The following is a 72,089-nucleotide window of genomic DNA, read 5'->3' as shown; positions in this document are numbered from 1 at the left end:
ACTGAACAGATTAGTAAATAGATTTCCATCTTTGTGCCATGCAATAAACAGTATTGGAAAGAACATGTGAGAGGATTACTGGATAAAAAACCTAATCAATCCAATCAGAAGGAAAGGAGTCTTGGCTGTGACACAGCACAGGGTGTCAGCAAACACCTGGAAGAGAGGAGCTGCTGAAACTGCTGAAGTCTCTTCTGGGAACCAGTGAGTCATCTATCCAGGACCAGAACTTCTTGTCAGTCCCTGCCCCTCCCTTTTCTGACCATTGGCAAATTCTGTTGACCTCTCTCCAATAGACTGAGTCCAAGCTGGCCCATCTAGGTCCTGTGTGAGTTCCACCAGCCACAAGGCTTGGACCTGGACTGTGTCTTCCTGGTTCTGGAATGTAGCATGTGCCCATGTGACCATGGAACTGCACCCTCCCCTGACCCTCCTCCTGTGTGCCCAGCTTACAAAACTGGCCTCTGCCTTGAGTCTTGGTAGTATTGCTTGCATGGCCCAATGTGTTTATAGAATGGTGCCCAGCACAAGTAGTTTTTCTGGTGGGAGGTGATGAAGGGAGATGCATTATCAGGTGACTCCTCTTCGCCCATGTCAAGCCCAAACACAGGGTTGATCATCACATTCCAACCAGGAAGCCGGGGCTCTGGGCTTCGAAATCCACCCTAAGCGTACAGGATCCTGGACTGCTGGCAGCATGGCTAGGCCTGGATGTGTCTGCTTGTAGGGTTCTCACCCAGGCTGGGATAGGGCAGGATGAGCTCAGAGTCTATGTGGGTAGGACCTCCAGACAGGTAGTCATCTGAATCTAAAGATAACGAAGGTGGCAGGCAGGGGAGGGGACAGATAGCACACTCTGCCTACTGATCATACAAGCGTGACCCTGGGGATCACAATCAGGACTTCAGCCAATGTCAGCAACTCCTCCCATCTCAGTGTCTGCCAACACTTACCTCATGTCATAGCCTCAAGGCACGGAGGAGTCATCCCAGACTTCTTGCTTAGAACAGACTGTGTTGGTTGAATTTTTCTCCAATCATCCTTCTGTTTGCTAATTCTGGAGTTGTCCATTTTCTAGTACAAAAATACAAATCCTCTTACTATGTGATCAAGTGTAACTCAATATGACAATCACTAGCTTGATGCAAGGGCTGCATGTCTATAACTCATGAGGTCTCATAAGCAGTTGATTTGAAAGCAAGCTGTGTCTTCTGGGTTGAATGCTCCACTTGTATGCATGCATGTAACTCCTGCGTGACCTTCCCACTGGTGTGTCCAGCAGAAGATACAAACATAGGGAGGATGCTGTGTCAGCACAGTGACGAGAAGATGCTGTCCACATGCTAGAGACATCAGAGAGCCACTGGACATTGGGCCACCTGATCCCCTTCCCCTGGGCTTTCAGCCTCTCCATCACAGATTCCGGTCTCCTGCCCCTGCACTCATACCTGCTCTGGGCTCTGCAGTTTGGTGGCTCCTCCCATCTCTCTCTGTGTTTCAGAATTCAGCTTTTCTTTGTTCTCATTGTACATTCTTTTGGTTTTGATGTTCTATGGAATATCAGGGAAGAAACTCCATCATTTTCTTGTGTTCACTGCAAGATAAGAGCTGCTTGGACGCTTCCCAAAACAGAGCTGCCAGTGGACCTCCTAGTTATCTCTGTATATGGCTTTTCTGGGCTGCTATAGAGGCAGAGAGAGCTCCAGCTCAGGAGTTTAATAAACCTGACTTTAAAACCTGGCTACACCACTTTATTGCCTTGAGTACCTGGCACAGTATCCTGCGTGCTGTGGGTACTGAGAAATTTTGTGCCTAAACAGATGACCAACTGTTTTACTATTAATTCTGGTGAGTCATGGGGCTAGGAAGGGTAGATCCTCAGTTTTCTTTACCGTATGTAACAGACATCTCTTGTTTTTGTCTATTCAACTTTCCTTTTCCCTTCTTGTACAACCACATCTTCTGTTTCAATGATGAACACATAAATGAAATAAATTTAGTGGCTTGAAACACCATTTTATCCTTTATGATTCTGTGGATTTACTGGGCTAAGCTTGGTGGTTCTTCCACTTCTCCTGGTATCAACTGGGCTGCAGTTATCTGAGGTTTGACTAGGCTGGAATGTCCAAGGTGATCCCTCATATAATAGTAGCTGGGACTGGCTGTCAGCTGGAAATCAGCTGTGGCTATGGACCTGAGCACCTCAGTTCTTCTCCATATGGCCACTCTATGTGGCTTAGGCCTCTCACAGCCTGGTGGTTGGGTTGGAGGAGGGAACATTCCAAGTGAATGAAAGCACGTTGCAGATTTCTCAAGTCCAGCTTTGGTGATAAAATAGCACCACATCTACTACATTCTACCAGCCAAAACAAGTCACAAAATAGTCCAGAATCATATTCCACCTCTCAATGCAGGGCATGCCAAAAAAGTTTAGGCTTTTTAGTCTACCATAACGAACTTTGGAAAACTGCCAGTCAGAGCGCTAGACCCCTGTTCACAGAGATGGGCAATTGGTCCACACCTAGACAATCAAAGTTCCCTGTCATGACTCTCCTGCCTACCAGCCCCATCTTGGCAGTTGGCCCACGGATAGGCACCATGACCAAAGCTAAGTCACCAAGACTCCCTCCTTGAGATCTAATATATGAGCAAAAGGAGAGACATGCTTCCCCCTTTATTTGGGGGCTAGGTGGCTGGGATGACATGAGCCTGAAGATATCTGTAGCCAGAGAGCTCCTCTAAGCCACCTATCACAAAAGCTCATCTGCTTTATGAAACAGTGCTGCAAATGTTCAGAAAAGAGTGGGCAGACAGGAAGGGAGGGAGAGAGGTTGAGAGAATGGTATGATGAGGAAGACAGCAACAAGATGATGACAATGTCATTGGTTGAGGCCTGGAGTCCGCAGACTTCCAGTTACAGCCAACAAATTATCTATTTTGCTAAAGCTAGTTTTAATTAGTTCTTATCACCAGTGATTGAAAAGGTTCCGGGCTAGGAGGAAGTCATTCGTTAAAGGTTGGTTTCCCATCTAGAAGAAAGTGATGATAGTAGGACCTATTATAGGCCAGGTACTGTGCCAGGTGCATTATGTACTTTTCTTTTCTTTTTTTTTTAGACAGAGTCTCACTCTGTTGCCCAGGCTGGATAAAGTGCAGTGGTGAGATCCTGGCTCACTGCAATCTTTGCGTCCCGGGTTCAAACAATTCCTGTGCCTCAGCCTTCTGAGTAGCTGGGATTACAGGCATGAGCCACTGTGCTCCACCATATACTTTGCTTTTTCTTCATTTATTGCTCACAGGAATCCTGGAGGGTCAGTATTATTGTGCCCACTTGACAGATAAGGAAACTGAAGCTCAGAGACTCAGATGTAGACTTAGCTGGGATCTCACTGTGCTCCCCCAGGATTCAGGCCCTACTCACATTGAACACAACCAGGAAATGGTGGAGCCCTGCTTCTAGCTCTTTTGAACAACCAAACCTAGGAGCCATCCACTGCTCTGCACTGCCCCAGGGAGGGTATGTAGGTCAGGCAGGGAAGGCATGGTTAGAGTGAGGCTTGGGGTGACTTTCTGGGACAAGTGTGCCAACAATACAAGGCCATTGGGAGAGAAAAGAAAAGGAAATCCCGTATCTCCTCTGAATTTTCCTTCTTTGGGGGCATCTTCCTAGAATCACAAACTCATGGTCAAAATTAAGCAGAATCAGGTCATAGGTAGTTCTAAAAATTTGGGAAAAGAGTGTTTCTTTGTGTTTTAAATTAAGCTTCTAGTTTTAACATACCCCAATTTTGAGGAAGAGAAGAAGGAATTAAAAGAGAGTGCAGGTCCTCCTGCCCCAGCTCTGGAGGAAACTCACAAGTTTCTGTCCCAGCTCCCAGCTCCCCTGCTCTGTGTTCTCAGCTGTCTTGTGAGAGCCACTTCCTGTTATTTGCAAGTCACCGACAATTATCAACCACATGGATGTCTAACAAGGGGGTAAGCACAGCAGAGCAGATTAGGGCAGTCTTGGGATTGGACAGTTTGCTAAATATAAAAATAACTCCAGCCCTTGCCAAACATTTATTTTAATACCCATTACCCATATGGGTCTATTCAAGGCCAAGATGTCAGAACTGGTAAATGTCTTCAGAAAGAGAGCAGTGCATTTCACTAATATTTACTGAGCACCTATGATGTACCAGAATTGACCAACAGTAAACCTTTGATGCTGCTTCTTGTGTCAGGAACTTAACCAAAATCTCATCCCTAGGCGGTCTGTTCTCTGGCCCTAGGCAAGAATTATGCAGAATTCAGTTAGCTTCCTGATGAAAATGGACTTGAGGCTCTAGTGGGATAAATAAACACACACCGGATGCATCCAATGCACTTTTTTCTGTCTCTCCTGGCTCTGCCTGGGACTGGGCTTGGGCTGCACAGACTGAAGCAGCTCTTAAATGATACACGCCCATCCCTAGATACTGAAGATGTGATGGATTCCCCAAAACCTCTTACTAGGGGAGGTTCCTCCACCCTGGCACTGGAAATGATTGCTTTTGCCATAGCTGTCCCCCTTCCCCATGCTCCCATTTTAAGACCTGAGTTTGGAAATCATCTCTCAAACTCAAGATTCTCTCAGTGCCTTTCAGAATAACCTCCAGGGCTCCTTCCACTGGAACCTGGAACAGCTTTTACTTGCTGAGATGTTAAATCTACTCACATCAGCAGTAACTGACCAAGCTTCCTTTTCCCATGGGGGGGTGACAGTGGGAGACTGAGGCAGCCCGGGTAGGAGCAGTAACCTTAGGCTGGCAACTGGGGAAAGGAGGGTTTGGACTGGCTCTGTCCCCACGTCTGGCTGACTGTAGATGTCTACGTCTACTGCACAGCCCCTGCTGCTTGCCAGAACCAGACAGCCCTGCCAGCTCACCTGAGGAAATAGTTGAAGCTTCCTCCCCTCTAGGAAGTAGGCTTTGGAGCACCCAAGTACCTGTGAATGAACCCATCAGCTGATAAACCACTGGCCCATCTGCCTGTCAGCCCTTCTGATGAACCCCCCTCCCCAAAAGAATAGGTCCCTGCACCTCCCTTCTGCCTTCCCTTACCCAAAGAAGACTGAGATGCTGGTCTTCCTCCAGATCCTAGTGGCCCCCTTTACTGGAGCCGGACTCTGTTTTAGGGCCCTTCCTTTATCCACCAGGGCACACTTAGTAGAGTGAAGTTAGTCTCTAGAAAGGTCTGATCAGGCTGTTGCAACAAAATGCCACAGACTGAGTGGCTTAAACAATAGGAATGTATGTCCTCACTGTTCTGGAGGCCAGAAGTCTGAGGTCAAGGGCAGGACTGGTTACTGGTGAAGTCTCTCTTTCTAACTTGCAGACCTTCTATCTGTGACCTTATGTGGCCTTTTCTCTGTCATCGCATGTGGGGAGAGAGAGAAAGCATGCTCTGGTGTCTCTTCTACTTCTAATAAAGACCTCTGTCTTATCAGATGGGGGTCTTATTGGATGGGAGTCCTATTGGACTGGGGGTCCTATTAGAAGGCCCCACCTTCATGACCATACGTAACCTTAATTACCCCCATAAAGGCCCTAGCTCCAAACACAGTCATGTTGGGGTTGGAGCTTCAACACAGGAACTCTGGGGAGAACACAATTCAGGCTCTAATAATCTCTTATGCCAGGATGATCCCAAACACTGTTTGAAACTCTGGGGGGCCACCACTCACCCCTCCTCATCCCATCCCCTTTGGACCAAAATCCTTAATAATGGAAGCTGAATTTGGGCTTGCTTCGTGTCCCTGAAAACTTGATTAGAAAAATCACAGACATTTCTACCACTCTAGAACACCCAGTCATTACTCAAAAGATTTCCATGAGCCCTGAGCAGCTGTCGTGGGACCCCATTTAGCTCCTCAGTCTGACCCCATGACCCTCCACCAATTCCCACCTGCTTGGATCCAGGTTCGGGTCCTGGGTGCCTGTTAGGAAGGTGCAGCAACCCGCGGAAGTCTCCTTTTCCATTTGCCTCGATGCCCCCTGCACTTCCCTTGGAAAACTTCCACTTTATAATGCTGGGGAGGGGACAAGCCGGGAAACGAGGCGAAAACATCAACGTATTTTATCCTAAAATGTATTTGTTTGATATATTTTGAAGTGGCTGTTCAAAGAGCCAGCCAGCAGAAGTAGCCCTGCAAAGCTGTCTTTTGTCGGGGGGATTTGCATCTGTACAGAATGTGCATTGATGCAGCCAGGTCTTCCCTTGTCTGGATCGAGGAAAGATTAACTGAGAATCTAACATCTTTAAAGGTCTGAAAGAAACATTTACCGTCTGTTCTCTCTGAGGGTTGCTACCTTTGAGGTTCCATCTACAGAGCAAGACCACCTTTGCTAGCCAGGCCTCCTCTTCTCTTCCCTTCAATAACCTGATCACCACCATAACCTGGTTTGGGCCAGGCTCTGACTCCTATTCTTTCTGTAATCTCAAAATGGTATATAAGGTTCTGCACCCCATTGGAGATGCACGCGTTAAAAATTTTATGTGCCTTTTCTCCAATTAATCTGCCTTTTGTGAGCTGATTTTTCAGTGAAACTTCAGAGGGTGAAAGGGAAGTTTTCCCTTGGCCCCTGCAGGAGTCATACAGATAAGGGTGGAAGGACTTGGGGCTGGGGAAGGGAAGACACTAAATGAACTCTCAGTCTGGGTTTGTTGAGCAGCAGCCCTGTGGGTAGATACAGCAGGGAGGAAACCAGATCAGGCAGAGGTTGAGAGCAGCTGCCTCATCTCAAGCAAGGCCGCCTTTCTTTGCCTCCCCTGGAGCAGGGCTTGCTGTGGTCTGGCTGCTAAGAGCTTTCTCAAGCCAGCAGCTGTGCTAGGGCGCGTGGTCCCCAGTGCAACGGCCAAGCTCCTTCACTCCGAGGGGGCCTCATTTCCCTTTCTCTTGCAAACCCCTGTTAAAGGCTGAAATGTGGCCCTGCCTCATCCTCCCTTGGCTTAAGCTTTTGCCTCTGAAGGGCACCAGAGGGAGACATCCCTGCAGGTCCTGTGGGAGAAGCTTTTTCTCCTGCATAGAGACCACGTGATACGCCTAGAGTGTAGCAGCCCGAGAAGCCATAGCATCTGGCCCTGCCCTCTTGTCTGCAGGAAGCATAAAGACCTCGCTGGCCTCCTGCAGGCCCCAGACGGGTCCAGAATTCCCTGGGGATCTATGAGGACTTCCTGACTTGTCTCCCACTCTGTTTCCCACCATGTCCGTATGTATGTTGCTCAAGCCTTAGCTCCCTCTCGCCAGTTCATTCATTATTCATCCACTCAACAGATACAGCACACAGATTCTGACAATGTGCTGGAGCTGCAGGAAGGAACAAATAAGACCCTTGCCCCGGCTTAGCTCATTGACTAACTGAAACAGTCAATGATGAGTAAAGCAACGATAAAAACATAAAGGGCATATACTCTATACTCTAACTCATATATGGAAGTAAGGGGTGCTATGGCAACACCGATCTGGGGCCTGCATTTGTTTCCTAAGGTTGCTGTAGCAAATTAACACAAATTTGGTTTAAAACAACAGAAGTGTATTGTCTCATAGTCCTGCAGACAGGAAATCGAAAATCAAGATGTTGGCTGGGCCCTGCTCCCTGGAGAGGCTCCAGAGGAGGGCATTTCTTGTGTCTTCCTCGCTTCTGGTGGGTGCTGATGACCCTTGGCATTCCTTGGCTGGCAGCTGCATCTCTGTCTTCATAGGCACATGGCATTCTCCCTGTGTGTCTGTGTCCAAATTTCCCTCTTCTTAAGGACACCAGTCATGAGATTAGGGCCCACACCAATCCAGGATGACTTCGTTTTAACTTGATTACATTTGCAAAGACCCAATTTCCGGATGAGGTCACATTCACAGGTAGTTGGGATTTGGGGATTTGAACATATCTTTTGGGGGTTCACAATTCAACCTACAATAGGGTCCTTAACCTGGACTTGGATCATCAGGGCAGGCTACCTGGAGGAAGTGAAATTAACCTTTGAGAGGGAATAGGAGTTAGCCAGGTAAAGAATGAAGAGGGAAAAATGTGATAAGTCCAGGGGCAAGAGAGGGCTTGGAGCATTTCAGATGATAAAGGTAACCTGCAATCTGGCATTGACTGGCAGTAAGAGTGATACAGGGTGGAAATAGGGTTTAATAGTACCCCATGCTGCATGTTAAGGGACTTGGATTCTATCCTCAGGGGAATGGGAAGCCACTGAAAACCTTTGTGGAAGAGACTGACACGGTCCTATTTGTATTATAGAAACATCACTCTTGTGGCTATAAGGAGAATTGATGGGAGAGGGCACCTGCGGACAGGGAGACAGGTGAGGAGGCCTGTGTTACGGTCCAAGGTAAAGAAGATGTTTTCGAGTGTGGTCAGGACATAGGAAGTGGAGAGAAGAGAATGGGCTGTGGAGATACTTATGCAGTGGAATCAACAAGACCATGTGATTGAAGGGGTGTGGGGAGACACTGCTAGTCCATCGCTTCAGGGGTTTCAGGCAGGCCTCTGGCCCAGGGGATTCCCACAGGAGACAGATCACACCTCCCAGGGGAGCTTATGCCAAGGAGGGGGCCCCCTACATAAAGCATGTACAAAGATGTTTTGGGCTTTGATGTAAAATGCTCATGGCATTTACACAGTGTGGAGCCAAATGCCCAGAGGGCGAGGGGCCTGTTGTTCTTCAAAGAAAGCTGTAGTCAGGTTTCCACCAACATGGAGCAGCCACAAATTATGACATTATTTGGAGGAAGCAAGCTTAAAAGACAAAAATCCCAGTCCAGGACCTACCTTTAAGACTGGGGTGAAACGAGGGAATGCTGCATGGGCAGGTAGGGATTGGAGGGGATTATGGCATGTGTTAGGCAGAAGGAGCTCTGGGTCTCCATCCCACATGATCTGCTTCTGGTCTTTTGAGCTCGCAACACCTGCCCATCTCCCTTCTCCTCCACCTCCCTCACCTAATGCTCTGGATTGATGGTTGTTCTGTCCCTTTCCCCATGTCCCACCCCAGGCTGGCCTGATGTGCCTGTCCCTGGACTGCAGCCTCAAGGTCTGCCTAGCTCCTGAGATGCTCCTACAGGCCTCCCAACCTGGTCACAGGCACTCCCTTCCCGTCCCACGAACCCTCTCCCCCAACCCCAGCTGCTGATCCAGCACCTCTCCCAGCAGAAAGCAGCTGACCAAGAAACATGGAAATGAAGTTACATTTTAGACTCTGAGAATTAGAGAGGTTTTGGAATCCTGGGAGAAAAAAACCCCAGGATAATTGGAGTTGTTATTTATGAAGCCAGGCACTGTGCAAAGAGAATTGCATGCATCATCTCATTTGATCTCCACAATCCCCCGAGTATTACTCTCTCTGTTTTACAGATGAGGCGATGGAAGCACAGAGAGTTAAGTGACGTGTCCACAGTCACACAACTTGTCCAAGGTTATATCACTAGTATGTGGCAAAGTCAAGATGCAAAGCCAGGTCTGTGTGATTTTTAAAGCCTGTGCTGATGATCCCTCCACTTCCTGTCTCCCAGCACCTGACTGTGCACGTGGACTGCTCCATCAGGGATCTTTGTTGCACTACATCCCCTCGTGACCTCATCAGTCAGAGTGGGATGCTCCCATCCCCAAATCAACCCCAGAGCCAGGCTCAGTGAGATTTAGAAAAAAATCTCTGATATAGAAATTATGTTAACCATACTCCTTGTCTTGTAGCTCATTATCATAAAAAGTCTGTGCGAAGCCTTCCATTGTTTTTTGGGCTCCTTTCCCACTTTATCCACAGTCCTCACTCCAATTCCCTTTCCTCCCCTGGGTACTCACCACAGGGTATTTGATATACAGTCCTGCATACTCATAGATCCTTGTTAAAATCTAATGTTGTTTCGTGGTGTGTATGTGTTTTTAATTTACACTAATGGTGCTGTGCTGTAAATCTTGTTCTGTTTCTTACTTTTTTTTTCCTACTCTGCGCTAGGTTTTTAAGATTTATCCCTGTTGCTCTTTACACTGCTAGTCCATAGCTTCAACCACTTCCCCCATCTCTTTCCTTTCCGTTCTCCCAGGCTTCAGCCAAACAGGCACAGTGCTTGGGTGATCATTCTGAAATATGTCCCTTATGAATCTGTTCCCGAAATGGCTCTGGACTCTTTTCCCAGGAGAATATTTTTGGGTCATAGACTTTATACAAACTTAGTTTCACTAAATATTTCCACAACATTTTCAGAATGGCTGTGGACACTTATTTTGTTAGTAGCAAACGTTCCCATCTCTCCATTTTTCTTCCAACATGTAGAGCTCACATGTTGAGCTCACAACAGGTTGAGCTCACAACACCTGTAGTTTCAGCTACTACTCTAATTGTGAGGTTGATTGGTACCCAAACGAGGGGAGCTACAAGACCACAGGGCCGAGCCCATCACCTACCCCAGGGTAACAGCTCCTCCTTGGCTGCTGGCATTGAGAACTATTCACACACCTTCCGTGCCCTGCCCTGTGGCATGTGTGAATCTCCTTCTTTTTCTGTCAATCTTGACTTGTCTTGCCCTGTTTAATCAGAGCCACCCGTCAGCATCAGGTAGAACTCAGAATTAGTTGTGTGATTTGGTGTTCTTGTGCCTGAGGATGTGCCCATTGTATCAATATTCCTCCCAGACCTTGCTTAATTGACTCCAAAGATAGCTGTGCTTCTTTCTCATCTCCAGTGCCAGCCCTTCAGGGCCTCAGTTTTCCCAGTCCTCTCAAACTTAGCTACTTATTCCTCCTTGCTGCCTCATATACGCCATCCGACCTAGGTTGGAATCTCAGAATGCTCTCCTGCCTAGGATGGATGACCATTTGCATAACTAGCAGAGTAACCTACAGAGAACTTATTTTTGGCTTTTCACTGTTGTAGAAAGACATTTCCCTAAATTTCCTTGGGGGGATTAATCAGAAAGAAATCGTGCTCCCTCACCTTCCACCCTATGTTGGGAAGGGGAAAATTCTTCTTTGTGTGTCTAAGATTGAGTTTCTTTATGCCTGGCTACTCCACTGTGGAAGAGAGAGGCGGAAGTAGTCCTCTGTGTTCTGGAATTTGACAAATAAACTGGTCTGATGCTGGGAGACACTCTTGGGCTAACAGTGGAGTCCTAAGAATCAATTTACATATAGCATCCATGAGGCGATGTGTAAATGGAAGAGAAAGCAAAGAAGCTGATGTTTAGAGACAAGGATGAGGTGGAAGAGCAGAGCAAAGTAGAAATGGAAAGGTCATGAGGAACTTGAAAACAAACAGAAATGGGGAGAATCACTGCCTCACAATAGTATCAGCTTACCATTGTCACAAAAATACTGCATAACAAATACCCAGACAATCTCAGTGTCATATGACAAGTATTTATGTAGCCTGTGCACCTATTGGTTACCTGGGATTGGCTGATATGGATGGGCTTAGCCAGTTGGTTCTGCTGGTTTCATCGAGGCTCACTCTTGCATCTGTAGCTGGTTGGGGACTGGCTGATCTAGGTTGGACTCTGTTTGTGGCAACTCAGCTCTACACATCTCTCATTTTCCTCTTGGGACTAATGGGCCAGCCGAGTCCTGCTATTCTCATGGGAGTGGCAAAGTGCAAGATGACAAGCCTAATTGTGCACACGCTTTCCAAAGCTGTGGTGTTGTGTAGCTTCAAAACGATTCCAAACACTTATATGGTTTGCTACATGAATGATATATGTGCTGCTATGATAAGAGCTTGGAGTGAACTCCCTCTGCCTTTGGGATTATTACATCACATCTTATCAGACCCCATTTATGAGTTACTGACCTGAACCAGTGGACTTCAAAATACATGGAAACCTAAGAGTTTGACAGACCTTTTGAGAGCTTAGGCTGCAGCAGGCTACACTGTTGGCTGCTTTTCTGAAGACAGAGCCTACAGTGTACAAGGCTGCACTCTGTCAGCCTCTTCTCCAAGACCTACAGCTCAGGCTGTGTGCAACAGGGTCACACCTTGTTAGCCTTGCTTGCCAACACCACACCACCATCTAGGAGGAAGAAAGGACTGGCATGAAGTGGAGCCAGGGATTAGAATCCAGCTGATGAAGCTGGGAGGAGTCAGCTTCAGGCCCAAGTTCAACTGGCCCAGGGCCATGGGATGGAACCTTCATGCGTGTGTGTGTATATGTGTGTGTGTGCATGTGCACGTGTGTGTGTGTGTGTGTGTGTGTGTGTATTTTATCATTGTACTTCAATGAGGCTGAGGCAGGTAGGTACTACAGAAGGCTGGACATTCAGGTGAGAGCTTCCTCTGCTTCTTTCCCTTCCTCCCTCCTTCTTAGAGAGTGGGAACCATCCAGGCTGCCCCTACTGCCTGCCAATGCCACTGCAGAGTTATGGGTAGTCCCGGTGGCCCTATCCCTCACTTACAACAACTGTTCAGGAGCCAGATCTTTGGGAGTTTTATGGGTGATGAGAATGTATGAACCAGAACAAGTTTGACTCCTTGATCCCCCATTGAACTGGCTACAGGAAAGTGAAATCAATTCTGGTAACCTGAGCAGCAGGAGAAAGCAGGCAAGAGTAATGGGAAAGCATCAAGGCCATTTTCTCACCTGCACAACAGGGAAGAGGAGAAAAAACCAAGCCAATAACAACACAATGATTGTGTATTGATGCCTGCTATGTAGCAGATCCTGGGCTGAACAATGGGATGCACAAGTGCGTGTCCCGGAACTGGTGATAGTCTGGTTGAGGACAGGGGACACATATATAGATACGTAAATACAGCACGCTGAGATGGGATGAAAGACGGAGTGCTGTTTGAACCTAGAGAAGGCAAGACCAGGCAGCATGGGCAGGAAGTCCACACGGGGAGGCCTAGCATGGGCTAGGTTGTGCTGCAGCAACAAACCACCTCAACTTTTAAGGTTTAAAACCAAGGTTTCCTTCTCCACCGTGGGTTAGCAGGAGACTCTGTCCCACACTATCATTCTTACTCTGGGACCCAGGTTAAAAGAGCAGCAGGCGTTTGGCTGTTGCTAGTCACCATGCCAGGGGGAAAGAGAATTCTAGAGAGCCTCATATGGGTGAGCAAATGCTCAGGCCCAGAACTGGCAACTGCCACTCTCACCCATGACTTACATCAGGGCTTGGACATGGAATCTTATAGTATGCCCAGCACATGGGGAAAATGAAAAATCTGGTGAGCAGCACTCAGGGATGCCACAGAACTTTGGAGATGCTTCCCAGAGGAGAAGAATTTTGGGATGGGGTTTAATGAAGAAGTAGGCAATGAGGCAGAGAAGGGAAGGACCTTCCAGGGTCAAAGGCTCCATGGAGACATAAAAATGTAAGGTGTGTTCCAGGAAGCCTAAGGGCAGTGGGTGGTGGAGGCAGAGAGGTGAGGGGTGGCCTCAGTGTAAAGCTTCTTGTGAGCCTTGCTTGGTGATTTGCAGTTTATCCTCCAGCAATGTGCAGGCAGCAGACGTCTCTGAGCAGCACAGTGCCGGGGATGCTTAAAAGGAAATGCCCGGGAGGATTTGGGGAGAGCTATATCGGGCACTCAGCTTCCCGAGCAGAGGCCTGCAGTCAGCTGGCCGCAGCCTTCATTGTCTTTGTTTCCCTGGATAATGCTTTTTATAACTCTGCGATATCCAGCACTTGCTCTTATTTTAAAGATTTTAAAAACCTGCTGTTGTGACTGGGGCAGTTTGGGTGAATGAAATCATGTTTTTTGTTGGACTGTGGAGACAACATATATAAATGATATCATTGGCGCTGAGAGCTTGGCAGCTCCCGGATGTATCAGAGGTCATTCTTAGAGCCCTCATTAAGGCTGTACATCACAAGTCGCCACAAGACCGAAGGAGGGCAATACGATTTTGTGATGAGACTTCTGAGGACAAATGTCTCTGAAGAGGGTGTACAGCTGCGTTTTCAAGTTCCCATCTCCCATCTCTCGGATAATTCCCTCGTCAACATAAAGAGAGGAGGCTGGGCAGGGAGGGAGCGGTGGAAGGAGTTGCAGTGTGGGAAGGGCTTAGCCTAAAATACCTTTGTCAAAGTTGAGTCCTTGGAACCGTGTTTGAAACATTGCACTGCTACAGAGGAGTTTTCACAGACAGTGCCCCCACTGGGCAGAACCCTTAGCACTCTCTCTCCTGCCTGTACAGACGAAAGAAGACTTCGGTTCTGGTTCCCAAGAGGGACACATGTCGGAGAAAACATTGTTGACCTCCCTCTTGCCTACATCACTGTGCTCACTTCTTCTGGGACCTGTATTCTTTCTGTTGGTGAGCTCGACACTGTTGGCCAGGGTTCTAGGGAGCAGGATCACACAGCAGTGCTGGTCTCTCTTTCATGCCGCGATCTGTCACACAGACACAGTCTATCTCAAAGAGAGATGAGAAGAGCCAGGTCTCCTGTCTTCTTCCTCCATGCTGTTAGCTCACCAGGGCAGATCTTGACCTCCAAGAATGCCGTCTTCCCTTCTGGAGCTGGTCCTGTGATGTGAAGCTGGCTATCTTCAATTCACACGATAGGGAGTAGGACATTTCATTTTGGCCTTAGGTCCAAGCCATCTTCTTCAGTGTAGCTGATACTAGAGAGCCCACAATGAAGCCAATAATTGGCTCCCCATTGGGCAATTTGTGTCCCTTTTCAGAAGGAGGAAGGGTTAGTAATCAGCACTTTTAATGACCAGCATGCAGCATTAACAAGTTCTCAAGGCCTGCAAGCCATAGGGTTTCTGTCTTCCCTATATTGGCCTTGTAACCCCTGACCACGATTAGGGTAAGAGTCAAGAGAGTCCCAGGACAGGAAACAGAAAACATCAGATTTGTGTTTTGGAATGAACCCTCTTGGTTGGATGCAGTGGCCTGTAATTCAGCACTTTATGAGGCCAAGGTGGGCAGATTGCTGGAGCCCAAGAGTTTGAGACCAGCCTGGACAACATGGCAAGACCCCATCTCTACAAAAACTACAAAAATTAGCTGGGTGTAATGATGTATGCCTGTGGTCCCACCTACTTGGGAGGCTGAGGTGGGAGGATCCCTTGAGCCCAGGAGATCAAGGCTACAACAAGCTGAGATCATACCACTGCACTCCATCCTGGGCAATAGAATGAGACCCTGTCCCCGTCAAAAAAGCAAAAACATTAAAACAAAACAAATAAACAACAAACAAACAAAAAACCCAAATAGAAAGAACCCAAATAGATGAACCTGGATTTATAAACCAGCTCTGTCACTTACCAATCTGTATGACTTTGGATAAGTCCTTTACGCTCAGTTGTACAATGGGAACAAGGATAGTACCTACTCAGGATGGTTTGGAGGAGCAGGTTGAAGGATGGTTTGGAGGAGCAGGTTGAAGGATGGTTTGGAGGAGCAGGTTGAAGGATGGCTTGGAGGAGCAGGTTGAAGGATGGCTTGGAGGAGCAGAGTTGAAAGCAAGGGGCCCAGTTAGAAGACTATGCAAAATCCAAGTCAGAGATGATGCCTGGGAAAAGGTGTGCATCAGTCAGGGCTTGAAGAGAAAAACAGAACTGGTAGAAGATGTATGTAAGAGATTTATTGCAAAGAATCGGCCGACATGACTGTGAGGGGCTGGCTAGGGAAGCCCAAAACCTGCAGGGCAGACCACTGGAAAGGACAGGCTGGAACTCCCAGGTGTGATGTGGAGCTGCTGCCCACAGGGAGACATTTGTCTTCCTCAGGGAAGCCTCAGCTCTGCTCTCAAGGCCTTTCAACTGATCAAATCAGGCCTACACCAATATCTAGGGTGATTTACCTTACTTTGAGTCCACTGATTACGGACTACACATCTACAAAATCTCCACCTAGATTTGTGCTTGACGGAGTAACTGGGGACTGCAGCCTAGCCAAGTTGACACATAAAATGACCACTCCAAAGGGCTTTGTCCATTCTCCGTATAACAGAGACCCTGATAATTTAGAACAAGACTTATTAGAGGGGCTCTTTGGCTGTGCCTTGATGTTGGCCACAATAGCATAGCAAGCTCCAGCTGGCTGGTTGTCAGTCACGACCTAAAGTAGCGAGGAGCCAACTGAGGGAGCATGGGTGGCTTGTTACCCATTTGCCCAAAAGTCCATAGAAGGATTTCATGGCCCCAGGCAGAAGCTGCAAAGAACTGAGCTCCCTGTTGCCACAGGTGTAACATGAGGGTACTGATACCCACTTCAGAGGGTGTTTTTCAGGATTAAATGAGCTAGAAATAACTTGTAAACTGCAGCTATACATATGTATCAGAGTTTCTGATAGAGACTATAAAATAATTTATACGTATCAGCCTCCAGGTCTAAATGTCTTCACTTGTAAGACTAGTGTTCCTCACTTATCACCAGTCAGCTCTAGCTTTGTTAATAAACTAGATTCCAACGATGTAATAATAAAGCTCAACTTTAAAAAGCATGAATCAGTATTTTAGAGAGTTATGTGAAGTTATTTCAAGAAGTGTGGTAGGAATGACATTTACGTGACTTGTTTCATACATAATCTTGGAAAACGCCTACTTAACCTTCTCACGTGTAACCGAAATGTTGCGTCCTTGGTGAAGGCTGCCCTAATGTGCCCAGGCCTGGTTATGGGACTCATCACAGGGTGACCACTGATGATGGATGTCCAGAGACAGACTTAGCCACTCGCAGCCTACCTCAGCTGTCACCACCTAACATGCACCTCCAACTGCCATCCCCAAATCCTACAGTCCTGCCTGTTAGTGTATTTAGAACCCCATTCTGCTTGGTGAGTGGGATGAAGGGGGTCTGGAAACCTGGTCCTATCACACCTGGTGTCTGTTGTCCCTGAGGATCTGAGCCCCTGGATTGAGCTGAAGCTCCTTTCCTCCAATGGGTGAGCCATCATGCTTTAGGCACTGTGCTAAATGCTATACGTGAATCATTTCAGCTAACGTTTATATATTTACTGCCCCTTACATTTTAGCCACTTTCATAAGAACTTGATACATATTAATTTATGTAACCATCATAACTCTATGAGTAGGTACTATCCTTGCTCCCACTGTACAATTGAACTTAAAGGACTTGTCCAAAGTCATACAGATTGGTAAGTGACAGAGCTGGTTTATAAATCCAGGTTCATCTAACTCCATGGCCAATGTCCTTAGCCATGACCCCATATAGCCTCCACAAAACAGCCTAGATAGTCCTGTCTCTATTTCACTCTGCCACCTGCCCCTCCTACACACACACACACACACACACACACTCACACACACACACCACTTTCAGGCACCTATTACTGTAGTTTGAAGTTTGTGGTAACCTTAACTTTGTAGTTTGGGCTCCTGAGTCCTCTCAAGTAACCTGGTTAATTCCTCAGTTAATTCCTAATCTTCTGTTCACCTGTATTACTCTCTCACCCCCTCCATCAGTCCTCCAGCAGGCACAGAACAACAACAACCAAAAAACTGAAGAGCCAAGTCCTGTGCCACTGTCCTGTGACCATCGATCCAGGCTTCTATTCCCTCATGGATTCCACCGCACCATATATATCTGATGGTGCCTCTGTCTCTTCACTGGCCTGTGCACTCCTTTCAGGCAGAGACTGGATCTTACTTACCTTTCTCTCCTCAGATCCCAACTCAGAGTAGTGGGAAACCTCTGCTCAGGCACGAGGTGGAAATAGGGCCAGGGGGAAAAGTTAAGGGGATTAGTGGGGGGCAGATAAACCTCATGGCTGCTGGATAAGTGGAGATTAGAGAGTGGCAGTTTGCATTTCCACTGAGAGCTGGGGACTTAAGGAGTTGAGGAATTCATATCAGGGCTATGGTTCTTCCCAGAGTCAGATATGCAATGATGTTGACAGGGTCGGCCCCCTGATTCTGTCCAAGCATCATTGTCCGGATTTCTCTGACATTTGCATTTATTGAAATTCACTCTTATTTCCAGGGGAAGCATGACAAAAATACACACGGTAGCACTTTAACCAGTTTAGAGGAAGGTCATGAGGGAAAGAGAACAAAAGGGAAGAAGGAGAGGGGGCAAGAAGAAAGGAAGGAGAAGAGAGAAGAGGAGATGGGAAAAAAGCAAAAGCATGGGGGAAGGGAGAGAGAATATTTCAAAGCTGACTTCCAGAGGCTTTGTGGCGTGGATGTTAAGCAATTACAGATTAGAGGGTTCTAAAAGAATCTCTACCATCTGTCTTCAGAGTCTCAATTTTGCCTCTGTAAAATGGGCAGTAACGAACTTGCCCTTCACGCTAAACTCTGCCATGAAGAAGGATTTAGGCATGATCAAGAATGTGGTCCATTCCTTCTCAAGAACGTCACAAGTCTTGGTGAGTTGTTTTGCAAGATTTGAGACAGCTTAATACTGAGATGGAGAAATAGTTAATTTGCCAGACTTCCAGGAAGGCTGTGGAAGGCAGAGCAGCCTCACGGGGCTCTTGATTCGAGAGGCAATTGGAGCAGGGCCAACTGGACCATCCCTCCCAGTGTGGCTGCATGTTTGAGTCAAGGTCGCCTGGCAGGAGCAGCAGGTTTGAATGAAAGCAGGGCTTGAGGGAGTGCACTAGAACAGCAGTATGCAGTCCTTGGTCCCTTAAAAATTATGGAAGACCCTGGCCGGGTGCAGTGGCTCATGCCTGTAATCCCAGCACTTTGGGAGGCCAAGGCGGGCGGATCACAAGGTCAAGAAATCAAGATTATCCTGGTCAACGTGATGAAACCCTGTCTCTACTAAAAATACAAAAATTACCTGGGCATGGCGGCGAGCGCCTGTAGTCCCAGCTACTTGGGAGGCTGAGGCAGGAGAAGCGCTTGAACCTGGGAGGTGGGGGTTGCAGTGAGCCGAGATTGCACCACTGCACTCCAGCCTGGCAATAGAGCAAGACTCCATCTCAAAAAAAAAAAAAATTGTGGAAGACTCCAAAAACTTTTATGTTTTTTTAAACCCATTGGTTTTAAAAATATATATTGGTAATTCAAACTGAGGACATTTTAAGACACTAGAATGCACAAGCACACATTTCATTGGCCCTCCAATCAGTGACATCATCAGGCATCAGGTAGATGCTGGAGAACTTCTCTGTGCACTTGACAGAGCATGAGAGTGGAAAATGCAAACCACATTTGGCGTGGTTATGAAAACAGGTTAGATCTCTCAGACACCTGGATACTCCCTGGCCCACCCTGTGAGAACCTCTGAACTACAGACGTGGCAGAATGTTACGCCTGATGGGAATCCTGCTGTAACTCTTCAAGACCTCAGACAAGGCGGTGACCTCATGTGATCACAACTGCGATTGGATTTCTTGAGCTATGTGTACCAGTTAATGTGCAAACAAGTCAGAATGATTCACTCAGCCAGAGGCACAAAACTAGAGGGCTCCAGAGAGAAGTACAGTCAGGAATTTGGGGAAATCACAGAAAGGGCCCTGGATCCATGCGAGGTATGAAATTTGAGGATTTGGATCCACTTGGTCTAAATCTGCCAGATGCAGAAAGGCCCCATCTAGGTTCAAACTTGTGGCTGTAAGTTCAAAAATATAACTCTTCCCAAAGGCCTTGAGCCTATAGCAGCATCTGCACTCCCCTTATGAGGTCAGCGTCTGTGCTCAGCCCTACCAGCCCCCTCCCCTTTCCCAGTGCTAGAGAAAACATGAAGCCACTGCAATCAAAATGAAATGTCAAATTGTTAAAAACCCGAGGAACAGCTGTAATTTGCAAGGAGACAGAGTGCAATTAGCATACACTTGTCAGAATGGGAGATGGCTCTGTGAGCCCTTTATTGCCTTAGTTTTATTAAGACTGGACTGATTATTACAGTTTCATTTGCTGTTTGCCCCATTAATGGCCAAAGCAGAACAATAAACAGGAAGGCAGTAGAGAGCGTTTAGGAGCAGCATGCCATCGCCCTTGAGGGTCTCCATGGAGGTGAGAGAGGAATCAGGTACCTGCGTGTGATTTTGTTTGGAGAAAGGGGAAATGAGGGCCTCAGCAAGGATCCTGCAGCCTCTAGTCTACCAGCACCTTTTGTAACTTTTGCTTCCTGAGTCGCAGTGCTTTGGGACAGAGGCCAAGAAAATCAGGGCAGACAGTAAACAATCACAGTGTCAGCCTGGTAATCCAGTTGAGGCCCTGTGGGGAGACGGGAAGTTAGAGTTCCCCAGGCATGTCCCAGGGTGGTCTTTAAATTATTCTGCAGGGGCACTATTCTCTGCTAGGGGACATTTGTCTGCAATCGCTGCTGCCTGCTGGGCCTCTACCCCTGCTCTTACCTGACCTTGCACTGGGGGTTGTTCCCTGAACCCCAGTCCTGCTCTGATTGCTGCTGCAGGAGTTTCTGCAGCCCTTGAATCAGACTCAGCCTCCCTGGGTGGGAGGCAGTGGGGTTGCCCCCCAGTCTGTCATCTGTGCACACAGTCCTGCTGGAGTCTCTTCCGTGGGCTTCATTAAAGGTCATGGAGCCTGCTCATTGGGTGAGCACAACCTGAGGATACGACCGAAGAACAGTTTTATTTTTGCTCCCGTTCTCCTTTTAAAATTTATTTGGTGAGGACCATTTTTTCCCTTGCCTGAGGATGAAATGTCTGTGTCAGGCAGGCCCCATAATTTTCTCCTGGCTTTAAGGTAATACAAAGATCTCTGGTCACTTTAAACCACAAATACTGTCTCCATTCAGTAATTAAAATGGTCTATTCCTAGATAATAAAAATTCTGGACTTGTTTTAATGCCAGCTAAAGGAGTCCCTTACAGTGGAGAAGGGGCAGGGTCTTTGGCTTCCCAGCCCAGTGTTTCTCCTTCTCTGCCAGCTGACCTGGGAGTTTCTGAAGTTTCTGACCCTTTCAGGGTTTGGCTGGTGGAAGGTGGGGTAGGAGGAACAGGGAGTGTCTCCAGGAAGCAGACATGGGTCTATAGGCTGAGGCATCCTCTCTGGACACCTTCTTCCAGCCTCATGAAGACCCCTTAACCTCCAGTGTTGCAGCACTATCTGCCACACAGCAGAATCAACTCACTGGAATCTGTTCGCCCAGGTTCAGATTGTTTCTTAGAAAATCTGGGTGGCTGCAGGACCGTGCAGTCTCCTTGCTGAGAAAGTGGGGCTCAGATCGTCCTGCTCAGGTAGGGACTTCCCATCTCTGCCTACACTGTTCCCTCTGTTTTGCTTTCTCAGGCTGACAGGCACTGCCTCTCACTTGACATTCCACAGTAGTTTGTGTGTGGGTCAGACATCAGTTTAAGTGTTCCCACCACTCCAGGGGCCACATCGTGGGGCCTCTGTGGGTCCCATTAAGGGTCCTTCTATAGCTGCAGGTGAAGGAGGTAATATAGCCCACCATCCCCGGCTTTTTGTTTTTCAACTCCAGTCACTCTTTCACTCTGTCTTGCATATTTTAATCTTGGTCAGAGGCCCTGCTGAGAGGTCTAAGGATTGTGAAATTTGTTCTCAGCCTCTTCACTTTGGTATGCAGCATCAATTATGTTGAAATTGCCTTTTTAACATCCTGTAATGACACTCATTGGATGCCCAGTGGCTGCACTCTCTCCTTCTGGGAATGGTGCTTGCACAGGTTTGGGAAGCTGCTCTACCTCCCTCCTTAGCCATGTGGCTTGACAGAGAGATGACCCCATCCCAGCTCCAGCAGTGGGTCCTGATGGGTGTAGGCCAATCAGCATATTCTCTCCCTCTAACCATGGGGATTGACTCAGCCATGGGCACCTCCTATGGCTTGAATGTGTTCCCTCAGAAGCATGTGTTGGAAATTTACTCCCCAGTGCAACAGTGTTGGGAGGTAAGGCCTAATGAGAGGTATTAAGGTAATAAGGGCTCTACTCTCATGAGTGGATTAATGCTGATTACAAACTATAAAAGGGCTTGAGATTGAGAATTCAATCTCTTGTTCTCTCTTGCCCTCTCTTTGCCTTTCTGCCATAGGATGATACAGCAGCAAGGCCTTTGCCAGATGCTGGCCCCTCAATCTTGGACTTCCCAGCCCCTAGAATCATCAGCCAATACATTTCTATTCATTATAAATTACCTAGCCTCAGGGATTATGTTATAGCAGCACAAGGTGGATCTAGGCAAAAAATTGGTACTGGAGAAGTGGGTGTTGCCATGATAAATACCTGAAAATGTGAATGTGGCTTTGGAGCTGGGTAATGGCCAGAGGCTGGGAGAGTTTGGAGGAGCAGGCTAGAAAAAGCCTGTATTGCAGTGAATGGAGCATTAAGGGGGATTCTGGTAAGGACTCAGAAAAAAGAAGAACTGTAAGAAAAATCTGGAACTTCTTAGAGATTACTTAAGTGACTATGGTCAGAACGTTGGTAGAAATATGAACAGCAAAGGCCATTCCGATGAGGTCTCAGATGGAAAAGAGGAATACCTTATTGGAAACTGGAGTAAAGGCCATCCTTGTTATGAAGTGGCAAAGAACTTGGCTGAATTGTGTCTATGCCCTAGGGCTTTATGGAAGGCAGAATTTAAGAGCGATGAACTAGAGTATCTGGTTGAAAAAATTTCTAAGCAAAATATTTAAGAAGCTGCATGGCTTCTTTTAACTGCATGCAGTAAAATGAGAGAGATGATTTAAAGAGAGAATTTATAATTAAAAGGAAACAGAACTTAGGGATTTGAAGGATGCTCAGTTTGGTCATGTGATAGAGAATGAAAGAGCATTTTCAGGAGAGAAAACCAAGGCTGTGGCCAGGCCACGGACTGATAATGAGATTAGTATGCATAAAATGAAGCCAGAGGCTATTCTTCAAGACAATGGAAGAACAAACCCTAAGGTACTTTGTAGATTACTAGTGCTGTTCTTTCTGCCAGAGGCCCAGAATGCCAAAGTCAAATGACTTCTGGTCATAGCAGAGAAATAAGCTATACCATATATCCTAGGTGTGTAGTAACTAGACCATCTAGATCTGTGCAAGTACACTCTATGATGTTCACGCAATGACAAAATTGCCTAATAACATATTTCTCAGAAGTTAGTCCCAAATTAAGTGATGTATGACTGTATGCCAAAAAAGAGGCCTAGGACACCCTGGGGACCTTGAGGCTCACTGCCCAGAGCTGCCTCAAGTCTCTGCTCCTGGAATTTTGGCAAAATGCTCCTAGGTCACTCCACGTGTGGCTCAAGGTGGGTCAGGTGTGGCTCAGGCCACAGTTTCAGAAGGTGCAAACAGCAAATCTTGGGTAGCATCCGTGTGGTGTTAAGTCTGCAGGTGTGCAAATGCAAAAGCTGTGGAGCACAGCTTCCTCCACGTAGATTTCAAAGGCTATCTCAAGCAGCCTGGGTGCTCAGGCAGAGACTCATCCCAGGGGTGGAGTCACTGCAGGGAGTCCCATGAGGGCAATGCTTAGTGGAGCCATGAGGATGGGATTACCCCCAAAACTCCAGAACTGTAGAGCTACCAGCATGCAACACCAGCCTGGGAGAGTGGCAGATACCTGGCTTTAGCCAGTGAGAGCTGCTATATGGGCTGAGCTTGGTAAAGCTATAGGGGCAGGGCTGTTGGAGTCCTTGTGGACCCAACCCCCACCTCAGTGTGCCCAGAGGTGGAACATGGAATCAAGGAAGATTATTCTGGAGCCCTAAGATTTAATGTTATTTGTCCTGTTGGGTTTTGGACTTACTTGGGACTAGTCATCCTTGTCTTCTTGCCTATTTCCCCCTTTGGGAATGGGAATGTCTATTCTATGCTTGTCTCACCATTGTTTTGGAAGTAGACAACTCTCTTGGTTTCACAGGCTCACAGTTGGAAGGAAATTTGCCTTAGGATGAATCCTGCCTTGAGTCTTACCTGTATCTGATTTGGATAAGTCTCTGACTTTGGACTTTTGAGTTGATGCTGGAACGAGTTAAGACTTCTGGGGCTATGGGATGGAATGAATATATTTTATATGTAAGAAGGACATAAATCTTGGGGGCCAGATGTGAAATGATATGGTTTAATGGAGAGAATGTATCCTCCAAAAGGATATATTGGAAACTTAATCCTCAATGTAACAGTGTTGAGAGGTGGGACCTAATGGGAGGTGTTTAGGTCATGAGGGCTCCACCCTCATAAATAGATTAATGCTAGTTATGAATTATAAAAGGAGTTGAGGCTGCAAGTTCTATCTCTTGTTCTCTCTTGTCCTCTCTTTGCCCTTCTGCCATGGATGATGCAGCAGCAAGGCCCTTGCTAGATGCTGACCCCTCAATTTTGGACTTCCTAGGCTCCAGAACTATGAGCTAATAAATTTCTATGCATTATAAATTACCCAGTCTCAGGTATTATGTTATGGCAGCACAAAGTGGACTAGGACAGCACCCAAACAATCAGCACAGAGAGAGGTGAGGAAACATGCTGAGGATTTTGCATGGGAAGATGCAGTCTCTGTTCTGTGGGGATGACCAAAAAAAGACTTCTCTTCCCCTAGACAGTCAGGTAGGAGGCTGTGAGGTCTGCAATTTTGATGGCCATTTTACTGACACAAGGGGAGAGTGTGGAGCTACGAGGGTCCACCATGTGGACCCTGAGGATGAGCCAAGACCACAGAAGGCTCTGTGCCTTGGTCATGAGAAATCAGGTCCTGGTGACATCACTTGAGTCACCAGGTCAGGTTTCCTAAAGCTAGTTTTCAACTGGGGGTGATTTTGCTCCTTCTCCCCAAGGGGACATTTGGCAGTATCTGGAGGCATTTTTGATTGTCATAACTTGGGAGGCGGGGAAGGTGCTACTGACATCTAGTGGGTAGAGATCAGAGATGCTGCTAAATACCCTACAGTACACAGGAGAGGTCCCATAACAAAGAATCATCGAGCCCAAAATGTCAGTAGCAATGAGGTTAAAAAACTATGCTCTAACACCAAAACTGTATCTGGACTTTTCAATTATATGAGCCAATGTGTTTATTTTATTTGTTTTAATGTTCGGTTGGTTTTCCTATGATTTGCAGTTGAAAGAATCCTGACTGACAGTTCCTAAAACAGAACATCTTCCCATTCCCAAATTCCCTCCTCAGAGCCTCACTTAAGGCCTGCAGGCCCCTCCCAGGAATCACCCTTCTTGACATAGTCACTCTTTCTACCTCCTTGGTAGACACTTTTTAGAAATAGTGTCCTGCACTCCAGGAATCTCCATAAAAAAATCCCATCTTCTCAAGTCTTAAAAATACTTGGATGAAAGCATTTACAATTTCGCCCAAAAATTTCAAGATCACAATTTAAAAATTTTAGTGTGAACTATTTCAGACCTACGGAATAAGTGCCCACCATCCAGCTTAAGAAATATATCCCCTTTCCTAATAGCACTTTCCTCTCCCTCTTCAAGAGAAAACAATTTCCTAAATTTGGTGCTTATCTTCTCATGCTTATTTTTTGTATAGTATCTTCTCTTCATGTATTCCTAAATATATTTCTTTAAATATTTTATATACACTCATATAAATGGTATCATGTGGTATGTATTCTCATGACTTGTTTTCTTTGTAATGTATCTCAGAATCCCCTAGACTGCTTTAGGTAGCTTTGGGTTCTTCAGGTCTATGTAATGTTTCCTCATGTGAATTTAGATATCCAGCCTCATGGTGAAGCCCAGCTCAATTTTTCCACATGTAAAAAGATGCGTCTGTGGAGATTCATGACCCTGTGTCCTAGAGCACATGGACACAAGCTTCTATTGCATTCACCTAAAAGTGAGTGTTGAGTTGTAGTGTGTGTGCACTTTCACATCCTACTAGCTGTTGCCAAATTGGTCTCAAAGGTCACCTGAAATTTACTCATGCTATATATGTTGTACAGATATGTTAGAGGACACAAATATTGTTTTTGGCCCTCATCCATCTCAGTCACTCCTGAGATTTTTTGGATTTTTGTGTGCAAATACTATGTGAATAAGAACAATAGAAAGAATAATGGCCTTCCCAAAGATGTCCACTCCTAATCTCTGGAACCTAGGATTACATTAAATTCCATGGCAATGGGACTTTGTAGATGTGATTAAATTAAGGATCTTGAGATGGGAACATTATCCTGGATTACCCTGGGCCCAATGTAATCACAAGGTCCTTATAAGAGAAAGGCAGAGGGATCAGAGTCAGAGAAGTCAATGTGATGAAGGCAGCAGAGATCAGAGTGAAGTGAAGAGTGGCACATGAGCCAAGGAATGCAGGAGGCTCTCTAGAAGCTGGAAAAGGTAAGGAAGTAGATTGTCCCTTTATAGATTTTAGAATGAATGCAGCCTGTTGACCCACTTTGGGCTTCTGATCTCCAGAACTGTAAGATATTAAATGTATGTTGTTTCAAGTTTGCGGTAATTTGTTACAGCAGCAAGAGGAAACATACAAGAAGTAAGGCCAACTCCGAGCAAAAATTAAGAAGGCAAAGCTAGTCTCTGGTGTGCCCACATGCCCAGTACCATGCCTGACAAGTTGGCTGTCAGTTTGGGCTGTTTGGGCTGTTTGGGCTGCAGTCTGTTGGGGCTTAGTCTGTTTGGGCTGCAGTAACAATACCATAAACTGAGTGGCTTATAATCAACAGAAATGTATTTCTCATAATACTAGAGGCTGGGAAGTCCAAGATCAAGGTGCCAGCAGCAAGGTGCCTCTGTGTCTGGTGAGGATTCACGTTCTCATAGATAGTGCTGTGCCCTCCTTACATGGGAAGGAACAAGGAAGCTCACTGGGGTCTCATTTATAAGGACACTAGTCCCATCTATGAGACCTAATCACCTTCCAAAGGCCCCATCTCCTAATATCATCATCTTGGGGGTTAGGATTTCCATATATAAATATGGGAAGAAATATAAACATTCAGACCATGGCATGGGCATTTAACAAAGGTTTAGCCCCTTCTCTTTTCCTCCCTGTTCAATCAATCCCAAGTGCTGACCCCTCAGGCCGCCCTGAAGGTCCTAGTAAAGAGGAAATCTCCTAATACAGGTTTTAATGTTAGAACATCTAGAAGATCCCTTAGAAGCACCAACAAAAGAAAATCACATTCTTATGTCAGGCACTGCCCGAGGTGCCTTCACATGGTATCTCATTTGAGCCTCACAGCAACCCAAGGAGGTAATAATAATAATATCAACAATCATAAATACTTATTATTGAGACGTGTTTTTGATTCTAGGCTCCATGCAAGGGATCAGTTGAACCGTACAGCTAGCCATGGTCATCTCATTTTTATTGATGAAGAAATCAAGTGAGGCTAAGTGATTTTTCCAAGACCCCAAAGCTAGTATGTCATAGAGCAAGGGTTTGTAACGCAAGTCCATGTGATATCAAAGTTTCTGCTTCTTCTATGGCAATTTCCTCAAAAAATAGTGGTAAAGAGAGTTTCAGCCAATCCTTCCCTTCATAGCACACAACCATAGTTCTTTTCCTCCCTCCTGTCAATATCCTATGTCCATAGTGAATCCCACCTCCTCAATGCCAGAGATACCTGTATTCTGCATTTAGTGACTGCAGAGAATTGGGCAATTCTTGCCCAGCTCCAATTCCTCTGCAAACATTTCTTCCTCCATCTGCTGATGATAATCTTCTGGCTTGCCCCCTGTCCTATCAGAGGCAACCATCAGAGGGCGTCTGCAAGGAAACTGTGATGGGTTGCTACCAGCACATTCCTGAGTATGCCTGTGTGTGTGTGTGTGTGTGTGTTTACACACACGCACACAGGTGACTACTAGACTGCTGTATAGTCCCTTTAGGATGGCTGGATTAGCCCAAAGGTCTCAAGCCTAGAGGCCACTGTAGTCTTTGATCTATTCATGAAGCTTGGAGATAGGAATAGGGCTGTGCATGAATGAGGAGGCTTCAGTGGCCATTTTCCTGGCAATGTCAGTTTTATGGGCCTGAAAAATATCCCATCTCTGCTTAGAAAGTTGCTTAAATGAAAACTCAGTTTGCCAAGTTGCAGGTAGTTGTGATCACATGACTAGGCATAGGGCAATGAAATGTGAGCAGAAGTGATAAGTATAACTTCAGGGTCATTCCCAACAGAAGACAAGCCAACTTTCCTGGATGTGGGTCTATTTTACCCTTCCTGAAACCGAGGTTTCTGACTGACTTCATGAAACGAAGCTGCCCATCATCTAGGCTGTCTGGATTGTTACACCAGTGGGAAATAAACTTCTACTTTATGTAAGCCACTCTGTTGTGGGGTATTTTTGTTACAGCAGTTGAGTAGTTTTACCCTAATTAATGTAACTACATTCTACGAAGCATCAAGAGAGCAATTACCCAGGCTTTATATGTGCAGAAAGGATGACATCATTTTGGGCATATGCCTTGTTTTTTTTTTCTTTTTTTGACCAGATGGATTACAAACTGGATCATCCACCCCCATCTCTACTTCGCTTTTGACTATGCAGTGGAATTGCATCTTAAATTGGGGTTTGTTTCTATAGTTAGGCCATAAGGTAAGAACTGTTAATATTAAAAATATTCAGCAGGCCGGGCGCGGTGGCTCACGCTTGTAATCCCAGCACTTTGGGAGGCCGAGGCGGGCGGATCACGAGTTCAGGAGATCGAGACCATGGTGAAACCCCATCTCTACTAAAAATACAAAAAAAAATTAGCCGGGCGTGGTGGCGGACGCCTGTAGTCCCAGCTACTCGGAGAGGCTGAGGCAGGAGAATGGCGTGAACCTGGGAGTCGGAGCTTGCAGTGAGCCGAGATCGCGCCACTGCACTCCAGCCTGGGTGACAGAGCGAGACTCCGTCCCCCCCCCCCCAAAAAAAAGAGAAAAATATTCTTACGGACTCTCAATAGATCCAGTGCAGACAGCATTTTCTCTAGCTTTGAAAGGTGTCTTGTTTCTTTGGTCATGCTCTTGTTGAGGATTGCCATTTAGGGACCTTATTCTATTAAAAATATGTTTTAAGACACGCTTATTTCTTTCCACTCTCCCTCAACATTTTCTTCTTGTCTCTTGGATATAATTGGATTCACCTAGGTGTAACATGTGTATGAAGCAATTCAGTATAAACACTGGTGGTCAACAGCTTAGCTGCCAGGAAAGAAGTGGACTCTGAATGCTGGAGGCCAACGAGCTCCCAATCCATCTGGTTTGCTTCAGGTGTTGTCTTGCCTTAGGTTAGGGAGCTGGACACCATGATTTGATGAGATTGCTTTGAGCAAAGGCAAGAAGCCCCCAGAGTGGTAGAGGATGCAGTTGCTTGCATGGGTAATTATTTCTGTCTCTCTTCCCATCCTCTCCAACGTCTACCTTAAGTATATACTGATTTATACCTAAAAATCTTCTTACTCTGGTTTAATGCTTTAAGAATTGTTTCAACACAAATCCTTGCAGTATTTTCCATTATTCATCATTTATGTATCATTTTTGCAAACTCAGATGATTTATTAAATGTTCACTTTGGGCATTTGGTAAAGACAAAGTTACCCATACTCTCATCACCCTGCCTCAACAACTGTCCTCATTTTAGCAGAATCCCTTTTAGTTTTTGTTCAAATGAATGTATTTTTCCTTATTTGTAATTATACCAAACATACCTTTTTATTTAAAATTTTATTGTTGAATTCTTTCCATGTAGTTACACCTTTGTAATTATAATTTTAGGAGTTGCATAAAAGCCTATTGAATTTATGTATTATATTTTACTCTGCAGTTGGCAGAGTTCATAATGGAGAGAATGATACCTACTTCTCTGAGTTGTTAAGAGGATTATAAAGATATGTGGTGCTTAGCTCAGTACCTAACATACTACAGGATTGGTAGAGAGCATGGTTTTTGGACATAGACTTCCTGGCTTGGAATCCCAGCTTCACCTCTATCTAGCTATATTTCGGAAGTTACTTACCCTCTGTGTGCCAGTTTCCTCAGCTATAAAATGGGGATGGTAGTAATTCCTAAACCATAGGTTTGTCATGAGAATTAAATGAGTTAAGTCCTGCATGTGTTGTTGTCATTTTCATCATCCTTATTTTTATTCCTCTCTGATACACTGGGTCTTTGCCAAAGTCTGAGAATCAGTCCTTTCAAGTAATTAAATTTCGTGTCTTATTGCTTTATCTAAAATTCCCACAATAATAAATTATTAAAAGCTTATCTGGCATATTTGTTCTGTTGCTTATTTTAAAGTTGATATTTTAAAGTTTTTATAATTGTCATTAATTGGGTTTTTGTGTACAATGGGTATTATTTTTTATATAAAAGTGGACATTTCCGTCCCTTTTTTAAAATTCTTGACATAAGAAATAGATGTTAGATTGTATTAAATGCTTTGTGTCACCCATTGAAATGATTATGTTGTTTCTTGCTTAACTATTGAAATGATGTGTGTATTATCTAATCATTCCTTTTGATTTCCTTTGGATCTTTGTTCTTGTTGTCCTTTTCTTGCTCTGCCTGTAATCTCTACACATAAGGTAAATTGTAGGTATCTTAGAGTTCTCCATAGAAAGAGAACCAATAGGGTATATAAGAGGAGATTTTTTTAATATATATATATTTTTATTATACTTTAAGTTCTATGGTACATGTGCACAACGTGCAGGTTTGTTACATATGTATACATGTGCCATGTTGGTGTGCTGCACCCATTAACTCGTCATTTACGTTAGGTATATCTCCTAATGCTATCCCTCCCCCCTCCCACCACCCCACGACAGGCCCATTTAACGTAAGAATTGGCTTATGTAATTTTGGAAGCCAGTAAATACCACAATCTGCTATTTGCAGTCTGGAAGGCCAGTGGTATAGTTCCAGTCCAAGCTCAAAGGCCTGAGAACTAGCGAGAACAAAGGAGGAGAAGGTAGATAACAGAGCTCAAGCAGAGAGCACATTTTCCCTTCCTCTGCCTTTTTGCTCTGTTTGGGCTCTGAGTGGATTGGATGATGCCCACCACATTGATGAGGGTGATCTTCATTATTCAAATGTGAATATCTTCCAGAAACAGCCTCACAGACACACCCAGAAATAATGTTTTACCAGCTATCTGGATATCCATTAGTTCAGTCAAGTTGACACCTCAAATTGACCATCCCAGGAGGAAAGTTTAGACAAGGTTTATCTGGGCCTGGAGGTTATGTGAGTACTCCAGCCAGTGAATGGACAAGAACCAAGTGATGAAGTGAAAACTAATTCTATTAACTTCTAAAGTGACAATGATAGATGGCTAGCAACAAGTATTAATTAAAATAATTTAATGTATTTGAGTATTTATTTGCTTAATATTTGAAAATTAATCTTAGCATTTCTACAATGTGTAATGTTAAATAACTTACCTATTTTGAACTTAAAAGGGTTTCTTGTATATGATTCTGTGACTGTTACATGAGCAGACATTTGACAGATCTACTTGTATCCTTGGAAACGTGTGTTTAGTCACAGACAACACTGCATGACTCAAAATTTTTTTCAGAAATCATTAAGTGTTTTATCTGGTAGGAATATGATAGTTAATTGTGTTTACAAGTAATGTGTGCATAAATAAGTAGAACAGGCAATATTAATAACTGTTAAGAGCTTTTAGAACAGCATATGTTATTACCAAGTATGGCTGATGTGAATAGATTTATTCACTATAAACCACCTTTGTTTTGCAGGAAAAATCATATATATTCCTGGTACATTATTCCTTTAATGTAAGGCTGATTTTACTTATTGATATTTTATTTCAATATTTTCTATTTGTATTCAAATATGACGTTGGCACAGATTTTGCTTTGTGGCTGTATCTTTATCAGATTTCAGGCTCTGTATCATACTGACCTCATAGACTAATATAGTCACCCTAAAAATTTTTCTTGCTTTGGAACAGTTTATAGCACACAAAAATCATTCATATGAGGAATAATTAGCAGCACATCTTTATGGCCTTTGTAAATAATCTTCAGGTTAAATCTAACACTGTTTTCCATTTTTTTCTTGCATCAGGTTTAGAATGCCATGTCTTTAAGGACATTTTTTTTTCTACCTTATTGAGGTTTCAAATTATCTGACAATTCAGGATAATATGCTTTTATAATTTTTAAAATTATTTTATGTCAGTTGTTATATTAGCTTTCTGATTTTAATTTTGTTAATTTGAATTTGTTTTTGATTGGCTTTACTAGTTTAGGTTTTCTTATTTTGTCACTTCTAGTTTTCTTTCTTATTTACTTAGGGTTTCTATTGCTGTTATCCTTGCCAATAGTGCCCCTTGTCCATGTAACTGACCCCTTTCCTAGTCAGAGATAATTGGCTGACGCAGGCAAAGGTCTTCCAAAACGTAGGATTCATCATTAGAGTCTTACTCACTCGAAGTGCAATTAACAACCCCAAAGACGGCCGTGGGCGGTGGCTCACGCCTGTAATCCCAGCACTTTGGGAGGCCAAGGAGGGTGGATCACGAGGTCATGGGGTCAAGACCATCCTGGCTAACACGGTGAAACCCCGTCTCTACTAAAAATACAAAAAATTAGCCGAGCGTGGTGGCAGGAGCCTGTAGTCCCAGCTACTCGGGAGGCTGAGGCAGGAGAATGGCATGAACCCGGGAGGCGGAGCTTGCAGTGAACTGAGATCACACCACTGCACTCCAGCCTGGGCGACAGAGTGAGACTCCGTCTCAAAATAATAATAATAATAATAATAATAATAATAATAATAATAATAAAAAGAACCCCAAAGACTGTGATGTTAACTGTAGGGAGCCAATAAGCAAGGTCAGAGTGTATATGGACCAATATTGTCACCAGCAAAGCCCCATGCAAGCTGAAATCAAGGGAAAGAAGGATATCGGCTTGAGCTGTGAAAACTGGTAGAAAGAAGACATGTGTGGAGAAAAGCATGAACCAAGAGCCATGTAATCCCGGGGAGATGAAGGTGGACAGTCGAGCCACATTTTATCCCTCTGGTTTCCATGAGGTCTGACTATACTTCCCTACCACGTACTTCCATGAGGATCCCTTTCTATTTTTACGTAACTCTTTATCTTACCCTTGGGCTAGAGTTCCTGTTTAATGCTATCAAGCATGTCTTAAGATATTTTCTTATGTTTTTAAACTTAATGCTCACTTCATTTACTTGATTTTTAAATAATTGAATACTTTAAAGTAACTAAGAGGCTGAAGTGGATGACAATTTATTATTTCTCTCATTAATTACTCAAATCTTCCAGACCCTCTGATTCTTTAATAATCTTTGCTTTGTCCATTTTTTACCTATTCTTAGCACCCAACACCAGGACACAATTTATTCTCAATGGTTGTCTTAATGGTTTCCCAAGTAGATAAGGTACCAGATTCTCATCTCATTCTTTCTCTGAATTACAAATACAAATTAGGTAAAAATAAAATCCATATTTCTGTGAATATATATCTATGTCTCCATAGAGAAAAAAAAGATAGGAAGAAAATAGACCAAAGTCTTACCAGTGCTTATTCACAGTTTTTATTTTGTTTGTGCTTCTCTGTTTTCTGCAAACAATGAGAGCGCATTATTTTGTAATCAGATAAATGAAATTATATGAGACTAAAAAATGAACAATTAATTTCTGAGTCTGACTTTGCTGTAAAACAGGTTTTTATGTATAGTGTTTTTGTTTTCATTGATTTCCGCATTTGCTATTATTTGGCCCAAATGTAATTCTGCAGAGGATTTTTTTTTAATTTACAAGCTTTAAACATGTTTTATCTATTTTAACTTATATTACTAATAGATCATTTTTTTTACCTGACCACTAGACTTGAGGGAAAATTGGGTCACAACCCTGGTTATTGGCTCTTCTGCATCTACTCTGTTTACTGGTTCTGATCCGTCTTTTCTAGGCGTAGGTAGAATATAAGTGCTTGATACGGGCAGATTTGTTCATTCATTGCTTTTAACAATTATTTGTGTAGGGCTTACAGCACGCTGGTACTGCTCTAGGGTCTGAGGATGGGATACAGAAGTTAACAAGACAGATAAAACCCCTGTTTCTATGGAGTTGATATTCTAATGAGGAAGCTAAGCAAGCAAGTTAGTGTGCAATTTATAGAAACAAGAGCTACCCAGAAAAACAAGTTTACGTGAAATATGATAGGGATAGGGTTTTCAGGAAGGTGTCTTTGCAGTGGCCATATTTACAATGCAATCTGAAAATATGGAAGAAATCATTCCAGGCAGCAGGGGCACTAGCGTGAAGGTCCTAACGTAGAGCAAGTGTGGATATTGAGAAAGACAAGGAGGGTCGGTGTGGCCAGAGTTGAGTGGGGGAGAGAAAATGAAGTAAGAGGTGAGGCCGGAGAGTTGAGTACAGGGCAGTTCATGAACATGCAGATCAGAGGAAGGGATGTGATTAGGTTTGATGGGAACCCACTGGAGCATTTTAAGCAGGGAAGTAATGTGATTTGTTTTATATATTGAAAAGATAACTTGAGGACTTCCATTCTGGGTAGGTGGAATCAAAGTACTTTTCCCTATTCCTGACACTAAGTACAACTAACAACCCTGGATGTTATACATAAAACAAATGTAAGAACACTCCTAAAGGGAGAGAGAAAGAAGCAGGCTGGATGGGGACCTCAGGACCTTAGGACATCATCAATGGTGTTTCTTATTGTTTCTGTAAATTTTAAATTTTTGCCTCATATATCCCAGACTTGGAGCCGAAGAAGCTAGCAACTCAGAAAATGGCACTGATGAAAAACAAAACATCAAAAAAAAAAAAAAAAGCCACAAACAAACAAAAGCCCAAACAAAAACTTACTCTCTAGGCAAAGGACCAGGAAAGAGGCCGGCTAGCATGACAAAAAACGTTTAGACAATAACTGCTCTACTCTAGCCAAACACCACAAAAAAGCTGTGGGTCACTCACACCCATGCCAGCAAAAGCTAAGTAGGGAGCCTAGACTTTTATCCTTTACTGTCTATAATGAGGACCACGACACCCTTGTGGGGGAAGTGTCAGAGAAGGTGAAGTGGGGAGCTGGGACTTTCATCATGACAGATGGTAACAAGCCCCTGACCCCCTGCAGTGTGAATGGAAACCAATTGGATAACCTGTACATCCACCACCACCTGGCATTAACTAGATGCCTTTCCGCTTTCCCATTGAAGTGGTGTCAGATGAAGCCTAGTGGAGATACAGGACTTTCACCACTGCCCAGAAGTAAGAAGGCCACCACTTCCTCTTTGGTGTCAGTGGAGGTCACTTGGGGGACAGTAACAAGGCACCCCTACCCCTCTGAGCCAGGAAGCTATGAGTGAAGACCTAGTGGGGAGCCAGGACTCCCAATCTTCCAGTAGTAATGAGGGACACCCCCTCATGGAGGCTGGATTGGGAACCTGAACTTCTATCCCTACCTGGCAGTAACAAGGTGGCCCCAACGCCTTTTTCCTGGCAGCCAAGTGTCAGAAGAAGCCAGCTAAAAGAGATTTAAATAAGATTCATAGTATAATACCCAAAATGTTTCAAGAGAAAATTACTTGTCATACTCCAAACCAGGAAAAGTTCAAACTGAATAAAGAATGACAATCAATACATGCTAATACTGAAATGACAGAGAGGTTAGAATCATCTGACAAAAATGTTAAAGCAGCCATCCTAAAAAATGCTCCAAAGAGTGATCATGTATGCACTTCAAGCAAATGGAAAATAGAAATTCTCAACTAAGAAATGGAAGATATAAAGTAGAACCAAATTGTACTAAAACACAGAATAACTAAAATTAAAAACTTATTAACGGGCTCAACAACAGACTGAAGTGGAGAAAAAGAAAGGAATCAGTGACCTGAAAGATGATAACAAAAATTACCCAATCTGAACAACAGAGAGAAAGTAGATTACAAATAAATAAGCAGAGCCTTAGGGACCTGTGCAACTATAATATTCATGTTGCAGGAATATTGGAAGGAGAGGTGAGAGAAGGTGGGAGTGAAAAAGTACTAAAAGAAATAATGGTTGAAAACTCCCCAAATTTGGCAGAAACCATAAACGTCAGATTCAAGAAGTTGAGCAAACCCCAAACAAAATAAACTCAGAGAATTCCACACTAAGACATCAAAGTTCTAAAAACTAAAAAAAAAAAAAAAAAAAAAAAAATTGAAAGCATTGAAGAGAAATGATACCTTATCTGTAAGAGAAAAAAATTCAAATGACTACTGGTTTCTCAGCAGAAACAAGAGAGGCCAGAAGAAAGTGGGATAGCATTTTTCAAGTGCTGAAGGAAAAGAACTGTCAACCCAGAACAGTGAAACTGTTTTTTAGGAATTGAAGGGAAATTAAGAAATATTCAGATGAAGGAAAACTATGACAATATGTCACCAGCAGACATGTCTTAAAATAATTGCTCAAGGAGGTTCTCTAAACAGAAAGGAACTGATAAAAGAAGGAAATTTGGAACATCCAGAAGGAAGCAAGAATGTAGTACAAAAAAATGGGCAAGTTCAATAGATTTTTCTTCTCTTCTTGAGTTTCTAAAATTATATTTGACAGTTGAAGCAAAAAATTATAACAGCATCTGATGTGGCTTTAAATGTATATAAAAGAAATATTTAAGACAACGTATATTACAAATGAGAGAGGGTCAAGGCCATAAAGGGAAGTAAGGCTCCTATATTTCACTTAAACTGATGAAATGATGACACCAGTAGAATATGGTAAGTTATGTATACACAATGTAATACCTAGAGAGACAATTTAAAAACCTATACAAAGAGTGACACATAAACAAAAACAACATAAATAAATCAAAATATAATTCTAAAAATATTAAAGTAGCCAATTGGAAGGCAGAAAAAAGAAAAAGAACAAAAAATAGAACAGCACTAAACAAAAAATAAAATGCAGACCTAGGCCCTGACATATCAATAATTAAATTAAATGTAAATGGTCTAAATTTACTAATTAAAAGAGAAAATTGGCAGAGTGGATTAAAAAGTGTGATCTAACTATATGCTGTCTACAAGAAACTCATTTCAAATATAACAATATAGGCAGGTTGAAAGTAAAAGAAATAGAAATTGATACATTATGCAAACATTAAAGCAAAGCAGGGGTGGTTATATTAATATCATATAGAGTAGATTCAGAGCAAATAAAATTACAAGAGCTGAAAATGGACATTATATATGATAAAAGAGTCAATCCACTAAGGAGACATAACAAATCATAAATACATAGGCACAAAGCAAGAGAACTGTAAAGATGTGAAGGAAAAGCTAATATAACTGAAATGGAAAATAGACAAATTGATAATTATGGCTGGACCTTCAACACCCTTCTCTTAATAATTGATAGGAAAACTAGACAGAAAATCAACAAGAATATAGAAGAACTCAATAATATTATCAAACAATAGAATCTAATTATTTATAGAACACTCCATCCAACAACAGCACAATACACATTCTTTTAAAATGTCCACAGATAACAAGATACACCATGTCCTGGGTCATAAAACAAACTTCAACAGATTTAAACAATTGAAACCATACAGTGTGTTTTCCAACCATAATAGACTCAAGCTGTAAATCATTAACAGAAAGACAACAGAAAAATATCCAAACATTGGAAGCCAAACAATATACTACTAGTAATTCATAGGTCAAAAAGGAAATCTCAAGGAAAAAAATTTGAAAACATTAAACTAAACAGAGATGAAAATACAGCATATAAAAATTTGTGGGTCACAGATAAAGCAGTGATGAGAGGAAGATTTATAGCACTAAATGTACACATTAGAAAAGAGGAAAAGTTTTAAATCAGTAATCTAGGTTCTTTCTTCAACAACCCAGGGGAGAAAATGCAAAACAAACCCAAAGCAAGAAGGAAGACCATAATAAAGAACAGAAATTAATAAAGTCAAAAAGAAAAAAAGCACACAGAAAATCCATGGAAGAAAAGGCTCTTTTTGGAAAATATCAATAAAATTGACAGACGACTAACAAAACTGATAAAGAAAGGAAGCCAAGACACAGAGTACTAATATCAGGAACGAGAGAGGGAATGTCACAATAGACTCTGCAGACATCAAAAGAAAAATAAAAACATTATGAACAGTACTGTGAATATTATTCATAAACATTTGGCAATTTAGATAAAATGGACCAATTTCTTGAAAAACACAAACTACCATAAGTCACTCAAGGTGAGATGTATAACTTGAATAGGCCTATAGCTAAATAATTCATTCTAATTAAATAAATAATAAATAATAATTAATTAAAGCTGCCAAAAAATATTTCTAGGCCTAGATAGTTTCATTGGAAATTTTGCCAAATGTTCAAAGAATAATTCTTTAATGATTTTTATATTATAATTATAATTATTTAATTATATTATAATAATTCTATTATAATAATTATATTACATTATTATAATATATTATATTATAATAGAATTATTATGTTAATTACTATATTATAATATATTTTAATTATGTTAATTACTATATTATAATATATTATAATTATTATGTTAATTATTATATATTATAATTATTATATTACAATATATTATATTATGATTATTATGTTAAATATAATATAATATATTATAATTATGTTAAATATAATATAATATATTATATTATGTTAAATATAATATAATATATTATATTATAATTATTATGTTAATTATATAATTATAATTCTTTCATTATTTTAATAATTATTTAATAATTCAAGAAATTCTACACAATTTCTTGCAGAAAACAAAAGAAGAGATAACACTTTTCAATTCATTTCACGTAGCTGGTGTTACCTTGATACCAAAACTCGAGAAAAACATAAAAAAGAAAACCGGATTGGGAGTGGATGCTCATTCCTGCAATCCCAGCACTTTGAGAGACCAGCATGGGAGTTTGAGACCATCCTGGACAACATAGTAAGAGTCTGTCTCTACAAATAATAATAATAATAATAAATAGCCAGATTTTTTAGGGAGGCTAAGGTGGGAGGATTGAGTCCAGGAGTTTGAGGCTGCAGTAAGTTCAAGATTGCACCATGGCACTCCAGCTGGGGCAACATAGGCAGACCCTGTCTCTAGAAAAAACCACAGACCAATATCCCTCATGAATATAGACACAAACGTCTTTAATAAAATATTAGCAAATAGAATTCAACAGTATCAGAATTTTGTAGTTTTGCTCATATAGATCTTGTACCTATTTTGTTAGATTAAGTATTTAATGTGTGGAGGGGCTACTGTAAATAGTATTGTTTTACATTTCAAATTCCCATTGCTTTTTGCTAGTATATATTAACCTTTTATGAAACCTTGCTATAATTGCTTATTAGTTCCAAGAGTTTTTGTTGCTGTTGTTGATTCTTTGGGATTGTCTACATAGACAATCGTGCTGTCTGTGAACAAAGGCAGTTTTCTTTCTTCCTTCCCAATCTGTAAGCATTTTTTTCATTTTATTGTCTTATTGCATTAGCTAGGACTTTCAGTATGGTGTTGAATCAGGGTGGTAAGAGAGGAAATTCTTATCTTTTGTCTTAAAGGCAAAGCATTTAGTTTCTCACCATTAAGTATGTCGTTAACTCTAGGTTTTTTGCAGATGTCCTTTATCAAACTGAAGTTTCTTCTTATTCCTAGGTTGCTGAGTTTTTATCATGAATGAGTGTTGGATTTTGTCAAATACTTTTTGGCATTTATTTATTTGATCATATGATTTTTCTCCTTTAACCCATTGATGTGATGATTTATATTTATTATGTTTTGAACAAGTCTTGCACATCTGAGATAAATCCCATTTGGTTCTGATATGCAGTTCTTTTGATACATTGTTGGATTTGATTTGCTAATATTTGGTTAAAGATTTTTGCATCTGTGTTCATGAGAGACATTGATCTATGATTTTTCTTTCTTGTAATGTCTCCATCTGGTTTTGGTATTAGGATAATATTATCCTCATAAAACAAGTCAGTAAGTGTACCCTCTGCTTGTATTTTCTGGAAGAGGTTGTAGGGATTGGTAGCAGTTCTTCCTTAAATATTTGGTAGAATTCACCAGTGAAACCACCTGGGCCTGGTGTCTTCTTTTCTGAAGGTTATTAATTATGGGTTAAATTTATTCAATACCTCTATCAAGACTATCAAGATTATTTATTTATTCTTGTGTGAGTTTTAGTAAATTGAGTCTTTCAAAGAATTGTTCCATTTCATCTAAGTTATCAAATTTGTGAGCATAGAGTTGTTTATCGTATTCCTTTATTACCATTTTAATGTCCATTGCATCAGTACTGATGGCCCCTCTGTCATTTCTAATATCAGTAATTTGTGTCTTTTCTCTTTTTTATTCTTAGTAAGCTTGGGTAGAGGTTTATTAATTTTCAATAAACCAGCTTTCGGTCTTGTTGATTTTCTCTTTCCACAAAATAGAGTGCGTTCTGTTTTCAATTTCACTGGTATCTGCTTTAATTTTTATTATTTGTCTTCTGCTTGCTTTAGCTTTATATTGCTTTTCTTTCTCTAATTTCCTAAGGTGGAAGCTGGAAGCTTAGATTATCGATTTTAGATATTTCTTCTTTTCTAATATATGCATGTGAGGTAATACATTTTCCTTTAAGCATGGTTTTCACTGTAAGTCACAAATTTTGATAAGCTATATTTTTAGTTTAATTTAGTTTGCAATATCTTTTTTTCTTTTTTCTTTATCTTTTTTTTTTTGAGACAGAGTTTCACTCTGTCACTCAGACGGGAGTGTGGTGGTGTAATCATGGCTCACTGCAGCCTCCCAGGCTCAAGCAATCCTCCCATCTCAGAATGGCCAAGTAGCTGGGACTACAGGCATACACTACCATGCCCAGCTAATTTTCATTTTTTGTAGAGACAGAGTCTCACTATACGGTCTGGGTTGGTCTCAAACCCCTAGTCTCAAGTGATCCTCCTGCCGCAGCCCCCCAGTGTGCTGGGATTACAGGCCTGAGCCACTGTGCACAGCATACTTCATAATATCTTTAAGTTTTCCTCTTTGAGCCATGTGTTATTTAGAATTATGTTGTTCAATCTCAAATACATTGGGATTTTCCAGCTGTCTTCTTGGTATTGATTTCTATTTCAATTTCACTGTGTCCCCGGGCATATTTTGTGTCATTTTTAGTCCTTTAGATTTGTTGAGGTATGTTTAATAGTCCAGTGTGTTGTCTGTCGTGGTGACTGTTCCATATGAGCTTAAGAATAATACATATTCTGCTGTTGTTTGATGAAGTATTCTGTAAACATCAATTAAATCAGTTTACTGATGGTTCTGTTCAGTTAAACTATTTTTACTGATTTTCTGCCTGCAAGATCTGTCAATTATTGATAAAGGTGTGCTGAAGTCTCCAACTATAATAATGGCATTGTCTATTTCTCCTTGCATTTCTACTCGTTTTTGTCTCTGTATTTTGACGCTCTCTTGTTAGGCACATACACATTAAGGTTTGTTATGTCTTCCTGGAGGATAGAGCTCTTCTCATTAAGTAATGCCTTTGACAATTTTCCTTCTGAAGTCAGCTTTGTCTGAAATTAATATAGCTACCCCAGCTTTCTTTTGATTTGTGTTAGTATAGTTTTTATTTTTATTAATCTTTTTTTTGTTTTTTTTTCTTTGGCTTCTTTCGATATTTTCTTTGTCTTTGATGTTTTGCAGTTTGAACACGATATGCCTAGGTACAGATTTTGGGGAGTATTTATCCTATTTGCTCTTCTCTGTGCTCCTTGTGTCTCTGGTGGTCGTCATTCTATGGATCTGTCAATATCTGTCATTCATTTTTAAAAATTTTCAGTCATTATGACTTCAAATATTTCTTCTGTTCCTTTTTCCCTTTCTTCTCCTCCTCATATTCCCATTGCATGTATTTTACATCTTTGGCAATTGTTTCACAGTTCTTGGGGTGTGCTGTTCTATTTATTTCATTCTTTTTTTTTCTCTTTGCATATTTGTATGTGTAGTAGTTTCTATTGACCTTTCTTCAAGCTCGTTCATTTTTTTCAGCTGTGTCCAGCTATTGATGAGCCCATGGAAGTCCTTCATTTTTGTTAGTGTTTTTTTTAATATATATTTGGCATTTCCTGTGGATTTTTTCTTAGAATTGCCATTTCTTTGCTTATATTACTCATCTGTTCTTGCGGGATGTCCAGTTTTTCCATGAGAGCCTTTAGCATATTTATTTTCATTATTTTAAATTACTGGTCTGATAATTCCAAAATCTCTGCCCTATTTGAGTCTGGCTTTGACACTTGTTCTGTCTTTTCAAAATTTCATTTTTGCTTCTTAGTACGTCTTGTAATTTTTTGTTGAAAGCAGACGTGATGTACTACATAAAAGGGAAATGAGGCAAACAGGCCTTTGATGTGAGGTTTTGTGTTTGTTTATCTGGGCAAGAGTTAGGCTGTTTATTCTTTGCTGTAGCTATAGGTGTCAGGGGCTAAAATTTCCTCTGGTACTTGTTTTCGTCTCTCTTGTTATCTTGGGCCTTCCCTGGAGACTTTTTCTTTAATAAGGACTGAGACAACGTAGTTCTTCCTATTGTAATCCCCTGGGAGTATATTGAGGCCCTGCTGATGTCATGATAAGGGGTAGGGGTAGGGGAAGTATTCAATAGTCCTATGATTAGGTTTCAGTCTTTTTTTTTTTTTTTTTTGAGATGGAGTCTCGCTCTGTCGCGATCTCGGCTCACTGCAAGCTCCGCCTCCCGGGTTCACACCATTCTCCTGCCTCAGCCTTCCAAGTAGCTGGGACTACAGGCGCACGCCATCACGCCCGGCTAATTTTTTGTATTTTTAGTAGAGATGGGGTTTCACCGTGATAGCCAGGATGGCCTCTATCTCCTGACCTTGTGATCCACCCACTTCGGCCTCCCAAAGTGCTAGGATTACAGGCGTGAGCCACCGTGCCTGGCAGGTGTCAATCTTTAAGAGAACCTATGCCTTGGGCTGGGACCTTCACAAGTACTTCTCACTTCTCCCCCACCCCGACCCCTTAGATGAAAGACGGGGATGCTACAGGGAGTTGGAGCTGGGTGTTTCCCTTCCCCAGGTCAGTGAGGCTCTAGTAAAATAGTTTCCTTTGATGATGACTTTCATTAAAGAAAAAGGAATGCTCTGGGCATTTTTCAGATGATTACTTTCCCCGTGCTCTTGTCATAAGCAGGAGATTTTTCTCAGGTTAACTCCCTGAGAATCTATCCGTTGGGACTGCTGGAGATAAAACTCATGTAGATGTGGGAGCCTCCCTAAGACTGGCCTTCCTGGAGTTTTTATCTCTCAAGCTTGTCCGCACTGAGGCTTCAGCAATTCGTCAGTTACAGCATAAGTTCTCCTACCCTACTTCTGGGTCCAGCAGCAGGCTTCTGTTCCTGAACTTCTGCTCCAGTAAGCTGTGATTTTTTGTATTTGCCTGCATCGCCAATTTTGGGGGCAACAGTTTTCACTGTGACCTCAATTCTCTGACAGATCTATGAAGAGTTTTTGATTTTCTGTTTGTTCAGCTTTTATCTTGTTGTGAGGATGGGAGTGGTGACTTCCAAGCTCCTTACATGCTGGACTGGAAATCAGAAGTCTGTCCCTTTACTTTTAATCTATCTGTGTATTTATATTTAAAGTAAGTTTTTAAAAAGACAACACAATTAGTGGGACAGTTTAATCAATAACAACCATATTTGTTTCTGTTTTCTATTCATTGGGCTTGTTCTTTTTTTCTTTAAAAAAATCTGTCTCTCTTTTTTTTATGACCATCTCAATATTCTGGTTGTAATTGGGGATTTTATGTGATTCCATTTTCTCTCCTCTCTTACCATATCAATAATGCTTCTTTTTAAAATTTATCTACTGATTGTCCTAGAGTTGCAGTATATCTAAGTCCACTTTCAAATAACACTATACCACTTTATGGGTAGTACAGGTACCTTATAAAAGATTATTCCTGATTCCTCCTTCCTGTCCCTTATAACATTGTTGTAATTCTTTTACTTATGCACAAGCTATAATAATCACCCAACACATTGTTGCTATCATTGTTTTGAGCAAAGAGTTATTAGATCAGTTAAGAATAGGGAAAATAACAGATTTTATGTTGCCTTCGTTGTTTCCTTCTGCAACACTCTTTTCTTTGTGTAGCTATGAGTTTCCAACCTATACAATTTTCCTCCTTTCTGAAGAACTTCTAACATTTCTTGAATGCAAGTCTATTGGCAACAAATTGTTTCAGTTTATGTTTATCTGAGAAAGTCTATTTCTCCTTCACTTTTGAAGGATATTTTTGCTGGATACAGAATTCTAGGTTGGTGGATTTTTTTGTTGTTGTTGTTGGGCAACATGGCTGTTTATTTCACCCGGGTGCAGGCGGGCTGAGTTCGAAAGAGAGTCAGCGAAGGGAGATAGGGGTGGGCCCATTTTATAAGATTTGGGCAGGTAAAGGAAAATTAGTCAAAGGGGGTTTGTTCTCTGGCAGGCAGGAGTGGGGATGGCAAGGTGCTTGGTGGGGGCGCTTTCTGAGCCAGGATGAGCCAGGAAAAGGACTTTCACAAGGTAATGTCATCACTTAAGGCAAGGACCGGCCATTTACACTTCTTTTGTGGTGGAATGTCATCAGTTAATGTGTGGCAGGGCATATTCACTTCTTTTGTGATTCTTCAGTTACTTCAGGCCATCTGGGCATATACGTGCGAGTCACAGGAGATGCGATGGCTTGGCTTGGGCTCAGAGGCCTGACATTCCTGCCTTCTTATATTAATAAGAAAAATAAAACAAAATAGTGTTGAAGTGTTGGGGTGGTGAAAATTTTTAGGGGGTGATATGGAGAGAGAGAATGGGCGATGTTTCTCAGGGCTGCTTCGAGCAGGATTAGGGGCGGCGTGGGAACCTTGAGTGGGAGAGATTAAGCTGAAGGAAGATTTTGTGGTAAGGGGTGATATTGTGGAGTTGTTAGAAGAAATATTTGTCGTGTAGAGTTATTGGTGATGGCCTGGATATGATTTTGTATGAATTGAAAAACTAAATGGAATAAGAGGAGAAAAACAGGTATAAAAGGTCTAAGAATTGGGAGAACCCAGGACATCTAATTAGAGTGCCTAAGGAGATTCAGTGTAGTCCTGCCAGCAAAGATTATTTATTTACTTCAAGAGTTCAGAGTGGCGGTTTGGGGATAGCACCAGGGGATATCAGCTGTGATGGCTTGGAGAAACAGTGTAAACTGGCAGTGTAAACAAGAGCAGGGCATGTATGAGTAGTTGAGAATGGTGAATAGGAGTATGACTAGACAGAAGGTAGTAGGGATGACAAGTTTTTTGGGGCACAGTCTGGGTTGGTCTGGTGTCTAGAATGAGACTGGGGCCTAATAAAAAGGAGTGTCTATTCAGGAGCTTAAATGGGCTGTACCCTGTAGCATTCCAAGGACAGGCCTGAATTCTGAGAAGCGAAAGTGGTAAAAGTATTGTCCAGTCCTTTTTAAGTTGGTGGCTGAGCTTGGTGAGGTGTGTTTTTAATAGACCATTAGTCTGTCACTGAATACTAAGAGCCTGAAAAAATGCTTGACCATTAGTCTGTCACTGAATACTAAGAGCCTGAAAAAATGCTTGGCTGATTTGACTAATAAAGGCTGGTCTGTTATCAGACTGTATAGAGGTGGGAAGGCTAAACTGAGGAATTATGTCCAACAGAAGGGAAGAAATGACTGCGGTGGCCTTCTCAGACCCTGTAGGAAAGGCCTGTACCTATCCAGTGAAAGTGCCTACCTAGACTAAGAGGTATGTTAGTTATCTTACTTGGGGCATGTTGAGTAAAGCTAATTTGCCAGTCCTGGGTGGGGGCAAATCCTTGAGCTTGATGTGTAGGGAAGGGAGGGGGCCTGAATAATCCATGAGGAGTAGTAGAATAGCAAATGGAACACTGAGAAGTTATTTCCTTGAGGATAGATTTCCACGATGGAAAGGAAATGAGAGGTTCTAAGAGACGGGCTAGCGGCTTGTAACCTACATGGAAGAGGTTATGAAATGGCGACAGAATAGAATGGGCCTGTGAGGCTGGAAGGAGATACTTTCCTTGGCCTAAGAACCATTTGCCTTGTGTGGGAAGAGATTGATAGGTGGAAGTTTCAGCGGGGGAGTAGGTGGGAGTGACTGAAGTGAAGGAGAAAAACTGGACGTGAGGGACAGAAGTTGGAGAGCTAGCTGCTTGTCTAGCCACCTTATCAGCATAAGCGTTGCCTAGAGCAGTGGGATCTGAGGCCTTTTGATGCCTTTTGCAGTGAATGACCCCAACTTCCTTTGGAAGTAAAGCACCTTGAGCAGAGTTTTTATTAAAGAGGCATTAATGATGGAGGACCCTTGCGTAGTGAGGAAACCTTTCAGCCCATATGACCGCATGGTGGTGCAGAATATGAAAGGCATATTTAGAGTCACTATAAATATTGATGCGTCGTCCTTTTGCAAGAGTGAGGGCTTGAGTTAAGCCAACTAGTTCGGCTTGCTGAGAGGTAGTGGAGGGGGGCAGAGTGGTAGCCTCAATGATAGATATGGAAGATACTACAGCATAGCCTGCCTTTGCTGGTGAGTGGCGATTAGGCCTGGTGGAACTGCCATCAATAAACTAAATGTGATCAGGGTGAGGAACAGGAAATAAGGAAATATGGGGAAATGGAGTGAATGTCAGGTGGATCAGAGAGATACCGTCATGAAGGTCAGGTGTGGTATCCAGAATAATGTGGGAGGCCGGATTGAAGTCCGGGCCAGGAACAATGGTAATTGTGGGAGGCTCAACAAAGAGTGAGTACAGCTGAAGGAGCCGGGGAGCAGAAAGTATATGTGTCAGGTGTGAGGAAGAAAATAGATTTTGGAAATTATGAGAGCCATAGAGAGTGGAGCATAGTTTGTGATTTTGAGGGCCTCTAAAAGTATTAAAGCAGTGGCAGCCGCTGCATGCAGACATGAGGGCTAGGCTAAAACAGTAAGGTCAAGTTGTTTGGACAGAAAGGCTACAGGGTGTGGTCCTGGCTCTTGTGTAAGAATTCTGACCACGCTAACCATGCCTAGGAAGGAAAGGAGTTGTTTTGTAGAAGGTGCTGGGGTTTGAGAGATCAGTCGGACACGATTGGCAGGGAGAGCACGTGTGTTTTTATGAGAATTATGCCGAGATAGGTAACAGATGAGGAAGAAATTTGGGCTTGACTGAAGTAATGGGGGCTGTCTGTGAAGCTTTGCGGCAGTAAAGCCTAGGTAATTTGCTGAGCTTGATGGGTGTCAGGGTCAGTCCACGTGAAAGCGAAGAGAGGCTGGGATTAAGGGTGCAAAGGAATAGTAAAAGAAAGCATGTTTGAGATCTAGAACAGAATAATAGGTTGTAGAGGGAGGTATTGAGGATAGGAGAGTATATGGCTTTGGCACCATGGGGTGGATAGGCAAAACAATTTGGTTGATAAGGCGCAGATCCTGAACTAACTTATAAGGCTTGTCTGGTTTTAGGACAGGTAAAATGGGGGAATTGTAAGGAGAGTTTATAGGCTTTAAAAGGCCATGCTGTAGCAGGTGAGTGATAACAGGCTTTAATCTTTTTAAATCATGCTGTGGGATGGGATATTGGCGTTGAGTGGGGTAAGGGTGATTAGGTTTTAATGGGATGGTAAGGGGTGCATGATCAGTTGCCAAGGCGGGAGTAGAGGTGTCTTATACTTGTGGGTTAAGGTGGGGAGATACAAGGGGAGGATGTGAAGGAGGCTTTGAACTGGGGGAAAAGGTGGCAATGAGGTGTGGCTGTAGCCTAGGAATAGTCAGGGAAGCAGGTAATTTAGTTAAAGTGTCTCGGCCTAATAAGGGAACTGGGCAGGTGGGGATACTAAAAAGGAGTGCTTAAAAGAGTATTGTCTAAGTTGGCACCAGAGTTGGGGAGTTTTAAGAGGTTTAGAAGCCTGGCCATCAATACCCACAACAGTTACAGAGGCAAGGGAAACAGGCCCTTGAAAAGAAGGTAATGTGGAGTGGGTAGCCTTCGTATTGATTAAGAAGGGGACGGACTTACCTTCCACAGTGAGAGTTACCCAGAGTGTCTGTTATGGTCCTGTAGGCTTCTGAGGCGATTGGGCGGTGTCAGTCTTCAGCTGCTAAGCCGAGAAGATCTGGGAAGGAGTCAGTCAGAGAGCCTTGGGCCAGAGTTCCAGGGGCTCTGGGAGTGGCTGCCAGGTGAGTTGAACAGTTCGATTTTCAGTGGGGTCTTACACAGATGGGACGCGGCTTAGGAGGACTCCCGGGCTGCAGGCATTCCTTGGCCCAGTGGCCAGATTTCTGGCACTTGTAGCAAGCTCCTGGGGGAGGCAGGCCTGGAGGAATGCCTGGCCACTGCAGTTCAGGCGTTTGGAAGTTCTTGTGTGCTGGAGATATGGCTGGGGTTTGTCTCACAGTAGAGGCAAGGAATTGCAACTTTTTTCTATTATTGTGCACCTTGAAGGTGAGGTTAATTAAGTCCTGTTGTGGGGTTTGAGGGCCAGATTCTAATTTTTGGAGTTTTATTTAATGTTGGGAGCAGATTGGGTAATAAAATGTATATTGAGAATAAGATGGCCTTTTGACCTTTTAGGGTCTAGGGCTGTAAGGCGTCTCAGGGTTGCTGCCAAAGGAGTCATGAGCTGGGCTGGATTTTTTATATTTGATGAAAAAGAGTCTAAATGCTAACTGATTTGGGAAAGGTTGGATAAAGAAAAAGGAGAATTAACCTTGACTATGCCTTTAGCTCCAGCCACCTTTCTAAGAGGAAATTGCTGGGCAGGTGGGGGAGGGCTAGTCATGGAACGAAACTGTAAGCCGGACCAGGTGTGAGGAGGGGAGGTGATAAAAGGATTATAGGGTGGAGGAGCAGAGGCTGAGGAAGAATTGGGACCTAGCTAGATGTCAGATGGGTCTGTAGAAAAAGGAAGATTAGAAAGACTCAGCGACGCTTGGGGTTGGGACTGAGGGGACAGGTGGGAGGGAAAGGAGGAAGATTTGGGACAAGTTGCATTGGGCACAGAGACTAGGAAGGGACTGATGTGTAAAAGAATGCCTGGATGTCAGGCACCTCAGACCATTTGCCCATTTTACGACAAGAATTATTTAGATCTTGTAGGATGGAAAAATTGAAAGTGCCATTTTCCTGCTATTTAGAACTACTGTGAGTTTGTATTGGGATCAAGCGGCATTGCAGAAGAAAATAAGATGCTTAGATTTTAGGTCAGGTGAGAGTTGAAGAGGTTTTAAGTTCTTAAGAACACAGTCTAAGGGAGAAGGAGGAATGGAAAAGCAGGACTTGCTGCTAAGGGTGAAGGAGAAGGGGTTGAGGGGTACTTGCCTCTGCCCCAGGAAAGCAGAGAAGGGGTAGAGACAAGGAGAGAAGGGGTTGGGGTACTTGCCCCTTCCCCAGAAAAGCGGGACTTGCCGCTAAGGGTGAAGGACCAAGGCAGGCGTCCCTGCGTGGTCTGACACCTCTGAAACGTGTGTGAATAATCAGAGAGGCGTCCCTGCAATGATTAAACACCAAGGGAAGGCTGCCTTCCCGAGTCCGTGACCGGTGCCGGAGTTTTGCGTCCACAGATAAAACGTGTCTCCTTTGTCTCTACCAGAAAATGAGAGGAATGGAAATTAAGAGAAGGGAGAGATTGAAGAGTAGAAAGGAGAAGTGGTTGAGGGATAGTGAGAGAGGTTGGAGAAGAGAGTAAGAAGAGGCCGCTTACCAGATTTAAAATTGGTGAGATGTTCCTTGGGCTGGTGGGTCTGAGGACCTGAGGTCGTAGGTGGATCTTTTTCACGGAGCAAAGAACAGGAGGACAGGGGATTAATCTCCCAAGGGAGGTCCCCCCCCCCATCCGAGTCACGGCACCAAATTTCATGCGCGTCCGTGTGAAGAGACCACCAAACAGGCTTCGTGTGAGCAACATGGCTGTTTATTTCACCTGGGTGCAGGCGGGCTGAGTCCGAAAAGAGAGTCAGCCAGTTGGTGGATTTCATCTTATTTTTTTAATGCTTTAACTATTTCACTCCGTGCACTTCTTACTTGCATGGCTTTTGAAAAGAGGTCCTATGTATTTCTTATCCTTTTTCCTCTATAGGTAAGATGTTCCTCCCCTCACACTCTCTTCCCCCAGCTTCTTTCAAGATCTTCTCTATGTCTTTGGTTTTCTGAGTTTAAATATAATATGCCTAGGTGTATTTTTTTTTTGGTATTTATTCTGGTTGGTGTTCCTGGATATGTGGCAGCTAAAACCAAGCTGGTGGCCATGAGGGATGGGGAATAGCATCACATATATGACAATTTAGAAAGATGAGTCAATTGAACAAAATACAAAAGAAGAAAATTTCAACATACTATAATATCTTCATTCAGAATGAAAACTCTTATTACCAGTTGTATATATTTCTCAATTTTAATATATATAAGATATTTTATTTGCTAGTCTGCTTTATCACTTATTATAAACATTTTTCTATTTAGATACATTTTATTCTAAAACAATTGTAATAAATACATAATATTTGGTTATGGGATACACCAAGATTTACTTAACCCATTCTCTTCTACTGGACATTTAAGCTATTTTCAATTTTTCATTGTTTTATGAACACTTACTGCAATGTTTATTCTATTAGCTAGACATACACAATCTCACTTAAATAAATAAGACTATTTATAGCCGGCCTTGTCATCAATGCAATTTGTTAAGAACACTTTCCTAGATGCATATGAAAGGTTTGCATGTTCTTAAGGATTTTAATATGCATTTATTAATCATTCTTCAAATTATCTTCCTACCAGCAGTTTATGAATACCCCACAGCACCCATATTAAGAACTATCTACTCACCACAGAGTATTATCTTTGTGTTTAATCTTTGCTAGGCTGATAGCGAAACAATGTTATCTCATTGTTTTAATTTTTTATTCTTTGGTTATAAGTGCGGTTGAATGTTTCCTTGACTACATTGATTGACTCCTCTAGTCATGTATTCTGCCCTTAGGACTAGGGGTAGAGTCAGCCTCATCTGAAACAGATAGACCGAGAGAAGGGAAGTGGGGGAGCCTCAGCTGAACATTGAGATATTATTATCTATGTGAGGCAAAAAGGCAAAACTTCTACCACAAAGAAAGCAAATAAACCTTCTCAGCTCAAGCCTGTAGTCCCAGCACTTTGGGAGGCCGAGGCGGGTGGATCACCTGAGGTCAGGAGTTTGAGAACAGCCTGGACAACATGGTGAAATCCCATCTCTACTAAAATTACAAAAATTCACCGGGCATGGTGGCACAAGCTTATAGTCCCAGGTACTCAGGAGGCTGACACAGGAGAATCGCTTGAACCTGGGAGGCGGAGGCTTCAGTGAGCCGAGATCACGCCACCGCACTCCAGCCTGGGCAAGACAGAGCAAGACTCCATCTAAACAACAACCACCACAACAACAAAAAACAAAAACAAAAAACCTTCTCTCTTTCTCTCCACCTAATCAGGCTCACTAAATCCATCTAGGACTCTTTTTCTTACATGTATGGTCCTTGGCTGGCATTGGCAGAGAATGGGTAGCTGGCCTTGTCATCAATGCAGTGCCATACAGTACATATTTATTGATTATACACAATTGGCAAGAAACAACAGTGGTGCTGGAGGGGAAGGAGGAGGATATCCAGAGGTTTTACACATGGTTTCACCCCTCAGTGAGTTCTCAATATTTGAAAGAGGTGGAAACAACCATAATTCAAAGCAGAAATGAAGTGAGGACTAAATGCAGGTAAAATAACCTGAAGAGACAAAACTGGGGTGCAGGTGGGCCGTTCAAGGAAAGCTTTGCAAGGCAGCACTCAGGCTGAGCCCTCCACACTGAGCTGGTTTTCCATAGGTGGAGAGAATGATGATTCTCTCACATGAGCCCACGGCATTCAATATACTGTTTCCAAATCCTTTCTCGCAGAGCTCCGTGCAAATGACGACTTGTAAATTATAGGGAATTAATTGCATCATTTATATTCCCTGCAGATCCAAGCCAGATCTGGTCTCAGCCTCTTTAAAGCAAACAGCGCGGCCACATTCTTCCCGTATGGCAGATGCCACTTCTTTCAATTATTTAAGCTCATTTGGATGGGTTGCTGGGGCCCGGGCTGCCAGGCCTCAGCACTCTGTGCAGGCCCATTCCTGGGGTCACTGGGGGCAACTGGAAGGCAGGTCAGGCAGCGCCAGGCCAGCAGCCCCAGCTGTGTTTGATCTGATTCCAACTGGGAAAGAGTCTTTAGAAAACAACCTTCCTCGTAGTTACCGTTTTTAATTTCTCCTGAAATATTGACAGGGGAAGGCTCTGTGGAAGAAAAATGAGCCTTGAGAGATTATTCACTGACACAAGGCGCAGTCATGCTCACGGCCAAGCCAGGTTGCCTTATCACGGGCTGTTCTATCCATTCCCCTGCCCAAATTCCCATCAATAACCCACTAACAATAACAAATTGCTACATGACACCCTCAACATTCTATTGGGACTAAGCACCTGAAGAGGTGTTTGCAGTAAATTGGACTCCTCTCCTTTCCTTTCCTGTTCATATTTCACAGAGTCCGCAAATATTTATGGAGTACCCGCTTTGTGCCAGACACTGAACAAGACCAAGAAGGCCCCCTCCTCACGTGAGGCTGACATTCTATGGAGGGGCCCAGACCCAAGCAAAGAAAAAGAAACTCAGCATCTCAGACAGTGGACACAAAATGGGGTCACAGAAGAGGAGCTAACTGCGAGGGAGCTATTTCCTACTGAGGGGTCAAGGTTGACCTCTCGGGAGGCAACATCTGAGTCATAACTTGAATGAAGAACAGGAATGAACTATGTGAAGAGCCAGGGGAAGAACATTCCAGAGAGAAGAGACAAGCCAGGAATGTTGGAGGCGAAGAGAAGCGCACGGAGCTGAATTGCTGTGAGCCAAGGAAGGGGTGGTGGCATCTGAGTACATTCTGTTTCCCGGCCCTGCTCCTCTGCTGTCTTCCCTCCTCCTCCCTCTAACCCCTTTCCTCATCCCTGTCCCTTGTCCCTTGCTCAAGCCAACAAGATTTCTCTCCGTCAGCTCCTCATTCTGTACCTTCCAAACTCATAGACTTCTGGGAGTCCAGGATATTGTGTTTTTTTTTTTTGAAAGTTTGGCTCTTGGCAAAGAGCCAGTGCTATTTCCATCTTGTGTGGAAAATATAGAATTACCGTGAATTATATTGAAAAATTAGATTCATTCACTGCTGTGATAATTTATCTCCCAATCTGTCTCAGAGAGTTAGCAGCTGGTGAGAAAATAAAATGTAATTTAGGCAAAAAAAAATCTCACTTTTAATCTATGTCTGGCAGGGAGAGAGGCTATTAAGTGAGTTTACTATTTGCCAATCAGGTGGTTTTCCTTAGCACACCCTCAAATGAAATGTTGTGATAGAGACTAATGGGTAGCTTGCTCTCCTCAGATGGGCCTTGCCAGCCGTGGGCTGTGAAGTCAGGCCCCGCTTAAAACGCAAAGCTTCCTAACCGGGGCCCCTTCCCAGGGTTCATCTCCTGAGATCTTAATGGACTTGGCTCCTGTAAGAGGATGCACTTTATAGCACTGGGGTTTTCCATGACAGTTTCTGCCTTGAGAAAGGAGGAGAAACAGCCCCCAAGTTTAAGCCTTATCGACTTAAGGTGTTTGAAATATTCCTCTCCAACTGGTAATCGTGGCCATTTTTCTTCTCTGGAGTGCCTGATTATGTGTCCTGCAATGGTCCTGACATCATTGCATGAGTCAGAACACTGAGCTCATAATGCTTTGCCCAGACCGGGTCCAAACCTCCCCGCATTGGTGAGTCAGCCCCTCACAGGAGAGGCCACTCCGGAACAGCAGGCTTTAAGTGATAACCAACGTCCCTTCCCCCATAGCATCCCGTAATGTCAGGACAGGCTTCTCACCCTCCTTACAAGGGATTCTGTCTTCTTGGAACAGGGCAGCATAGGGTTAATATGACCCACTTGCTTCCTGGGGAATGAATTTTCTGGGTAGTAAGGCTGGAGGGGTGGAGATAACAATTACTGCTTTCCATTCTACCTAGCTCAGAATCCTACATCCTTGGGAAAACTGAGGCGCAATTGAGCGAGAATGTCCTAGACTGGAATCTGGACTCTAAAGATGTAGTGGAGGTTCTGCCGTTTGCTCATCATATGACCTTAGGGGAAGTCTCTTTACCTCTCTTGGCTGGAGCTGCCTCATCTATAAAGTGAGGAGCCTGGGCAAGATGGGCAAGGTCCCTTCAGCTCAGAGTTTGTTAATCTGTGAATTTGTTATTCGGGCTACACAGATGTGTGCCCAGCTCCACTCTGTACACGCCAGGTGGAGCAGAGACCCTGCATCTGAGCTTGAGCCTCCCTGGGATACTTGCTCAAAGGACCCTAACTCAGGTGACTTCAGGGAATGGAGGGCAGGTTCTAACTTGGGGAGGGTGCAGAGCAGAAGGGATCATCAACTTCTCGTGGGTGACCCACATACTGGGTGCATCTGATGAGATATCACGCTGTGGTGACAGTTGGTTTCCTCAAAGCTGCTGGGACCCTCCTGACTGGAGAGTAGTAACAGGGACCCTGAGTGTGGAGGGTCTTCCTAGAAGTCACCTGGCCCATCAGATGTCACTCCAGGCAGAACTGTGCTTCATCCGTCTCCCCAATGATCTCACTGACTTCTTGAACATGACCTATGAGGCCAGGCATAGAGAGGAAGGGTTTGATTTAAATTCAGTTTGAACTTCCAGGAAAGCCAAAACTCTCATCACAGATTCCACCTGCCTCACCTCCAGCCCTCCACCCTGGTCAGGTTAAAACTACTGGTGGAATATAAGAACAGGGGAGGGTGTACACTGGTGCTGTAACATGAGCAAAGCTGATAGGAATGTTAGGGGATTTTTGAAAGATGGAGGCAGATGAGTTCAGAGGGAAGGAGGGAAGACTGTTTGCATGAGAATGGGGTACATCTATTTGTTCATCCAGCCACTCTTTACCGAACACTTCCTATGTGCCAACACTGCTGTCAGTACTGGGGATCCACAGAAGAGAATAGGAAGGACAAGATCCCCGTTTTCATGAAGATTTTATTCTAGTTTGGAGAGACAGGCAGAAAACTAATACACAAGTACATAAACAAGATAGTTCAGAATGAGCAGTGCTGTGAGATGTGATGGGAAAGGCACGTGGGTAGGCAGGCTACTCCAGGGTGGTTTGGAAAGCTTTCCAAGTGAGGTGAGTTTTGAGCTAATACCTGCATGTCAGGAAAGAGTCAGTCCTGAGAAGGGCAAGGGGAAGAATATTCCAGAGTGGTTCTGAGATGGGGGTGGCCTGACACGCGCCCAGTCTATAGAAAATGGATTTGGGGGCTCCCATGAAGTTAAAGAGATCCTGGCAGAACTCCACTATTATCACCCCTGCCCCCCAACATCTCAGAGGGAAATCCTAGAGGCAAAGATGGTGGGGGCATGTCCAGGGGCATGGATGGATCCAGCCAGGGCTTAGGGAAGGGCCCCCAGTGACCCCAGTTCCTGACAGGGACAGGGGAAGAAAGAACCACTGCCTCCTGCCTCACCAGAAACAGCCAGGCCACCTCTCTTAGGCAAAGGACCTCACAGCATCTGACTCCCCTATCTCCCTCCTTCCTACCCCAAACTGCTGAGTCTGAGTATGGACCATCCAGTACTTTTTCAGTGAACCTAATCTTCTCTCTTCTCCCTTGTGTCTGAACCTGACGTGTTTTAACAAAGGCCACCCTGACAGTCTCAGCCAGAACTTTCCTGTGGCAGGGTGAAGGGACAGAAAATAACCAGACATGAGGAAGGAAACTGAAGTTCAAAAGAAGAGGACCATCTGAGACATTGGATAACATGTCTCCCTAAATAGTAAAGTTACTGAAAGAAGCAAGAGATAATTTTAGACAAATTTTAATTGTCCTCTCAACGAGATTCCAAATGTCATTGCATCTATGAATCTAAAGCAGAAACTCATCCACAAAGGTATGAAGAGAGGACAAATTAGGACAGACTAGACTAGGAGATGACACAGGGTGAGGGGGAGGAGGCTGGGCTGAATTTTGGCTCCACACTCGTTGGCTCTGTGGTCTTGGACAAGTTCTAGAACCCATCAATCTCCCATAAATAGAGGATTTAAAATAGTACCTTCTTCATGGAGCGTTGCAAAGCTTAAACAAGATAACAATGTGTGAACAGCACTTGGCACAATGTCAGGCACACAAGAAGCACCCAATGCACGTTATTCTTTTTGAGAAAGTTCATGAAAATGGAACACAACTGCTTAATTTAGTGATTACAATGAAGGCAAAGAACAGCAAGTTAGATTCTTGAGGAAACCAATAGCAAAGTGGGAGGCAAGAAGGGGGAAATTCTCCCTCATTTCAAAAGAGAAGAAATGAAAGGTGAAAATATTGAGGTTTGAAAAGAAGAGGCATCAATCACAGGGCCAGTAAATTCAAGACAGATATAGGAAGTTGAGTAGGTGAAGCTGGAGCAAATGAAGGGGAATTAATTAATCTTTTTTAAAAAAACAATTGGAACACATTTTCTGCTGTTTCTGCAGGTTGAAAGGACTTACTACACGACAAGAAAGGAAAACAGACTGACAACTAAAAACATCTCAGGGAAAAGATTGAATTTCAGAGATAAGGAAAATGATTTGCCAAATGTAAAAGAAAATAAAAGAAGTGTATTGCAAAGGAAGAAAATCAGACCAGCTTTGGATCTCTCCACAAAAGCAAACACCAGACAAGAAGCAGCAATACGAGAGGAAAAGTATGATGGAGAATTCTGATTGTCATTCCAGATTATCATTCCTGTGAGAGCAGCAGGGAGGTTTTCTCATACATGAAAGGGCTCAGAGTACACTTCCCAAGGGGCTGCGATAAAAAGAATCACTTGAAGATATAGCTTAATGCTTAAGAAATGAATTATAGATAGAATTTAACATTGCAGAAGCCATAATTTAAAGAACCATAGAATAAACTATGCAATGGAGTCAAGGCAAAATGATGATCTTTAATGGAGTTTCATAATTTGCAATATTTTTTTTAAAAACCATAAAATAAGTTAATGCTAACCCAGCTCTAATAACCTATATTTCTTTTTTCTTTTAAATGAGAAATGGGAGTAATAGGAGGGAAGCAGAACTTTCCTAGATTTCTTCTCTTTCGTAAGTATTGATAAAGGTTTCTGACATGAAGTAGAGAGAATAGTCATTTTTAAATTTAAAAACAACCTTTTAGGACAAAAACAGGATATAAACTCCAAATCCTTGAGGCAAAACGGAAGGCAAATACACAGAAAATGTATTTCCATAGAGGAACCACAAAAAAATGAAAAAAAAAATAGTAAGTAAGCATAAAAAGCTTAAAATAACAAAGACACCTTTTTTTATTGTGACAACAGATATATATGAGCTAAGTTCTCTTGTTAAATTTGAAAGACTCCCAATTAAATGATGAATTGAAGTCCGTCCAAGTTTATATCACAGAAAAGTTAAAACCCTGCTCTAGGACATGAAAGGAAGTGAATTAATGTCAAAATATACCATGTTCCTTGATAAGAAGTCTCAACTTTTTACAGATTTGATTTATTTTTAATTCATAAATAAAACAAAATTCTAATAAACATTCAAATAGAATCTTTTAAACCATGGCAAAATGAGTTTTAAGTTATTCTGAAAAAATAAATATGGGAAAAATCCAAATAAAAATTGAGCAGTAGAATAAAGGAGGCACTTATCTTTTGATATTAAAAATACTTTAAAGGTGCATTAATTAAGAGAGTATGGTATAGGTGAAAGAATGAAAATATCACTGCAACACACTCTAGAAACCCCCAGAATAGACCTACATAAGTAAGGTAGTATTTCATGACACTGGGTAAAGAATAGATGATTATCATGTGAAGTAAATTGCTAATTATTGGAAATTAATAAAATTGATCACTACATCATAACCACTACCTGGATGTAGAACAAATGTTAAATGTAAAAGTACAAAGTAACTGAAATAAAATAGTAGTAAAACCAGGATAAATATTTGCTTGATCTTTGGGTGAAGAGGGGATTTCTAAACCAAAAAGCAAAGGAAGAAAAAAAATGCAATTCAAGAAAATGTAGGACTTGACTACATAAATATTAGACAACAAGTTCTCTTTGCCAAGAAGTTCATAAATCAAGTTTAAAGGAGAACAAATGAGACTGGAAAATGATATCAAACACACATGCATGCACACACACACACAGGTTAATGTCCTGACTATATAGAAATTAATATCAATTAGGACAAAAGTAAGCACTCAGCAGGAAAAAACTTGACAAAACACACAAACTGATGAATTACAAATAAAGAAACCCAAGTGGCGAAGCAACATATGAAAAAAAATTCCACTTCACTAGTAGACAAAGATATTCGAATTCAAATAACATGTCTATCAAATTGAAAAAGATTAAAGTACATATATTACTGAGTGCTGGAGAGGGTACAAGAAACAGGTACTCCTATATCAAAACCCTTAAAAATATTTACAACCTCGGGTGTAGATATTCTCTCCCTAGGAATGTATTCTAAGGGAACATTCAGAAATTTACATTAAAATTTAGCTACAAGAGTGATCTTTACAGCATTTTTAAGGTGGGTCAAAATGGATGATAATAGGCAAATCTAATATTTATTTATTGAGCGTGTAAAATGGCCAGGCACTCTGCCAAGCCTTTCACATGCATTATCTCATTTTATCCTCAAACAGCCATGTGAGGTACATCCCATTATTATCTCTATTTTACAGATGAGAAGATAGGGGATTAAAACAACTCAAATGCCCAGCAGAAGAGGATGATTATACATATCATGGAACAAAATATGAATGTAGTAAAGCCATTTAAAACCATATTTCTCAAAGAATACAGAGAGACATCACTAAATGTTCACAGTACATTTGTAAGTCTGTGTGTGAACAGGGTACTAAACATATGGCCATATGATTTTGGAGAAAAGCATATATAATATATGTGTATCTCCCTAGGAAAAAAAGGATAAAGGGAGAAAGAAAGCAGCAGAGAAAGAGAGAGAGGAAGAAAGAAAGCTGCTAACAGTGGTTTTCTCTATTTAGGTTATAGAATGATGGTAATTTCCTTCTTTTTGTCATCCTTTGTCTTCAAATTTTCTTCAATGAACATGCACTTATAGAATAAAATAAAATTTTATTTTAAGGGGGGGGATAACTGACATCATTTTCAAAGGTTTTCTTTTTAAAAGAGAAGAAGGATTGCTTTCAGATTTACAGTCAAACTCTAATGGTTTGTCCAAGGTTTCTGGGGTCGCTAAAGTTCTCAAAGCTACCTGATTCTAGAAGAGGAACCGGACTGATTTATTTACCTTGGAATAATTCTACCCTTTGGTCCAGAGAGACTCAGGCTTAAAAGACATTCCTCAGATCACTAAGTCCTCCCTCTGGCTAAGGTTTTTATTCTGAGGCTGAAGCCCCTGTGCATTTCCCCAGCTAAATATATACGTCCTGATATTCATGGTTGCATATTGATATGTCTGAATGCCTCCAGCTCCACTCCAGCCAGGATAAAAGTGACAAATGCATGGCATTGTCTCCAGAATTTCCACAAATGAATATTTTCTCTAATAGGAAATTAAAACCCTCAAGTTCCTGATCGGGTTATTGCAGCAGGTGATTTGGGCTGTAGAGAGACCTAAAAGTAGAAGTGGGTGTTAGGGTGTCTGTCTAGGCTGGCTGGTTTGGGGGCATGTAGCCACAATGATGACCACAGGTGGATCTGTCACAGCTATTCCTAAGGCCGTGGCCCACAGGCAGCGGGTAGGGCTTCATAAATCTCAAGGGGAGGGAGGGGTTTCAAATTAGCAAACTTAAAGGCTGCCTCTCTCACAAATAAAGCAAAGGGAGCACAGAAAAGTCTCCTGCTGGCAGTATAGCTGTGCATGTTTCTATTTGATCTTTCCACTCCTGAGCTCGTTCATTCCTTTATTCACTCAAAAACTATTGAATACTTGAAATGTACCAGGCAGTGGGAATACAGGGATGAACAAAACAGTAAAGTCCCTGCCTGAATGGAGGTTTATACCCTGATGGAATTAGATTTACAATAAGCATGTAAACATATAAACAAACAAGTCAACAAGCAAATAAAAATAGATAATTTCAAATAGGATAAGTCCTCAGAAGAGAATGAAACAGAGTAATGGGATGGGAAGTGACAGGGGGTTTGTTTTCTAGGGAGGCAGTGGAAGGCCATACCAGGTGACAGCTGAGCTGAAACATGAATGGGCAGGAGAAGAAGCCGCTCTAAATGGCACTCAGCTTCTTTATTCTCCTTAGCCTGGCTCCACCTACCCACCAAGCCCACTATTCCAGGAATCTTCCCTGGCATTCCCAGCACATACTATTGCCTCCTTCTCAGAGCTAGACTGTTCTTCCAGTGATGTGTGCATGTGTGTGGGAACATGTGTGTATGTGCAATGTATGTGCATGTTCTAGCCTTCTGCTAGACTCCAGGGTCCATGGATAAGCTAGCAGTGCATCCTGTGGATAGTGTACAGCTGAAGGGTCCCACTTCTTCCCTGGCCTTGGCCCAGACCCCTGTATGCAGCTGCTCACAGGGTTGATTTACCTGACTCTCCCACAGATGCCTCATGCTTTGAACATCTAGTATGGATGAGGAGTTGGCAGCTGGACACTGCCTTGCCTGCAGTCTGATTCTGGTTCTGAGGCTCTGTGAAATACATGAGTGGCAATAGTGAGTGATTCTGCTTGTAGCATGCAAGTGAGAAGCCTGAGAAGGTGTCCAGGGATGCCTGTAGAGGGCCCTGGGAAAGAACACACTGGGGCTCCCCTACTGCCAACCTGTGCAATAGCTTTCAGCCTCAGCCCCATCCCTTTTTCCCAGTCAGCCTGGACTAGGGATTTTTCTCCACTTGGATACTTGGCCAAGAGTTGGCCTTTTGGACAATGGCCTCATTCCCAAGGTTCTGAGTAATGGAGGCAGCAGTTTGGGCAGGGGTAAAGAGCCCAGTTGACATTTTCTTTCTTTCTATCTATTTATCTATCTATCTATCTATCTATCTATCTATCTATCTATCTATCTATCATCTATCTATCTATCTATCTATCTATCTATCTATCTATCTATCTATCATCTCTCTCTCTCTCTCTCTCTCTCTCTCTCTATCATCTATCAACCTGAGAAAGAATCTCACTGTCACCCAGGCTGGAGTGCAGTGGTATAATCTCGGCTCACTGCAACCTCTGCCTCCCAGGTTCAAGTGATTCTCATGCCTCAGCCTCCCGAGTAGCTGGGACTACAGTCACGCGCCACAATGCTGGGCTAATTTTTGTATTTTTAGTAGAGATGGGATTTCACCACATTGGCTAAGCTGGTCTGAAACTCCTGACCTCAAGAGATCCGCCCGCCTTGGCCTCCCAAAGTGCTGAAATTATAGGCGTGAGCCACCGCACCTGGCTCCAGTTGACATTTTCAACATGCACAGACATGTTAGTGCCTAACAGTCCCCTGAGCCTGCCAGGCTAGCGAGGCTTTGGCTGAGGTTGTGAGAACAAAGCAAACTGAAGCACATGGCTCCCCAGGGGAGGAGATGAAAGAAGTCCATCAGGCTCCATGTAGCCCTTCAGCATTAAACACTGCACTGGCCTCAGCTCTTGATCCAGATTCTGAGCTCTTCTCAAGGTGCCCCAGCCATATCAAAGAGCCCAACAGCCCACATCTTCACAATCACCTTGCATGAATCAGGGGGATGGGATACAATCATAGGTGTGAGACCCAGGGAAAATTCACTTCAGCTCATCAACACTTCTGCAATAAGTTCTGAGGCTACAGAGAAACTGTGTCTGCCTCTGGAGCTACCATCCGTAGGAGAAGACAGACCTGGGAACCAACAGCGCAGGCAGTGCAATGCACTCCTCTAACTGAAGTGGGTAGCAAGTGCACTGACAGCCCAGACAGGCTGAGGAGTCTTCCTCGGGGGATGGGGGTGGGGACCGGGGAATTGAAGACAGAAAGACACCTCTGAGCTGGACCTTGAAGGACGAGTAGGACTTTGAGGAGAGAACAAAAAGGGAAACAGCGCCTTAGGCACAGGGAACAGTATGAGCAAAGGCAAATAGCAGAGCATGGCGGTTAAGCAGAAGAACTTGAGCCAGAGTGTGAAGGCTGGAACCAGACTCTGCCCCTTGCTAGCTGTGCGACGCTGGGCATGTTAACCTCTCTGTGCCACAGCTTCTTCGCCTATAAACAAACAATAATAATAGTACCGATTGGATAGGATAGGAGTGGAGATTTTAAAAGTTAATACACATAAAGAGCTCAGAAGCGTGTCTGGCACACAGTAAGCTCTATGGATGTATTAGCTGCTGTTGCTGTCATCGACATTGTCTTCGGACAGCTGCCCAGTGTGGACTCAGTGAGGCTGCAGGTGTGTGGTCAGATGTAAGACTGCAAAGGCAAACCAGCATTAGACAGTGAAACTGTGAATCCATTGAGGATTTCAACCCTTCTCTCCCCTGGATGTATTTTCACAAACAGGCCAGAGGTGCAATTCAGAGGAGGCTTACAAGTGCCCATGTCCTGGACACCTGGAAGGAAGCCCCTCAGAGCGGGAGCCCAGCTTCTCCCTACTCTAACCATTCAGCAGGCTCAGTCTGTACTCCAGAGACCACTGGAGCAACTACAAATGCCCCCGCCTTGGTCACGAGGGCCTGAGAGAGAAAGCACAGATTTATTTGTCCAAACCGGACAGACTCTGGTGCATCTGAAGGACAGCCTGGAGCATGGTGGGGTGAGAGGGGAGAAATTGGGTGGGGTTAGAACCTGGCTACTGAAGGAAATCTGGAACCCTGAGGGCAGGATGGATTTGGGCCATTAGGAGCCAGTCAGTGGGTGAGCACCAACCAAGAAGTAGAAAATCTAGGATGGGGATCAGCAGCCCTAGAGGGAGGCTTTGGCAAGAAGGGGACTGGATGCCAGGGCCCCAGCCAAGCGGCCTGGAGTTCAGCGTGGACTTTGGCCTCAGAGGAGAAGCAAAGCACCTGCGATGCTTCCACTGAATGAGCAGGATGCTGGGGCGAAAGCAAAAAACACCCTTTGCTTAAACTTGTCCTTTGAATTTCCACTTCCCTACCTCTTGGGTGAAATCTTCGGCCGATCTCCTAATGTGGGCTGGTCACACCTTTATAATAAAGTCTTGTGGTCACCTTCAGGCCCCAAATTATCTCATTTCAGTAGTGACCATATCCAGTGCAGTGTAGAAGTTAAATCTCAAAGCTATATTTAAAGTGACAGTTCTTCCCTCTCCTGAGCTTGAGCCTGCTTTAGGGGAGTGGGAGCAGAGGCAGGAGGGTGCGAGGTTACTTCTCCATTCCTCTCTTTGCCCATCCCTCCCTCCACCTTCACCCCTCCCCAGGCTGTCAGTGACTCCTCAGGGATAAGCAGGAAGAGGGAGAGAGAGAAAGGTCAGGCCCTACTGGACTGGCAGTGATTGGCATGGATTCCCTCTGGGCTTGAGTAATGTACAATTCTAACTTAAGGACCCTTCTTGGGAAAATTCCTTTTGAAGATGTCTCCAGACTAGTTGTCTCTGTGAGTCCACTTGACTCCTGGGCAACCTGGCCTCCACGTCACTACACTCTGTTGGTATCCCCAGTGCAGCCTCCTGCACCCCATCGGCTGAGCCTTGAGCTTTTGCATTAAATGAGTGTCAGAAACCAGACATTGTCTTCCTCTATTTCCAAGGCACACATATCAAGCTCTCCAAGAGGTCCCCTCAAAGCCTCCTTCTCCACTTGGCTTAAGGTGAGGGGGATTGTACCTCCCTTCCCCATGGGGTGGTGGTGGTGGGCACACAGTTCACAGACAGCTCTCTTTAATAAATCACCCCACCTCTCATCCTCTGACATTCAAATGTGACTCATTATACCTTGGAGATGGAGGGTGAGCTAAAAATCTCAAAACTAGTTTTGGCCACCCCTTTCTACCCCTGCAGGTCTACCTGGAGGGTCCAGCATACTGCCTGCCTCCTCTCTAGAGTGAGAGGTCCTGAGGGCAAGGATTGTATCTGGCTCACTACTGTATTCTTAGATTCTTGAGCTGCACTTAGCATTTAACTGGTGTGGTCGCAGCATAATGGCCCACAAAATGTCCTAATACCCGGAAGCTGTGAATATGTTAGGTGACATGGCAAAGGGGAATTAAATTTGCAGGTGGAATTAAAGTTGCTAATCCTCTGACCTTGAGAAGGGGAGAGCATCCTGAATTTTTTCAGGGGGGCCCAATGTAATCACTAGGGTCCTTATACGTAGAAGAGGGAGGCGGAAGATCAGAGTCAGAGAGAAATTTGAAGTTGCAGCGCTGCCGGCTTTGAAGACGGAAACAAGCCACCAGCCAAGGAATACAGCCTCTAGAAGCTGCAAAAGACAAGAAAATGGATTCTCCTTTATACCCTCCAGAAAGAAATGCAGCCCTGCTAACCCCTTAATTTTAGCTCAGTGAGACTCATTTAGAACTTCCAACCTCCAGAACTATAAGAAAATACACTAAATGCGTGTCTATTTGTTAAAGAAGCTGCAGAAAACTAATACAATTAATGCTCAATAAATGTTGGTTGCATCATGAAACTACATTGAATCAGAAGGTTGCTTAATGCATGTGGAATCTGAGCAAAGGAAGGCCAAAAATCTGCAGGGTTGTGTCCTCCAGGCTCTGCTGAGTCAGCTGAACCATCCCCGGACGCCCCTTCTGCTCACCTCTGTAGCCATGTCAGCCGTGCTCGGAGGCGTAGCCCATGGACAGTGCTAGATCAACAGTGCCAGTTCCTCATTTGCAAACTTCTCCCTTTCAAGTCTTCCTGCATATCACTCCCTTCTGCAATTGTGTTGCTGTTGTTTGAAAATTATAGAAGTAATATATGCACCTATCATTTTTTTCTTGCAATTTAGATGAATATTATAGAGTATTATAAACATGAAAATAGATGTCCCCCATCTCCTAACCCCTCATTTCTGACCTTCAGAGGTAAATTACTGCTCTTTCTGTGGATTCTTTAACTTTTTTCACCTATATAACAGCATACATTTACATAATTATTTGTGTACTCACACACACAAAGTATTTTGATACAGAATAAATCACACTGTAGATATTGCTCTACAACTTGCTTTGTTCACGTAACACTGTATCTTGGATATCTTCTTCTATTAGCACATATAAGTTCACTTCATTCTTTTTAATGGTTGCATGCCAATCCATTGTTTGCTATAATCTGTGTAACCACTGCCATAGTGGCATTTAGATGGCTTGGTGTGCAATCTAACAGATTCTTTAATATTTAATTACATTCTTTCAAGACCATATACTCACAGGCATTTTATGACTTTCAAAGGCCCTAAGTGCTCATTTCTGGAGGTTCTACCCCACACCACATCAAACATATTTAAATATACCCACATCCCACATTAAATATAAATTTTTGCTGTAAAAATTGAAGGGATTTTTATGATTTTGCTTTTAAAATCATTTGGCTCTGAGTAACTATTTAACCTGCAAATAGCTTTTAAGTGTAATGACATTTTTATGAATATTAAATTTAACAATTAATGAAGGTGACATAATGCTATACTTCATAGGCATTTACATAAACACATTAATTTTGATTTTGCTGCTTTCTTTTTGCATTTTGAAGTCAATAGTTTCCTTTTTCATGCCTCATATTTTTCTCAGGGCTTTGAGAAGCTTGTAATCCCTAGAGAAGATGACTAGAGTAGACAAGGGGTGCAGTAACTCTGTGTACACGACCCATTGCTGGATGCCTGGGTTTACTCTCGAGGTGAGTGGGTGAGAGAGCTGGAGTGTGCTCAGGACTGGTTCACCAGGGTCCCCAAGGTGGGTGTTTCCCAAGGTAGCTTGAGGCAGCAGAGCAGGGTGTGAAACTGGAATGGATCGTAAAGAGAAGCCAGCCATGGCTAAGGAGACTAAGGGACATCACCCGGGATTGGTCTTTCATGAAGGAACAAGACAAGTCAGGATTTGGGTGTCCTCAAATTCCTCATGCACATATTCCAAGACTATTGTCTCCCAGAGGCTTGATTTCATTTGTTGTTATGAGGAGAGTTTCCCTTGTTCACCTCTCAAAAGGTGGCCAAATCTTCAGGGTCTAGAGATCTCTAACTCTGCTCTGATGCTCTGACTGCCCTAAAATTGGAGCAGGTGATTGATTACTTATGCAGAGCTGGCTAATGGGCAAATGAGGGGTCTCCATCAGGAGGCAAATTTCCCCATCTGCATTGCTGCATGTGAAAATGTCATACTGATCAGAGCAGTAAATGCTCAGGAGGGAAGGGCAACATAATGGCAGAGACAATTTGGCATCTCATTTAATTTCCTCACATAAAAAATTAACATTTTTGGAAAGATTGACTTTCTCCATGGAAATTCCTCTCCAATGTAAGCACTTGCTCAATGATGGGCTATTATAAATGCTTATGATCATGAGCATGAGATTTCTATAGCATCTGATGCTGTTATTACTTTGAATGAAATCACTGTGAGGACAATTTCAGGTCCCACAAGAAGCTCTTAGCTTTAAGAAGTCCCTGTGGATCAGAACACAATTTCCATAGCTCAGTAACACAGACAGTGAAGAATCCGGGGCAGAGTCATGGGGCAGGGGCACAGGGAGGTGGAGGGCGTGGGATGCTGTGTGACCAAGGAAGCACAGCAATGGGTCTAGACTAAGGCTCATAACTTTTGGCTCCTGGATTATCCCATCTGGGATAGGAAGGAACTCACAATTTCGGGCACATACAGTATTTCCCTAGTTTAATCCTAACAGACTCTGTGGGGCTCTCTGGATGCCTCCTGCTGGGGTCTGATTGTGCCTACATATTATTTTTCTTGGCAACCATCAGTGTGCATCCTGTTTCTCCTCTCCACTCTAGGTCACTATGGGATGACTTCTGATATTCACAGTAGCAAACTAGTCAGTTCTTGCAGCAATACGGAAGATACCAGTGCTTCAACCAGAGGAACTGCCAACTCTAGATCAAGTTAATGCCACCCAACATCAAGGGTATATCTACATTGGTATTTTCTCCTTGTGGGAGAGAATGCTGTGGTCTTCCATTATCATTTTTTTCTTATTAAAAATCTTAAATTTTTAGCTAGACATATTGCCATCCAGCAAAAAGATCCTACTTCCCAGTAGTCCTTGCAGCTACAAGTAGCTGTGAAAGTAAGTTCTGACCGGTAGAATTGAAGCAGAAATGCAATGTGAGACTTCAAAGGCATCTTAACACAATGAAGGTATACCCTTTCGCTTCCTGTTCCCTTACTCCTTACTTTGTCTGGAATGCAGGTGTGATGGTTGGAGCTCCAGCAGCTCTCCTAGACCGTGAGCTGGCCTTGAGAATGGAAGTCACCTACTGAGAATGACACGGTCTCGCTCCATAATGACACCAAGGAACCATCACACAAGTTTGTTTAAGCCGCTTTCATTTTGGGTCTTTATATATAGTTGAACCTTACACTGATACACACTTGTTGCTATAAAAAGTCCTGGTTCCAAAGCTCCTAGAAACCACACAGCAAGAGCACTGTGAAGTTGTTCACTCTCCATGAACGTCCTTTCACCCTGTACCCAGACAGGGGTTCATGAAATTGAGTGGCACTGAGCAATAGATGAGTCACTCTGCTAGGAGCTCTCCCTTCTCATTTCGCCCCATGGACCACTCACCACTTTATGCATCTCACCCATTCTTTCCTTGGGGTGACTCACTTCCCAATAGGCTCCTCTGCCTCCCATCAAAATAGATCTCTAGTAGACCAGCCTCAGTATTCATTCGGCTATGCTTTAATTTTGGGGTGAATACTCTTCACGATAAAGCTGCAAGTTTTGCTATACTCTTTCCCCTGTAAAATACATGCAGATCCTACCTAATTTCTGGCCTTCATTCAAGGTGCCTTTCTTGGAAAGACCAGGAGAGCGTTAGACTTCTTGCAGGCATGCTCGTCTTCAGCTGGAATCCCAAGGCACAGAGCACTCACGTCATAATGAAGGGTATGACTGCATGTGTGGCACTTTCTCCTGTTGTGATCAGGCAGGTTTGACCTTGGGTTAGTAAGTGCCCCTCGGTAGTAACTATGATAGTTAGATACTTGTTCAACATGTAATTTCTCCTCCACCTTTGTGAGAGGAATATAGCCTCCCACCCCCTTGATGTGAAGCTTGGCGATGAGACTTGTTTGACCAACAGAATCTGGGTAGCAAGGAGTGAGGTCTAAGTGTTAACACTTTTCTGCTTGGCCCTCTGGGAGCATTCAACTTATGTGGTAAGAACATTCTGAGCTCCAGAATAAGACACATGAGGCAGCATTTCTTCAGTTGACCTACAGACCTAGGGTCTGAAGCAAGGGCACTCCAGCTAACCTACAGACCGGCAGCTTGAAAATAGGTGCAACTCCAAATAAAAGTAATAAATATATACTCCTCCCTTACAACAGCTCTAGTTCCACTAGTTATACCAATCTGTGACTCCTGTTTTCAGCTACTACATTTGTGGGGGTTTGGACGTAGCATGATTTCAGGAAAAGCTTAGCCAATACATTGAGAAGTCTCTCTTATGCCTTATAGCAGCTCTCGAGTCCTTGGGTGGAAAGAGACCTTCAAAATCCACTGGATGTGAATTCAGCCTTGTAAATAAGGACAGAACAGGCCCCAGCCTCTCTCTGGCATTCTCTGTCTCTTGGTTTCTCTCTTTCCTGAATGTGAAAAGGGGTGGCTCCAAAACCCACCCAGAGAAGAGTCTCTTCCCTCTGATTTGCTGCTGTCTCCTTCCAAGACCCAGTGCCCTCATGTTCTCTCAGCAGCAGTAGATTCTTTTCAAACCACCCTCCAAAATGCAGCCAGAGTTGTCTTCTGAGAACAACCAAAATGCATCCAGAGTTGTCTTCAGAGAACAACCAAAATGCAGCCAGAGTTGTCTTGAGTGGTTCCTGAGAACATCCTGTCTGATCATGTCAGTCCTATGCTTGCAATCCTTCAGTGTCTCCCCACAAGTATTTAGTGAAAGTTTCCATGTCTTAAGTCACAAGGCTCTTCATGACCTAGGTCTTGCCAGCTCTTACTACTGTTCCCCTTACCCACCGGCCCCTCCAATTCCAGATCTTGCCAGCTCTTACTACTGTTAGGTCTTGCCAGCTCTTACTACTGTTCCCCTCATTCGCTGGCCCCTCCTATTCCAGAGAGCTCCTCACACTTTCCAGAAGGCATCATGCTGCTCTCTGTCTCCACACTGGTGCACATGCCATTTCCATGGCTTGGACACCGTTCCCTTATTCCCTGGGGTGTGACTGTCTCAAGGTGACAGTGATATGATTGATGGAAAGATGACAACAGCCACAGGAAAAGGAAACATGTTCCTTTAATATAAAGTAGAAGATACAACTAACTACACACAGACCGACTCATAGAGCCAGGGGTACAGAAGCAGGCACAGTCTAAGAGAGTGTTAGTTAGGATATAGTTTAGCAGCTGTAGCAGAGAGAACTGAATTCCTAATGCATCCTTCAGAACCCAGCTCAAGCCTCCCTAAAGCCTTCTTTGGTTTGCTCTGTGGCTCACTGCCCAAGGCCTGATTTAGAAGCCCATTACCTGGGCTCTGCAGGGGCCTATCACGTTATCGTGGCACGGGTCTAACCAGGTTCAAGAGCCGTTCTGGGATCTCCATGTTGCAGGTGCTCAATGCTTACTTAGTGAGCACCTGGGCTACTTGAGCTGGGCATGGGAAAGGTAGCAGCTCGCTTGGCTAATGTGTGCTGTGACCTGGAGAACAGGTGCTTTCCATAGACTTAGAATTGTGCTCTCTAAACTGCCTCCCTCCCTCTGGGCTTCTCTCCATAATGCAGCCAAAGCGATTTTCTACTGCACAGAGTTGGCCATGCCACTCTCCTTAAAACCTTCCAAGAGCCCTCACTGCTCTAAGGCCAGCAGCTGAACCCTTCAACATGGCTCACAAACAAAGGTTGCCATATTTAACAAATAGAAATCTAGGACACCCATTTATATTTGAATTGCAGATAAACATCAATTCTTTTAGCATAAGTATATCTCATGCAATATTTGAGATATACTAAAAACAAACTTGTTGCTTATATGAAATTCAAAGTGAGTATCTCCAATTTTATCAACAACCCTGTTTACTTTGTCTGTGTCCCTGCTTTTTTCTGCAGCATCCTCTCTCCCTAAGCATCTGCCTCAGACATACTAAACCTCTTTCTTCCTCTGGACTTTCTACCATGGCGCTTCTGTGAGAATTAAATGACTTAACACATGTCAAGTGCTTAGAACAGTCCCTGTCCTAAGGGACTTACCTGGCTCATGGCGGAAGACATTGAAGTTTCACTGTGATTGCTGTTGCCCACTCCGATGGACACACCCACCCCAGTCCCACTGGCCCACTTGGCCAGATTAACTCTTACCCATTTTATAGCAAAGTGGTAATCTCAGATTATCAGTCTCTTCTTTGGGACTCCTCTTCCAATATTTCCGTGGATGAGACTGGAAGTCCTTGGTGTATGCTCCCAAACGCCTTGTACTTCCCCTACTACAGCTCTTACCTCACTTGGTCGTGTTTTCTTAGTCAGCTTTCCTACTAGACGATAATGTCTGCAGAGAAAGGAATCTCTATATTGCTCATGTATGTGCCCTCCGTGCCCTGCAGAGTGTCTGGGAAAAGAGGTCGTATTTAGTATATATTGAATGAATGAACAGCACCCCACAGCCCCTCTATTACTTAGGAGCTGGTTTCCTAAATAACTCAACCTCTTTATGGTCAAGGTCAAGAGAGATTCTAACCCCGCCCAGCTGAAGTGCCCATTCCACTTGGGGTGCTCAGTCCTGGTCCTGAGAAAAGAGGCAGACAAGCACTGTTTGTTTCGGTTCTGCCTTTACCACCTGCAAACCGTGTGTATGGTATCAGGCAGGTTGCTTCTCTCCCCTGAATTCTACTGTCCTTATCTGAGATCTGGAGTCAACAAAATCCATCTGGACAGGCTTTGGGGGAGAATTAACTATGAGGTGATGCTATGCTTGCAAAAAGACCCAGCACGTAGCAGGGACCCGGCAAATGTGAGTCCCTGCGATGGGCTGACTAGGGCCTCCTTCAGAGAAAATAGAAAGTTCAGAATCACGTGACCACTATCTGGTCAGTTTGCATAAGGCAGTGTATTTTGGTTTCAGATCAGAATCAGGAAACCCTACACTTTAAAGATGAGAGGGGAAAAATTGCGAAGGGAGAGAGGCCACGTCTGAAGACTTGAGAGAGAGAAAAAAGGGGCTGGAAGCAGCAGATCAATCATCAAGGTGAAAACTTAAAAGACGATTGATTTTCCTCCTTGATGTCCACGTTTCAAGGGCCTTGTTGGGCTCCTCCTGGGAAATTGAATTTGAGGCTCATCTGCCATGGAAAGACGTTTCCTCTGAGCTCTGTTTCCAGTGACTCCCAGGATCCAGGCAGGGAGCAAACACCAGGGTCTCGAGATCAGCAGCTTGACCTCAGGGCCACCCTGGCTCTCTTTCCCCATAGCCCAGAGAGTGTCCAGAGTGCTGCACCTGGAGTCACTTCCCTTGAATTCAACCCAGTTGCCCTGGCTGTGTGGCCTTACCAGAGACAATTCACCTGCCTGACTGACAACTGCTAGAAAAGCTTCAGGGTCTTGATGGTCAGAGATAAATGGACAGGATGGGGAGGAGCCAGATTATAGGAATAAGGTGTGTCTTTGGGGAGCTGGGGAGGCAATGTTTTCCAGGGTGGAGTTCAAGAAACAAGCAAGGTAAGAGGAGTGGAGCCAGGCAAGGCATAAGGAAAGAGTGGACAAGACAGAAAGATCCGCAGTGCTTGCCGGAAGCTGGGGAAGGCATCTACGTGGTGCAGGGTGCAAATCTGGTTAAAAGGCCAGGGTCAAGGTTGACCTCTGTAGCTCTATCCTTGTAAGGATGGCGTGAGGATTACATGTGGTAATGGATGGAAAGCCCCTGTCACATAGGGCTTGATGAATGGGCTGAGTCAGAAGGAGAATATGAATCAGGCGAAGGACAAAATAATCCAATCCAGTTCCTCTTCCCTGTCCACACAGCACCTGCAAGCAGCACCTAACCCTGTTTCCTAGCCACAGGTGCCCT

At 43.4% G+C, this 72,089-nt stretch overlaps 2 long non-coding RNA genes across 3 annotated transcripts; both read right to left on the bottom strand.

Annotated features, from left to right (window-relative positions):
* Positions 1 to 15,314: 15,314 nt before the first annotated feature.
* On the bottom strand, positions 15,315 to 67,954 carry LOC131384068 (uncharacterized). Of its 2 annotated transcripts, XR_009214559.1 has the most exons (4): positions 67,844 to 67,954; positions 64,660 to 64,791; positions 64,145 to 64,320; positions 62,326 to 62,353 (listed from the first exon to the last, which is right to left on the bottom strand). It is a non-coding gene; the product is annotated as an uncharacterized LOC131384068 (long non-coding RNA). The 2 variants fall into 2 exon arrangements; XR_009214560.1 differs by lacking the exons at positions 62,326 to 62,353; positions 64,145 to 64,320 and adding an exon at positions 15,315 to 15,479.
* Positions 51,789 to 60,542, bottom strand: LOC131384069 (uncharacterized). The gene is made up of 3 exons (XR_009214561.1): positions 60,515 to 60,542; positions 54,470 to 54,549; positions 51,789 to 52,162 (listed from the first exon to the last, which is right to left on the bottom strand). It is a non-coding gene; the product is annotated as an uncharacterized LOC131384069 (long non-coding RNA).
* Positions 67,955 to 72,089: the final 4,135 nt, after the last annotated feature.

The sequence above is a fragment of the Hylobates moloch genome, unplaced genomic scaffold (genome assembly GCF_009828535.3).
Source record: "Hylobates moloch isolate HMO894 unplaced genomic scaffold, HMol_V3 SCAFFOLD_8, whole genome shotgun sequence".
In the NCBI taxonomy this organism is placed as follows: Eukaryota; Metazoa; Chordata; class Mammalia; order Primates; family Hylobatidae; genus Hylobates; species Hylobates moloch.
Note: the sequence above shows the minus strand (reverse complement) of the source record. Positions and strands in the feature narration are given on the sequence as shown.